Source organism: Sorex fumeus, unplaced genomic scaffold, assembly GCF_029834395.1.
Source record: "Sorex fumeus unplaced genomic scaffold, SorFum_2.1 ptg000019l, whole genome shotgun sequence".
Taxonomy (NCBI): Eukaryota; Metazoa; Chordata; class Mammalia; order Eulipotyphla; family Soricidae; genus Sorex; species Sorex fumeus.
Window position 1 is genome coordinate 14,182,907 of NW_026606076.1, and position 72,089 is coordinate 14,254,995.

The 72,089-nt window shown below is 40.5% G+C and overlaps 4 protein-coding genes and 2 pseudogenes across 4 annotated transcripts; 4 read left to right on the top strand and 2 right to left on the bottom strand.

Annotated features, from left to right (window-relative positions):
* Positions 1–1,920: 1,920 nt before the first annotated feature.
* On the top strand, positions 1,921–7,838 carry LOC130021971 (olfactory receptor 7A17-like). Its single transcript, XM_056112704.1, has 2 exons — positions 1,921–1,959; positions 6,894–7,838. Exons 1-2 carry the CDS (start codon positions 1,921–1,923, stop codon positions 7,836–7,838), a joined length of 984 nt encoding a protein of 327 aa, XP_055968679.1.
* Positions 7,839–17,364: 9,526 nt separating this feature from the next.
* On the top strand, positions 17,365–29,268 carry LOC130021973 (olfactory receptor-like protein OLF4). The gene is made up of 3 exons (XM_056112705.1): positions 17,365–17,861; positions 21,938–21,948; positions 28,343–29,268. The coding sequence occupies exons 1-3, from the start codon at positions 17,365–17,367 to the stop codon at positions 29,266–29,268; spliced, it is 1,434 nt and encodes a 477-aa protein (XP_055968680.1).
* A 6,888-nt stretch (positions 29,269–36,156) lies between these two features.
* LOC130021974 (olfactory receptor 7D4-like) lies at positions 36,157–47,458 on the top strand. The gene is made up of 4 exons (XM_056112706.1): positions 36,157–36,653; positions 37,682–37,692; positions 46,533–46,970; positions 47,256–47,458. Exons 1-4 carry the CDS (start codon positions 36,157–36,159, stop codon positions 47,456–47,458), a joined length of 1,149 nt encoding a protein of 382 aa, XP_055968681.1.
* Positions 47,459–54,347: 6,889 nt separating this feature from the next.
* LOC130022441 (PHD finger protein 6-like) lies at positions 54,348–55,432 on the bottom strand (annotated as a pseudogene).
* Positions 55,433–58,448: 3,016 nt separating this feature from the next.
* On the bottom strand, positions 58,449–59,402 carry LOC130021975 (olfactory receptor-like protein OLF4). Its single transcript, XM_056112707.1, has one exon. It carries the CDS (start codon positions 59,400–59,402, stop codon positions 58,449–58,451), a length of 954 nt encoding a protein of 317 aa, XP_055968682.1.
* A 414-nt stretch (positions 59,403–59,816) lies between these two features.
* Positions 59,817–68,002, top strand: LOC130021976 (olfactory receptor 7A17-like; annotated as a pseudogene).
* The last annotated feature ends 4,087 nt before the right edge of the window (positions 68,003–72,089 follow it).

Sequence of the window (72,089 nt, forward strand, 5' to 3'; positions counted from 1 at the left end):
GATCTATTGGATTTTTGCATTCTGAGGCTTTGGGAATCTGAATGTGAATATATTTTACAGGCCCTTGCTCTTCCTCCTGGAAAGACATCTTTGGTTTTTTAAATATTTTTTATTATTGAATCATTGTGAGACACAGTTACATGCTTTCATGTTTGAGCTTCAATCATACAATGATCAAACACCCGTCCCTCCACCAATGGTACATTAGCCACCACCAATGTCCCCAGTATAAACACTCCCCCCTTTCAAACCCTTCCTTTGCCTCCATGGCAGACAATTTCCTCCATACTCTCTACTTTTGGGTATTATTGTCTGAAATACAGATACTGAGAGGTTGTCATGTTTGGTCCTTTATCTACTTTCAGCATACATCTTCCATCCCTAATGATTCCTACAACCATCATTAACTTAGTGATCCCTTCTTTATTCCAGCTGCCTTCTCCCCCAGCTCATGAGACAGGCTTCCAACTCTGGGGCAATATTCCTGCCTCTTGTGTCTATTGTCCTTGTGTGTCCATCTTGTATTGTGTTAATTTATATTCCACAAATGAGTGCAGTCCTTCTATTTCTGGAAAGATGTATTTAGAGTGTATTATATATATATGGCTGTAGTGATAGCATTGCAGTAGGGTGTTTGCCTTGCACATAGCCAGCCCAAGCAGAGCCAGGTTTGATTCCTCCACCCCTCTCGGAGGCCCGGCAAGCTACCGAAAGTATCTTGCCCCCATGGCAAAGCCTGGATTCAATATGCCAAATACAGTAACAACAAGTCTCAAAATGGAGACGTTACTGGGCCCGCTCGAGCAAATCAATGAACAACAGGAGGACAGTGTTTGTTTTATTTGTTTGTATATTTGTATATTATGTCACTCCAGAATCCTTGTAAATAAGGAAGAACTGAGCATGTGTCTGGAGTGTGAGGGTACACTCTTTCTTCACGGGTGCTCATGAAGATTTATTTTGTATAGGTAAAGGTAAAGGCCCTCCCGTTGATCGTCGATTTGCTCGAGCGGGCCCAGTAAAGTCTCCATTGGAGACTTTGTTGTTACTGTGTCTGGCATATCGAATACTCTCGGTAGCTTGCCGGGCTCTCCGAGAGGGGCGGAGGAATCGAACTTGGGTCGGCCATGTTGGCCGCTTGTAAGGCGAACGCCCTACCCACTGTGCTATCGCTCCAGCACAGATAATAAATGCTGCTTACTTCTGCATTGTACCAAAGGTCATGAGATTGTTGCTTAATAAGTGGAACTTTGGGCAGATAATGAAACACCCCAAAGCTGTATAATTCTGCAATAAAGAGTTGATTTATGCATGGAATCTCAGGTGATGTTCTCAGGTTATCTAAGCTCAGGAGAAACTCAGCTTGCCTAAATGTTTTATAATTATTTACAATATTACATTACCAACTAGAGTATTCCACTTGTGATCTTGGTATGAAATTTAAAGTGTTCTGGAATAGGGGCTGGAACAATAGCACCGTGTGTAGGGCATTTGCCTTGTGTGTGGCCAACCCGGGTTCGATTTCCAGCATCCCATATGGTCCCCTGAGTACTGCCAGGGGTAGTTCCTGAGTGCAGAGCCAGGATCACCCCTGTGCATCTCTGGATTAGCACTGTCCTCCCATTGTTCATCGATTTGCTTGAGCGGGCCCAGTAATGTCTCCATTGTGAGACTTGTTGTTACTGTGTTTGGCATATCGAATTCATCACGGGTAGCTTGCCAGGCTTTGCCGTGCAGGTGAAATACTCTTGGTAGCTTGCCAGGCTCTCTGAGAGGGGCGGAAGAATCGAATTCAGCTTGGCTGGGCCAGCAGCTTGCAAGGCAAACGCCCTACCGCTGTGCTATTGCTCCAGCCCTACATAGCTGGATATGATCAAAAAAGGAAAAAAAGTATTCTGGAATAGATTAATGAAATACAGAATGATCCTAAAAACAGTTCAGCTCTTCTTGGCTGTGGAGGTAAATAGTGATTTTTCAGAGATGAAGGGTGGTGTTTCCACCCTAAGTCAGTGCTTGGCGGTGACGAAGCACCTGATCTAGTCAGTGTGAGGCCCACAAGCAGGCTCCTCAGCAACCATGACAGCCTATAGCTAACATTAAGTCTCAGCTAGGCCTCAGTTTCCGTTTCCTCAAAGTAGGACTGGCTAGGACCCTGTTAGGGCTAGGAAGACTAACCTGGCCTGAGGACTGCGGAATGTATAATGAGATGTTTATATTTCTTACTGTGCTCACACAGAATGACATTGCTAGAAATATTAGAAGTATATTTACTACAACTATTTAAGTAGATTACTAACTGAGGAAAGAACCCCCAAATGTTACTTGTGCCTGCTGTCCAAGTGCTGACCACTGGTATAATAGGGCGATGTTAAAAATAGATCAGTATATAAACCGCTTCTTGACTAGACCCTATATAAACTGCTTGTGATTTGGAGTCGGGGTCCTTGTCAAGACTCTACTGTGTTGGATGAGACTTGGACCCTAGCTCGAGCTAGCAATAAAGTTCCTTTGCTTTTGCATTATCGTGTGTGGACTTGGTCTCTCTGCGATTGGGTTTCCAAAACTCAGCACAACAGCCAGGTATGGGGGAGGGGCATATGGAGAAAACACAAATTCAGGAGGGAAGGAGATGACAATTGCTTAGATATTTGGCAGGGATCCAAGTTAAAATTGGAAGGGATTCAAGAAGTTCAAGTCAAAAACGGGTTTTTTTTTTTAAGACTCATTTTATCTAATGCCTTAGGAAAAGTGTATCATTGGGGAAAATTATATCTGTCCACTAGGGATTCTGCAGGGGTTGTTATGGGAGACTGGAGGGACAGGAAGTAAACGCCCCTAACGAGCAGACAGTGGGAATGTAAATATTACCCATCTCTTGTGTCTTTGCATTTGTGCTACTGGGCTGAAAGGGACAGTGTTAGTGTTTGTATGTCTTTTCATTCTTCGGTGTGACATGAGTCTTTTTGCCTTCCTAATGTCTCGTCTGAAGAACTGACTTTTCTTCTCCATCATCAACCACATGACGAGTAATTCACCCTGCACCTGAAGGCCTTCTCTCAGAGCACTCATGCAGGTGAGTTCAAACACCAACAGGTGTCCTCACATAGAGTGAAAGAATGGAAGTCAAGACCCTTAGAAGTGATCTATGGGGACCTGAAGGATACAGTTGGTAGGGCGTTTTCCTTGCATGCGGCCGACACGGGTTCAACTGCCAACATCCCATATGGTCTCCCAAGCACCACCAGGACTAATTCCTGAGTGCAAAGCCAGGAGTAACCCCTGTGAATTGCCGGTGTGACCCAAAAAGGCAAGAAAAGTGACCTATGTTCACTAGAGTTCTTTCTCCTTGGTTCTGAAAAAGGGCAATGTTCTCTTTGTTTGCTTCTATAATGAATAAATGTATGATCTCAGTGGCTTCATAATGTTTTAGTGTGAATTCCCTATTAAATTTTTGATTGAGGGGGATTTGTCGAACCGGGCCAGTTATGTGCGAGAAAACACTTTACCTGCCATACTGTTGCTCCAGTTTCAGATTTGGTTTTTTTCAATTCATTTTTTATTGAGTCACTGCAAGATACACAGTTACAAAGCTGTTCATGATCAGGTCTCAGTCATACAATGATCCAACACCCATCCCTCCCTCCACCAGTGTCCACTTCCCATGACCGATGACCTCAGTTCCCCTCCTACAATCCCCTTTCTACTCTTCTTCTTCTTCTTCTTCTTCTTCTTCTTCTTCTTCTTCTTCTTCTTCTTCTTCTTCTTCTTCTTCTTCTTCTTCTTCTTCTTTTTTCTCTCTCTTCTGTCTTTTCCTCTGTCCTCTTGGTTATCATGTTTTTTCCTTTACCTACTTTCCACATATATTTCTTAACCAGAGTAATCATTTACAACCATCTTTACCTTAGTGATCCCTACTCTATTCCAGCTGTATTTTCTCCAAGCACTTGAAACAGAATTCTAGCCATGGGCCAATCCCCTTGGCCCTTGTTTCTACTGTTCTTGGGTATTAGTCTCATATTATGTTTATTTCCATCCCACAAATGAGTGCAATCATTCTATGACTGTCCCTCTCCTTTTGACTCATTTCACTGCTAAGTCCTCTCCAAGTCCATTTTTACACGGATTTCATGACTTCATTCTTCCTAATAGCTATGTAGTATTCTATTGTGTAGATGTACCATAGTTTCTTTGCTTTGCTTTTTTTTCTTTCTTTTTTTTTTTGAGTACGCTATAGATCTGCCAATTACTTTTTTTTTTTACAGACTTACAAACTTGCATGATTACGTTTTGGTTATACAATGTTTGAGTACCCATCTCTCCACCTGTGCCCATTCTCCGTCACCAAGTACCAGAGTTTCTTTAACCAGCCATCTTTTCTCGGGCACATGGGTTGTTTCCAGGTTCTGGTTGTTCTTAATAGTGCTGCAATCCATGTAGATGCACAGACTTTTTAAATTCTCAATCATTACAGTGCAATTATAATAATGTTTGGAAAATGCTTTGAAACGTTAAATTTAAAGTGCAAAAGTTATATTGTTAACCAGGTGGTATGAGTGATGTCCACAGACATTTCTGGATGTCCCAGCAGAGAGGGGTGGATGTTATCCAGCATGTTCTCAAATACCTCCCATGAAGCAGGATTCTATTCTCATGGAAAGGATTTGGTTCAAGTCTCAGTAGTAGTTTTAGACCTTTAATCCCCAGTACAAAAGAAACCATCTTTGAAACATTTCTGCTGCTTCTTGTGTTTCTTTTATTAAAACCTGGAAAAATCTATTGCCTCCTCTCCCCATATCCTTTCCCATATACTTCTCATATACTTAGACAGTTTCATTTGTGGAGAAGGAGAAATATTCTTGGGTTATGGGTCCATGCCAGAACACAGCAGGAGAAGAACAGAGGATGGATGATGGGTGGTTTCTATTCACAGGACACCTTTGGTATAGGATTAATACAGTATAAGAGGGGTATCACTGTCATCATCACTGTCATCCCATTGTTCATCAATTTGCTCGAGCAGGCACCCGTAATGTCCCATTTCATCCTAGCCCTAAGGTTTTAGCAGCCTCTCCTTACTCGTCCTTCCAAACGGTGCTGCATTGAAAGTTCTTTCAGGGTCAGGGGAATAAGACCCATCATTGTTACTATTTTTGGCATATCAAATACACCACAAGAAGCTTGCCAGGCTCCGCCCTGCGGGCAGGATACTCTTAGTAGCTTGCTGGGTTCTCCAAGAGAGAGAACTAGACTATAAGAGGTCCGCATCCGGGAACTTCATTTCATGGTCTCTGGATCTTGGCCATTGATGGGATTACTTGGCACCAGGTACAATTTGTGGTTGCGACTGCCTAGCTACTGGAAAATGGGAGATCTGGGTGGAGAAGGCCCAGTCCCGATCCAAGCAGGCTTGGAGATCTCAGCCCCAGGTCCCGCATACCTGGGTTCCTCTGCCAGTTCCTTCATGCGTGATGCTCATCCTAGAGTGTGGAGAGTGGCCTTGACCATGGCTGTGGCTGGGTTCTGGAGGTCTACGTCTGATGGGTATAGGATGGAGAAACAGGTTTAGGGACTGTGACATTTCTGAGTAGCAGAAGGATCATATTCCTCAGCAACACTTATGATCCCATCTTCTGTATTTCCCACTTTCTCAGTTCCATCCATCACCTCCACTGGTCCTTATTTGTACACCTGAAATAAGCAACTTCCCTAGGGTGTTTGCACTGATTATTCCAATTGCCAGCCTTACAATTCATAATCTCTCTTCTTCTCTATTTAATCTTAGGCTAAGTGTTATCTGAGTTGCCAGATGAATAGTGCAGAAGTAAGGCTCTTGCCTTGCATGCAGTCAGCATGGGTTCAATCCCTGACATCCTATAGGGTCCCTTGAGCACCACCAGGAGTATGTCTAAGTGCAGAGCGAGGAGTAACCCCTGAGCATTGCTGGTTGTGGGCAATACAAAACCAAATAGTAAAAATAAATGTTATTTGATAGAACATTTCAATGCTTTCCTATTTTCATGCCAAGAATTAATCTCAGATGTTTTAACACTTAATTGTCTGCTTGTGTCTTGTGCTTCTTTTTGTTTGTTTGTTTTGGGGTCACAACCAGCGATGCTCAGGGGTTAATCCTGGCTCTACACTCAGGAGTTACTCCTGGTGGTGCTTGGCGGACCATATGGGATGCCAGGGATTGAACCCAGGTAGGCCGCGTGCAAGGCAAATGCCCTACCTGCTGTACTATCACTCTGACCCCTGTCTTGTGCTTCTTAATGGAGTGATAGTGACTTTGTTCCTCCAAGATTGCTTAGCAATATCCATAAGAGGGGACAGAATTTAATTCATATTCATTCAAATTAATAAAAAAATTTGTTAAAATGGCTAACATATTGCTGCATAGGAAAAAAAATCTATGAAAAAATATTTATATTAACTATAGTATGATACCCAGAGACTATAAAATTCAGCTCCCAGAAGCAAATGCAGCCGCATGACATCTTATTATCTAGTTCTTATTCTGGAGAACCTGACAGGCTACCAAAAGTGTCCTGCCCATATGGCAGAATCTGGCAAACTCCTTGTGGGGTTTTCAAGATGTCAAAAACTAGTAACAATGATGGGTCTCATTCTCCTGACCCTGAAAGAGCCTCAGATGTGGCACTTTCTAAAATCTCAGGGCTAGGAGGAAGGAGACGTTACTGGTGCCTGCTCGAGGAACTCGATGAACAACAGGATGACAGTGATACAGTGATAGTATGATACATATTACAAAAGAATTTTTAATAGGCATACAGAATATCTAAAGGTTATTTGTGCCTGAAAATAAATTATTTCCAATAAATTTATGAGTCATGCAACTTTAGATGAATAACATTTTTCCATTTTATTTTTTTTAGCATAACCAACCCCATTCTATAAAACCAGAAAATGATGCAAATATTTCGTCATTTATTCTTCTGGGATTTTCAGAGGTACCAAAATTACAGGTCCTCATCTTTGGGCTGTTCCTTTCCATGTATCTGATCACTGTCCTTGGGAACCTGCTCATCATCCTGGCCATCAGCTCAGACCCCCACCTCCACACACCCATGTACTTCTTCCTGTGCAACCTGTCCTTTGTGGACATCTGCTTCACCTCCACCACTGTCCCCCACATGCTGGTGAGTATACAAAGAGAGAATAGAGCCATCAGCTATGAAGACTGCGTCACTCAGATGTTTTTTGCCTGTGTCTTTACAGCATTAGATGATTTTCTCCTGACTGTGATGGCCTATGATCGCTTTGTGGCCATTTGCCACCCACTCCACTATACAGTTATCATGAACCCTCGGGTTTGTGGGCTGCTGGCTCTGGGATCCTGGATCCTGGGTAGCCTGGCATGTTTGTTACAAAATACATTATTGTTGCGATTGTCTTTCTGCATGGATGTGGAAATTCCCAACTTTTTCTGTGAACTCAAAATGATGGTGCAGCTTGCATGTTCAGACACCTTTGTTAATAATCTGGCGATGTATTTTTCAGCCGTTCTGCTGGCTGCTGCTCCCATGGCTGGCATCATTTACTCTTATTCTAAGATCATTTCTTCCATATGTAGAATTTCATCGGCTCAGGGAAAGTTGAAAGCCTTTTCCACCTGCGCATCTCACCTCTCGGTGGTCTCTTTGTTTTATTGCTCCTGTCTTGGAGTGTATTTTAGCTCTTCTGCCACCCACAGCTCATTGTCCAGTTCAACAGCCTCCGCCATGTACACGGTGGCTGCCCCCATGCTGAACCCCTTCATCTACAGTCTGAGAAACAGAGACATAAAGAGGGCCCTGAAAGCGTTCTTGTTGAAGAGATAGTTGTCTGCAGCAGCATGAAGAAAAGTCTGTCGTTGCTGAGGTCAAACTGTGAGAGAAGTAATTGTATTTATTGTTAATCCTTTATATTTAGTTCCTCTTTCTCTTCTTGTAGTTTGAATTTTAGTATATTTTACCTCAGCACTATTGATTTATTGTGGGTCTTCCAGTATACGTTCAACAAAAGGGGGGTGGAGGTCCATGTTTTTCCTCCCTTTGGTTGAACAACATTTCCGGATTTATTACCAGCAATGATATTATGTATTTACAAATCTTTTTATTTATAAGACAATTTGGCTGTTTTAGAAAAAATTATAAAAAACTTATCATAACAAGTGTTTTTCACTGTTTACTAAAAAATCATCACAAGTAGGGCTACTCCAATGGTGAACAGACTATAGTGATGGTTATATTGATTGATATAATTTAAAAAGGAAAAATATTTGATGACTTTTACTTTTAGAGTGAAATTTCTAAGCATGTTTCATCTTTGCCCTAATGTGGAATTTTTCATGCTAATAGTTTACTAACCACTAACCTTAGTAGGATTTGTTTCCTTTCAGTAGATTGTCCATGGTTATATTCTCAGTCATTTGTAAATTGATTATCACGTGCCTGTCTTCAAGAGATATCTTAACTGCTCTAGTGAATATTTACCTAATATACCTGCAACATGATAAAGCTCCATTTCATGCTCTCCATTCTGTGACTATGTGAAAATATCCCTTGTTCAATTAGTACAGATTCTCTCTGACATTTAAAGAATTAGTGTCCATATAAAATTTTGCCATGTGAGATAAAGATTTACTTGACATTTGTAATTTTTATTGGATAAACTTACTTTCTGTTGGAAGCTTCCATTGCTGTCTCTTTGATTCTTTCTGTTACTCAAATCCATCATCATCTATCCACAATTTCTGGTGCCCATTCAAAACTCCATTTGTACAGCATTCAAGAAAATTGGTAAACGTTCATTTATTTTTATTGTGCTGGTTAGTGATGCCATCTTTCTTGTCTACATTTCATTATTGTGTCAAGTTATTTGGAACGTTAAGCAAATATCAAGGTTTAAGAAAGAAAAAAGGGGCCTTGAGAGAGAGCACAGTGGGTAGGGCGTTTGCCTTGCAAGTATCTGACCTGGGTTCAATTCCCAGCATCCCATATGGTCCCCTGAGCACCATCAGCAGTAATTCCTGAGTGCAGAGCCAGGAGTAACCCCTGAGCATTGCTGGGTGTGACCCAAACAAAACAACAAACACTGTCCTCCCGTTGTTCATCAATTTTTCTCGAGCAGGCCCAGTAACATCTCCATCGTGAGACTTTGTTGTTACTGTGTTTGCCATATCTAATATGAATATGTCACGGATTGCTTGCCAGTCTCTGCTGTGCGGGCGAGATTCTCTCGGTAGCTTGCCGGGCTCTCTGAGAGGGGCGGAGGAATCGAACTCAGGTTGGCCATGTTGGCTGCGTGCAAGGCAAACGCCCTACTGCTGTGCTATCGCTCTACCCCCCGAAAAGCAAAAAAATTTTTAAAAATTTTAAAAAAAGAAAGAGAGAAAACATACATGCAGCTATTATTTTTGAGTCCAGTATAAAGGTGGGTCTAAGTAAACATGTGTTGAACATATTTTTTCATTTCAAGTAAAATTGCACACTTGTTGTACTTTAGAATATGCCAATTTAAAGATCATATTAAAATTATTAAAGCACTATGGTTTGAAAAAGTTATTTCAAAAGTTATTCATAGATGAGTTTTAGACATACAATGTTCCAGCACTGATCTTACCACAAGTGTCAGCTTCCTTTCACTAATGTTCCCAGGTTCTCTCCCTTTTGACCCCTCCACCCTATCCTCTTGACAGACACTTGTAAAGTTTATTAAAGCTTGGATCTCATGATCTCAGGGCTGTTGACTCTGTAGTTTGGATATTTGTAAATATTCTGTTGTATATTGAAAGCAAACAAGCAAAAATATTTAGTGGTGTTAGATGTGGAATGATGGATGTTTCAATTAACATAAAACCAACATGGGAATGTAACTCCAAAGATTTAAAGAGTACACATGCTTTAAATGATAAATGACTTGTCCTAACTTAATGCCTCCATGGGGTTAAAATTTGCATCACATTGACATTTATGCAAGGAGATTATGAGATAAGAAGACTGACTTTATTGAAACATATTTTATTTATTTTTTTATTTTTTTTCCTTTTTTTATTAGTGAAAAACCATGAGGTACAGTTATAGGCTTACAAATTTTGTGCTTGGGTTTCAGTTATACAATGATCAAGTGCCCATCCCTCCACCAGTGCCCGTCATCCATCCCCATGGGTCCCAGCACCCCCCCCACTCTCATCCCCCCCCCTCCCATCCTGCCTCTGTGGCAGGGTATTCCCCCTTGTTCTCTCTCTCTTCTTTTGGGTACTGTGTTTTGCAAGAGAGGCTTTGAGTGGCAATCATGTTTGGTCTATTGACTACTTTTAGCATGCTTCTCCCACCCTGGGAGGGTCCTCACAACACCCTTCATTTGGTGCTCTCTTCTCTATCTGAGCTTCTTTCCACCTAGAACGTATGGCTGGCCTTCCATTCATGGAGCAAAATTCCTGGTACTAATCTCAGCCATTCCTGGGTGTTACTCTCCCTTTTTGTTGCTTTATGTTCCCCAGATGCAGATCAAAACCACAATGAGATATCATTTCACACCACAGATACTGGCCCACATCCACAAGAACAAAAGCAACTGGTGCTGGCGCGGATGTGGCGAGAAAGGGACCCTCCTTCACTGCTGGTGGGAATGCCGGCTGGTCCAACCCTTTTGGAAAACAGTATGGACGACTCTCAAAAAATTAGAATTTGATCTGCCATTTGACCCAGCTATAGCACTCCTGGGAATATATCCCAGAGAGGCAAAAAGGTAGAGTCGAAGTGACATCTGCAATTGTTTGTTCATTGCAGCACTCTTTACAATAGCCAGAATCTGGAAAAAACCTGAGTGCCCAAGAACAGATGACTGGTTAAAGAAACTTTGGTACATTTACACAATGGAGTACTATGTAGCTGTTAGAAAAGATGAAGTTATGAAATTTACATACAAGTGGTACTACATGGAAAGTATCATGTTAAGCGAAATGAGTCAGAAAGAGCGGGATAGACACAGAAACATATTTTAAATGCCTCCTCAGTTAAGGTGAAATTTTAATATAAAATGCTTCTACCCAGCAAAAACAAATGAAGAATTTTTATCTATTTTAATAACATACTATATCAGATTAAGACACTTGTTGAATTTCTCATATTCACATAGAAATGACCACTCTTGTTAAAAACAAAATCATTTACCCCTATTAGGGTTATTGAGTCTGTCTCTATCTCGATGTGCTGTATTAGTTTGGTCAGACTAATAATAATAATAATAATAATAATAATAATAAAGACATAAGCAGTGGAATACATTCCAGGAAAATAGGTATTCTTAGGTTCCATCTTGCCATCATTTACAATGTTTATAGTTTCTGAAGGCAACAACAGCAAAACGACCACATTTTCCATTTCATTATTTTAAACTACTGAAAATAATGGCATACCATGAAAATTCACCTTATACAAAAAGGGCTATCATCTTAGAATATCACAGGAACTCCACAAACTTAACATCAAGTAGACAGTCCCATAAAGCTGGAAAGTAAGATAAGTTCAAAACAGAAGAGATGTAGATGGTCAGCATACAGATAAAAAATTTGATTGGGGAAATGCTAATCACAATGAAAATGAGATATTTCCTCACAGCAGGGAGAGTGACCTGTGTCCAATGTCCAGAAACAATGGCAAGAAATATATTATAGGGATGAGGGTTCATGACTTCTATGTGGCTGACCCTAGTGTACACAGTGTCTTTCTGGGTTTAACTCTCAAGGCCCTTGAGCACCAATTGGTATGACTCTGGAGGAGCTCAGGAACCATCAGATAGCCCTGGGTAATCTCTAGTACCACACCCTTGGGTCCATGCATTTCCCTCCCCAGGGAGTTAGCAGAGAATATGAAAGGTACCTTCATATTTCCTGAGCAGCTTTTGGATAGCACCTTCTCCCCAAGATTTTAAAAATAACAAGAAGTACTGGTCAATTTGTGGAGCGTAAGAAATGTTGATTTACTCTTTAACGGAATGTCAATTCGTTCAGACTCTCTGGAAAACAGAATAAAAAGATCTGAAAGAGTTATCTAGCATCTTCCTGTGGCAGGCAGGATGAGTGGTGTTGGGAAATTTTGAAATAATGGTGGTGGGAAGGTGTAATGGTGGTGGGATTAGTGCTTAAATATTGAATGTAACCAATTAATATTAATCTTATGAAAATAAAATTTAAAAATTAAAAAAAATCTGAAAGAGTTAAGAGCAGAACTAACATGAGTCAAAAATTTCACACACATTGGTATTTATCCAAAGAATTCAAAATTACTTGTTGGAAGAAATTTTTGCCTACCTATGATCAGTGGAGTGTTATCTACAGTCCAATATTTGGAAATATCTCAAGTACACCCTGGTAGATGAATATATAAACAAAGTATGGTCTATATACATAATGGAAAGCTACTCTACTATACAGAAAGATTAAACTACAACATTTAACTCATGATATTGGTATACAATTTAAGTGTTCAAGAGGTCTCATGAATCCCATATTTATTCTAGAAACACCCAAGCTCACCCCTTCTTATGGAGAAGAAAATAAATTTTCCCAGTGATCCAAGGAATGAAGGTCTCACCCCAAATCAGTTCTCAGAAGATATGAGGGACTTGATCCAGGCAGGTTCAACTGTGGTAGACACAGCTGAGAAATACCCACATCCAGTATAATAATGTGCTAATCGGCTTGGAGATTTGGGAGGGATATGGAGGTTCAAGGTGAAAGGTTATAAAAAAAACTGAATGCTTCCAGCTTTGAATGCCTTGGGAAAGAGAATCATTAAAGAAAATTTCATGCAATCCAGAAGTGGTTTTGCACAGGGGAATTCTGAGCTGAGAGACCAAAGGTATAATAAGAGAATCAAGTCCTAATGAGCAGATAGAGGGAGCTGCAACTTCTTCTGCATCTTCTGTGTCTTTGCAGTGCACACCTGGGCATAAAGGGATGCCTTTGCTAGTTTCCTGTGTCTCATCATTTCTCAATCTGTCTGGGGGATGATGCTCCATTGCTTCCCATTGTCTTGTCTGACGATAGGCTTCCAGCCTCCATCACCAACCATCTAATGAAGAATTTAGTTTTCCACTTGGACACCTCCATCTTTGAGTCCTCACTCAGGTAAATTCAAAACATCGGCCAGCTCTGAATTGAGTCTGAAGACGAGAACACTGACCTGTCAACTGAGAGATAATTCAATGTCACTCAGGGGTTGGAGACAGTTGTACTGGTTTGCTTGCTTAATGAATGAAGGCATTTATTTGAGGTGCTGTTTTATATTAGGCATGGCATTACTGCTTCACTATTTTTTTAAATTTTCTTCAAAGTTTATTTTATTTTTTTTAATTTTTATTAGTGAAACACCATGAGGTACCGTTGTAGTTTTACAAATTGCTGTGCTTGTGTTTCAGTTATACAATGATCAATTATCCATCCCTCCACTAGTGCCTATTCTCCACCACCACTAATCCAAGTATTCCTCCCACCCCCCATCCCCCCATCCAATCCTGCCTCTGTGGCAGGGCACTCTCTTTTGTTCTCTCTCTCCTTTTGGGTGCTGTGGTTTGCAAAAGAGGAATTGAGTGGCAATCAAATTCGGTCTATAGTCTACTTTCAGCACGCATCTCCCATCCTGGGCGGATCTTCCCAACACCCTTTATTTGGTGCTCCCTTCTCTATCTGACTGCTTCACTATTGAGGCAACCTTTATATTCCTAATTACTAAATTCCTAAACATATTTATTCTAGAAAAAATGTGTTGAGATGGGAAAATTTATAGTGCTTCTAAGTACTAGTGATTTTGTCCATCAGGATTATGAATCATGTCCACAGACACTACTGGATATCACAGTAGAGAGGGTTAGGTGGTAGTCAGGACACTTGGAGATTGGAGATTGCATGGGAGAGACCCCATTGCAAAGAAGGATATGAATCAAATGTCAGTCTTGCCAGGTGAACAACCCCCAATGTCAAAATAGAAGCTTATATCTATCTATCTATCTATCTATCTATCTATCTATCTATCTATCTATCTCTGTATTTGTGTGTATGCATGTATGTAGGTGTACATATGTATATATAGACATATATAGACACATATACAAAAGTTCATGTATATACACATATATGCACACATACTTAGTCTCTCCATCCATTTTTATCTTCCCCTTCTCTGCCTATTGTAGTGTATGCTGAGTTATGGGATGCATATGACCAACCCAATCTGAATATACATATACATGTAGTTATGGGATCTTTTATAAAATTCTGTTCCCCCTAGATATGAACTCTAATTTTCTATATGATAAACTTTCAAAGACATTAATGACTAATATCACATATTTTAAGGCAAATGTTTATAAGATATAAAGGTTTTCTATGCATTAGAAGATTATAATTAATGAGTCATGCTATGTTATATTGTGAGTCATACTATGTCATATCCTTCAGGTTGCCAATCTAATTATCAATCTATACTGATATCATTCAATCATTATTAACTTTTATCTTGCTTCAGTTTCTATTTGTCTCTCTGTGTTTGCTTCAGGAAGATGCTCTGAACTCACCTTGATCTGTTTTCATTACCCTGCATTCATTTTTGTTTCATTTTTGCCAAATGCTAAGATACATTCTTATGAACACATCTGTTCACATCATTGTGAAGAACACCAGCATGAGCTAAGAAATGGGGGTTCTTGCTGCCTGGTTCACACATTAAGATCACAGAGGCAGAGGACAGAGATCAATGTAAGTATGAGGGCTGCCCCCAGATGTGACCACATGAAGAAAGTCATATTATTCAACAGTGAGCAGATTACAGTGTGGCAGGATAGAAGGTGTGTGGTCTATGAAGGAATTTTGTCTGTTGGATAAAAATCCAGCACCAACATTAGAGTTTTCCCAAGAAATTGCCAAAACAAAAAGACCGCAAACCCCAAATCTGGTAATAACAAAAAAATAACTGACAGGGACTAAGAAGGAAGAATGGGTTTGCCCCACCTCTGAAGGGAAACACATAGCAGCATTAGCATTCTAATAGTGTACTAGCATTCCAGTTCATCATGGAATAGATGCAGAGTAAATGTCTTCTCCATTATGGAAAAAAAAAAGCCAGGTTCATGATACTGTATGCATGGTCTTTTGTGAAGTCTAGATTTATATCTTATTTACTCTTTAGAGCACAACATGTATTTTGTTTGAAAAATAGTCCTTTATCTTTCCAGTCCTTTATCTTTGGGAATGCTTATTTCTTATTTTTGTTGTTTGTCACGTGACTGTAACCATGGTTAAAACTCATCCAAAAGTAGTAAAGATCCGAGACAGAGGCCAGAGTGATAGTACACTGGGTAGGGCATTTGCCTTGCACGCAGATGACCTGGGTTTGATCCCCAGCATCCCATAAGATCCCCCAAGCACTGCCAGGAGGACAGAAGTAATCCCTGAGCTGAGTTACTGAGTTACTAGTGAGCATCACTAGTTTTGACCCAAAAATCAAAAAACAAAAACAAAAACAAAAAACAACAAGGTAGCTAAGATATTAAAGAATATCTGAGTTTCCCTGATATTATTTACTTAGTCTCTCCATGCATTTTCATCTTCCCATTCTCTGCCTATTGTAGTGCATCCTGAGTTACTGGGATGCATATGACCATCCCAATCTGAATTCCAAAGTTTATAGACCCAAGGAGGTTTGACAGGTGAATTTCATACAGGGTGGTTTCTCTCGGGTAGAATTTAAATATTTAAGTAACTGAATATTTAAATTTTATATGTTAATGTTTAAATATCTAAATCTTTAGAAATTAAATAACTAAACAGGTACACTGGTGCAAAACAACAAAAAGTAATTCTTAGACTGTGAAAATGATTCGAGTGGATGGGAAGGGCCATGTGGGACTGGTAACTAAATAAATGTTTGAAAACCCATGAGACACTTGAGAGGTTCTATGTCCCAGTGTTGTCTGTGTAGGTGTTGTGTCTGTGTATTTATTGCATCTGTGTATGTGTCCTGTGTAGGGATAGAAGGCCTCTGGGTAGGTGTCCTTGACTCTGTATGGTCCAAGGGGAATCTCCTGACATGGAATTCATCAGGATAAGGCAGTAAAGGGGATCTGTTTCTATTCAGACATCAGTTATGCAGCAAGACTAAGACAATATAGGAGGGACATAGGATAGAGGAGGTTGTCTTTGTGCTTTGAAGTGTCAGAATAGCAGACATTTCATGCCTCTGTATCTGACACCATCTCCAGTGCTTTTTCCAGTCAACTTGCAATGCTAATTATTGCAATATTCTGACTTAAACGAGCATCTTCCCCAGGGCATTCCCACTGGACTATTCCTTTGGCAGACATACACTTCCCCACATAATCCCTCATCTCTCTCTATCTCTCTCTCTTTCTCTCTTTTTCTCTCTCTCTGATCCTGTCTTTTTTCTAAATGTTACCTGGGCTGCAGCGATAGCACAGTGGGTAGGGCATTTGCCTTGCATGTGTCCGACCTGAGTTCAATTCCTCTGCCCCTCTCTGAGAGCCCGGCAAGCTACCAAGAGTATCTCACCCACACGACAAAGCCTGGCAAGCTACCGGTGAATGTATTTGATATGCCAAACACAGTAATAACAAGTCTCACAATGGAGACATTACTGGGCCTGCTCAGGCAAATCGATGAATAACAGAAGGACAGTGTTACAGTGCTACCTGAGTTAAGGTTTATCTGCACACACCTGCCTCCCACTTGAACGAGATTTTCACCATTATCTTTTATCCTTGTTTTTTTAAATATATATGTATGTATATATATGTATGTATGTATATATATATATATATATATATACCAACTCTCACCCTCAAAGATATTATAACACTTTTTTTATCTTGGTGTCCTTTCTGTTACTGAAATTAAAGGATTACCCAGCACCCTAGACTCACTTAAAAATAATCAATTTATATTCATCAAGTACACAAAGCAGTCTCCATTATAATGTAGGATTCGTGGCACTTCGTTTTAAAAATAAAGGCAAACACTTCCATATTACAGATGCTATGATTCATTTCATCAAAGAGAGAATCCAGCTGCTGGAGAGATAGTGCAGGGGGTGAGGCCCTTATCCTACATCTGTTGGACCCAGATTCTGTTCTGCACTATATATGGACCCACAAACACTGTCAAAGGTATTCTTGAGCACTGAGCCAGGAATATCCCCCTGAACATGGTTTGGTCTAAGTTCCCAAAACTAACCCTCACACAAAATACTAATGTCTTGTATTCAATACTTATCATTGCATTTCAAATAAGTGAATAATGTAGCCTTTTATGATTTATGATGATATTATTTCTTTCTTTCTTAGAGTAATATGAAACCAGAAAATGATTCACAAATTTCAGAATTTATTCTTTTGGGATTTTCAGAGGAACCCAAACTACAGTTCATCATATTTGTTATTTTTATCTCCATGTACCTGGTGACCGTCTTTGGGAATCTGCTCATCATCCTGGCTGTCATCTCAGACTCCCACCTCCATACGCCCATGTACTTCTTTATCTCCAACCTGTCCTTTGTGGACATCTGCTTCACCTCCACCACTGTCCCCAAGATGCTGGTGAATATACAGACTCAGAGAAAGTCCATCACCTATGAAGACTGCATCACACAGATGTATTTTGTCAATGTGTTTGCAGTGTTAGATGATTTACTTCTCACCGTGATGGCCTATGACCGCTTTGTGGCCATCTGCCACCCCCTGCACTACACTGTCATCATGAACCCCCGGCTCTGTGGGCTGATGCTTCTGGGATCCTGGATCCTTAGTAGCCTGAATTCGTTATCACACAGCTTACTGGTACTGCGATTGTCCTTCTATAAAGACGTAGAAATCTCAAACTTTTTCTGTGAACTCAAACAGGTGATTCAAGTTGCCTGTTCTGACACATTACTTAATAACGTGGTGATGTATTTTTCTACCTTTCCACTTGGTCTTGGTCCTCTAGCAGGGATCCTCTACTCTTACTCCAAGATAGTTTCGTCCATACGTAGGATCTCATCAGTTCAAGGGAAGTATAAAGCCTTTTCCACTTGTGCCTCTCACATTTCAGTTGTCTCCTTATTTTATTGTACTAGTCTGGGCGTGTATCTTGGCTCTTCTGCTACCCACAGCTCACAGTCCAGCTCAATAGCCTCCATGATGTACTCTGTGATCACCCCCATGCTGAACCCCTTCATCTACAGTCTGAGAAACAATGACATAAAGAGAGCTCTGAGGGCACTCTTATTCAAGGGAACTCTAATAGGACAATTGACCTAGGATTGAAGAAATGCCCAAAGTTGTTGAAGTCAAATTAAGAGAACAAAGTGATCATTGAACATCCTTGGGAAGCAGAACTTGCTCGCTATGTTTTCTGGATTTGCAGGTGATCTGTAATTCTACTTGTTAAGCTTTCTGCTTTCCTTTATGTCCAAACATTTTTTCTTTTTTTTTCTTTATTTTTCAAACATTTTTTACACTCTTGTTTGCTACCATTGTCTATTTTTTTCTAATCAAGGATTAGACATTAAAAATCTCTTAGTTACCTAATAAGATAACATAAAATTTTTTAAGGAATATATATAGGCAAATATTCATATATATATTTGCTTTTCAGGTCATACCCAGCGATGCACAGGGATTACTCCTGGCTCTGCACTCAGGAATTACTGGTGACAGTGCTTGGGAGACCATCTGGGATGCCAGGGATTTAACCCAGGTCAGCTCAGTGCAAGACAAACACCCTACCTACTATCACTCCAGCCCCTTAAAAATATATATATTTTTAGAAGACATAATACCAAAATTTTTTCCTTTTAACTAATTAATTAGGGATGAAATAATAGTGCAGTGGTAGGGCACTTGCTCTGCATACAGTTTCCCCAGGTTCTCAATTCCCTGGGACCCCAGATGGTCCCCCAAGCCCCACCAGGAGTGATCCCTGAGTGCAGAGCCAAGAAAAATCCTTGAACATAGTGAGGTGTTTCCCCGAATAAAAATAAAATAATTATTATAAGTGGTATGGCTTCACTAGAGGACATATCATGAGGATGATCAGGTTTTTAATGTCTATTAGAAAACCTGAGATGAATTTCACTTTTAAAATTGAATTCTAAGCATGATACCATCTCAACTGACCTTTCAAATAGTCTCCGGGTTTTGGAATCCTCAGTAGGATTTTGTCTTTTTCAGCAAATTGTCTGTTTCACCTGTTTCAGTTACTTGCAAAAGCAACCATGGACTTCATGTCTTCAAGAGGAGTCTTTATTGAAAGATAAATTCTTAGAAGTAGATAGAAACACTATGAACCTAATAGATCTGAAATGTGATGAAGTACAATTTCAAACCTAATCTTGTATAACATGCAAAATAAGTCTTGTTTATGTAGTGCAGTTACTCAGAGGGACGGGGAGTATACAAATGAGGGTTTATACACAAGCAGTACATGGACCCCTCGTATTTGTTATTGTCTAATCTCATTTTTCAGTTTGAAAACATCCGGTGCTATTTCAGTTAGGACTCCAGCTATCTTTTAAGTACACTAACAGCCCCCTCTGCACCTTGTATTAGCCAATGAAGTAAGTGAACATTATTACTATTTTAGTATATAGATCTTTCCGTGCATTTTTTGTCAAAAATAACTAAAGAGCTTGAATTTTTGTACAAGAATAGTCTGAACTGAATATAAATGTCTGGTAACCAGCCTAAGGGGGAAGCCAAATCTTCAGTTTGTCTCCATTCTGTTCACCACAAGTATTGCATGAGTTAACTTTTACTGTAGAATGACTTTGCTCTTAAGTATAATACCCTAGTGACCACACGAATTTGCAAATGTGCGTAGGATTCTGAGCTCTGCTTGTCTCTGAGTGAAACGGTACTAAGTTTTGAATATCTCCATAATGCTTCTTTTGTTCATTCTCTTTTTTTTTGTTTGGTTTGCAAGTGGGCATCCATAGCAGTGCTCAGGGCTTACCAAGGGCTCTGTGTTGAAAGATCACTCCTGATAAGGATTCTGAGCTCTGCTTGTCTCCCAATAAAACAGTTCTAGTTCTGGACCTCTCCATAATGCTTCTATTGTTCATTATTTTTGTGGAAGTAGGGTAGGGAACATACCTGTCAGTGCTCAGGGCTTACTACAGGCTCTGAGCTCAATAAACATTTCTTTGTTTTTCTTTAGCTTTTTATTTTGCTTTTTGGGTTCCACCCGGTGATGTACAGGGGTTACTCCTGCCTCCAAACTCAGGAATTACCCCTGTTGGTGCTCAGGGGACCTTATGGGATGCTGGAAATCAAAACTGGGTTGGCCACGTGCAAGGCAAAAACCCTACCCACTGTGCTATTGCTCCAGGCCCTCATTGATCATTTCTGACAATGTTTTGGTCACCATATACATTTTTAGGATTCAAACCAGGGTTGGCAAATGCTTAAACTCTTTATTATGTCTATGACACCTACTACAATTGCTATAGTGGTCTTCTGCAATGAATCATTTTGTGAACCAATTACTCTATTTCTTTATGTATTTTATATTTTACCCTATATACATGTGTATCCATGTCAATTGCCAGAATTCACTTGTAACCACATATTTCATCCTTCACTATACCCAACATAATTCCATAAACCATAGCCTGAACTCAATAAATTGACAACCCACATTCCACTATCATTGTCTAAGAGTTTGTTTAGTTTTTATTTTTTTCTTGAATACTTAACATACATGAGAAAAATGATACATACAAATGGCATTGTGTTTCACCATCTGATCCATTCACTGTGAACCACACTTTCTAGTTTCATTCACACTGTTGAAATTAAGCAAGATTATCTTATACTATAGTCGAAGTATCTCCACTGAGTCTAGATGAAAAATCAACTTTATCACACTTCTATCACCTAGGTTGTTTCCAACTTTTTTTAAAATTAAAAAAATTAATTTAATTAAAAATTTTAAAATTTTAAAATTAAACAATTTTTAAATTTCCAATTTTCAAAAAATTACTTCATTTTTATTTTTTATTAAGGCACTGTGCTTACAATGTTATTCATAACAGAGTTTTAGGTGTAAAATGTCCCAACAGAGGTGTAATGGTGGTGACATTGGTGTTTGAGTATTAAATGTAATAAAATATAGTGAACAACTTTATAAAATAAAAAAAATTTAATGTTTCAACAGTAGTCCCTGAAAACTTCCCTCCACCAATGCATCCAGGTTTTTTCCTACCATCCAGCTTGCCTCATGGACAGGCACATTTTTACGTTTAGATACTGTAGTTAGGATCTCCTACATACAGTGCTGTTGACTCTGACATTTAGATATACACATATACCTCACCTCGATGCCATAGATGCTATTTGTTAATAATAAATCAAAGCACAAAGAAGAACAGATGTTTCTATGAATGAGAATACTCTTGCTCTTGGGATCAATCCCCAGGTGAGAATACAGGGATAATAGACTATTTCTATTCTCAATTGTTTGAGGTGTCTCTGTACTGTTTGATGAAACAGTGAATGGTGAAAAAACAAACTGGATTCTTGGCTCTTGGGATCAGGAGCTAAGAATCCTTTTTACCCAGGGGATTTTTGCACAGGGACCATTTGTTTGTAGACTGAAGTTGCAGCAGGGGAAAAGTGCCTAAGGAATAGAGCGAGAATTATAAATGCCTCTTCCACTTCATGTCCACGCCCAAGTACTCTTACCGTAGGGGGACGTGGTTTTGCTTTCTTTTTGTCTGGATGCGTAATATTTGCTAGAGATAACTCAAGTTTGGTTCTCCCTGCTCTCTTCCACGAGATCAGAACTTCCAGCTTCAGCGGGTAGGAATTCAGACTTCCACGCGATCCCTTCCTCATGGCACGTCCAACCAAGTGAGTCTAATAACTGAGTTCACCTTTCATGAAGATGTAGCCCAGGCCATTAACCTGTGGTTACCTGCAGAAGCAAGAGATCATTCTGTTTCCATGCCTAATGGTTATATTTTTGCTTGCATAATATTTCAGTCTGCCTGTGCTCCTTACACTGTTCATTATCTTTTGTTTACTTTATCTGTCTAAAGTTATTATATGCATAGATGTTTGGGGGCCACACATGGCAGTGCTCAGGGCTAATTCTTAGCTCTGTTCTCAGTGGCTCTCACTCCTGGTGGCATGGCTGGTCGAGTCACTCTTGGTGGCTCTCAGGGGATCCAAATAATGCCAGGAATTGATCACAGGCTCCAAAAGCTATTGTATCAATGCTAGACATTATGTTGAGATTGTCAGATTCCAAGTGTGGTCATAAGCAGGAGTAATTATATCCACCAGAGATGAGTTTTGCCTTGTGACATTTCTTAGTTGTTGAGAGGGAGCAGGAGTAAGTGGTGGCCTGGGATTCTTAAAACATCCTTCCAGGCACAGGATAGACCTCACTAAGAGAAGGGACAGACTCAGAGTGTCCACCAAGGCTGAAACATAGTGTAAAGAAAAGCATTACTGATAGACTATATGACAGTCTTCGTGTCTTAAAACTTGTTCCTTAAAATAAAGTTACTATTAGGGAGTAATTTTGCTACCCATCAAAAATTTCTTTAAAAGTTTTTTAGTCTCAGGGCTGGAGCAATAGCACATTGGGTAGGGTGTTTGCCTTACATGCGGCTGACCCAGATTCTATTACCAGCATCCCATATGGTCCCCCGAGCAACACCAGGAGTAATTCCTGAGTGTGTGAGCCAGAAGTAACCCCTATGCATCGCCGGGTGTGACCTCCCCCCAAAAAACGTTTTCTTTTAGTCTTGGGGCTGGAGCGATAGTACAATGGGTAGGGCATTTGTCATGCATGTGGCCGACCCTGGTTCAATTCCCAGCATTCCATATGATCCCCCAAGTACCACCAGGAGTAATTCCTGAGCGCGTAAGCCGGAGTAACCCCTGTGCATTGTCGGGTGTAACCCAAAAATAAATAAATAAACGTTTTTAGTCTCCATGAATTACCAAATTGTCAAGTTATTCCTGATTGAGTCTCAGGCATACATTGTTCTAGCACTAACCCTTTCACCAGCGGACCTTTTCCTCCACAGGTGTTACCAGTTTCCCTTTGGCCCCCTTGCCCTGCCTCTTTGACAGGTAATTTTCCCTTTTTCTCTTTTCCATTAGAGCACTGTGATTCGCAATACTATGACTGAAAGTGTAGTATACCTATCCCTTTATTGTCTTTCAGCACCTTGTTCTCATCCAAATCAACAACATCACCCTGTAATGACAAATAAGAAGCTGTATGTAATGAGGATTATGAAACTGTAATGAAAATTAAGAAAATGTGATGGTGTTTGGGAAACTGAAACTGACCCCCTAAGTTAAACAAGAGAAGGGAGGGAGAAGCATTCATTTTATGACCCAATTAACCAAGTTAAGGGCCCACCAGCCCACCAGATTGATAGGAGCACACTGGACCCACCAGATTGATGGGAGTGCCTGGAAAATGGTACCAATGCCACGCTAATGTGGGCAAAAGATACTGACACTGATTGTTTTCCTTTTGAGTACCTGAAGGCCGTACCCTGTCAGAATGACGCATTGATTGTTTTTTCTTTTCCTTATTCCCTCTGTATCCCTGTTTCACTGGGATTTCATAAGAATGTATGTAGATTGTAGCACACCTCTAGAGAATGAAAGAGAGACCCTCTCAGCAAACGGGGCTCTAATTCTCTTTCTCTTTTGACTTGGGGTTCTCAGCGCTGAGACTTCTGACTTGGGGTCCTCAGCGCTGAGCCCCACTCGCCTATCCTGATATCTCTCTCTCTCTCTCTCTCTCTCTCTCTCTCTCTCTCTCTCTCTCTCTCTCTCTCTCTCTCTCTCTCTTTCTCTCTGCTTATGGCTCGCACCAGCACAAAAACCCCTATCATTTTTATAACATTCAAAATTGCGAATCTCATCTGAACAACAGCTCTACACCTGTGAGTGCAAAAAAGGTCTTCTTTTCTGAAACCATTTCAAAATCTCGGTGTATTTCCTGACCAGCATGTCTTGCCTATTTGTGACCTGGCTGTCTAGTATTCATCCCTTTAAAAAGGTTTCCAGACTTTCATTAATTTTTATAGTTAATTACACTTATGTAGTGAATAATGTATAACCATATATATGTATATTCATATATTTGGGTTTAGGGCTTGGATCTGGCTGGTTCAGAGTACAATATGGGGTGCCAGTGATTGAACCCCGGGTTGGTCCCATGCAAGACTAGTGCCCTACCTACTGTCTTATCACTCGAGCCTCTATATAGCTATGTTTTCAGCACATAGTTTCTCAGTTTATTTTTGGAAGTTTTTTTTACCACAAAATATTTTTAAAATATGAAATTATTCTGAGTTTGGTTTTATACTTATACATATATATTTATAAAAATGTCTGTATATGTATAGATGTATATTTTATATAAGCATGCTATCCTGATGTACTGTGCATATTTCTCTTTGTGAAGAGTTGGTTTATTCCATTAGTCATTTTATACATGGATGTACAATATATGAAGGGAGAGGAGGGTAAGAAGCACTGAGGTGGTGAGGGGTGGGGGAAACTGGGGTGGTGAGAGGTGAGGGGGACTGAGGTGTGAGGATGGAGTTATTGGTGGGTGAGGAGTGGGGGGACCAGGTGGTGAGGGGTGAGGGGATTTGGGGTGGTCCAAATTTATCTTATGGGTCACTACAACATATCACTTCTTTTGTCTTTTAAGAAAGTTTCTTTTGCCCCTTGGTTACATTGGATGAGTGTCAAGGAACTGTTTTCAGGCTTGGAATTCCTCCAGGCTGAGTTTTCTTTCTCATATTCGCTAGAATACTGACAGAGCTCATTGAAACTCTGCTTCCTCTGTTAGGGCACAACTCTGGATCTCTGACTGCAAGCAAGGACCACGCAGGAATGCAATCAGCAAGCAGGTAGTTTATTGAGCTGGCTAGCCAGGGTCAAGCGGTCAGGCAAGACCCCAAGCTTCTTCAAAGGAGATCTTATATAGGTCTTCACTGGCCATTACAGCAGAGCCCACACATTTCATGGCCAATAGATTCGTAACAACGTATACTTTTTTAACCAGTCCATTTAAAAGCACACCACTTCTTAGCCCATAGATTCAAAGTTCAGCATTTTTACATGGGCATTGTGGCTAGCGGGTATCTCATAACTCAGACATCTTGTTATCTTCTATGTCTACCCCCGGCTCCCATAAGTTATAGCTCAGGACACCTGCATTCCAGGGGAGGGGGATGAGGGGAGAGTTACTAGCTGAGGGGCAGATAAAGAAGAGTCAACAGTGTGGGCAGAATTTACATCTCAATTAAGTGGAGGCAGAATTTACAGCTCAGGGCTCTACTAGGGAAGGGGCAGGATTTAATATCTCAAGGCTTTACCAGGGAGGGGGCAGGTAAGGAAGAGTTACTAAATAGCAGAGTTTAGCTCTGGAATTTCCCTCTGGGTCTCATGGGACCTTACACCTCCTTCTCATTGAATTTATTTGTCCACCTATTTCCATGCCATTTTTTAAAACAGAATTTGAAATGTCTGCTTAAATACATGGCAAATACTGATATCCTTATCTGGAGACCAATGTTTATACTCTTATGGGAGGTTTTAGATATAAAAATTTACATGAGTGGTATCCTTCAGGTGTGTAATATTAATAATTAAAACAAAACAAACAGTCAGACCCAACAAAGCGCAATAACTACTAGATAATCAAGTAGTTAGAATGGTTGTGAGAATCTCTCTGGCTCTTAAAGAGCAATTGGAGGCCAAGGGTGTTCCAAAATGGGGCTGGAGCACAGTGGGTAGGAAGTTTGCCTTGCACACAACCAACCCAGGTTCGATTACCAGCATCATATATGGTTCCCCGAACACTGCCAGGAGTAATTCATGAATGAATGATCCAGGAGTAACCCCTGTGCAATGCCAGGAGTGATTCCTGCCCCCCCCCAAAAAAACCCAAAATCAAAACCAAGCATGTTCCTAAGAGGTGAGGGGCATCATTCATTGGTTGTCTGGAGAGGAACTTGAGGGTGGTGAATAGAACATCTACAGAAACATGATGCTAATCTTTTATCTCATTGTATCCAAGAGAATGATAAATTAAAAAATCAAAATTAATGTAAAAAAAAGCAAAATCACAAAATGGCATTTCAATACTAAACTGGAGAAAGATATATGATGTGGGAACTTAGTTTTTATCTAACGAGTGAGTAATTGGTATGGGTTGGAGTGAGAAAGATGTAAAAATAACATTAATCAAGAGTCATGATACCAGGCTGGAGTGATAGCACAATGGATGGGGCGTTTGCCTTGCATGCGGCCAACCGGGATTTGATTCCCAGCATCCTGAGTGAGTGAAAAGCCAGGAGTAACCTCTGTGCATCGTCGGGTGTGACCCCCCCCAAAAAAAAACCCCAAAGAGTCAGTGTGTGGGATGTGTGTGTGCGTGTGTATGGATGTGTGGGGTGTGTCTGTGTGTGTGTGCATGTGTTCATGTTCATGTGTGACATATGTGTACATGTGCAGTCTTGGGAACCCTGTCAAACAGGTCCTGGAGCCTCAGCCAGTGAGGCTAGCCACAGAGAATGAGACAAACATACAGACAGAGAGGAGAAAGACAAACATAAATGCACTTTCCAAACTTAGGATCATCCAAAGGGCATGAGTGGTCTCACAGGCTGCCCACTTATTCAATATTACTCTGCTCACCCACCAGGGGCTGCCATTGTTTAAGTTGACAGTGACATTAAAATACAATAATTACATGAAGATCAAAAACTGGGGTATTCCGCATAGCTAATCAGCAAGTATCCTTAAAAGTATAGCGTAAAGTTGCAATAATTTCCTAATCTAGTCTTGCCCATGTTATTCCTACACCTAAAAGACTCTAAACAGTCTATACTCTATACTCACCCGTTGCATTATTTGGCAGCTAGCAGATATTTGTTATCTACTCTAGTCTTTCCTGCTCTATTGTTCTTTTCCATCTAAACTATTTTACCTAAGGGCCTCTCCCATCCTTGGGGCTCATGGTTAGCACTGTAGCACTTTCCTCCCGTTGTTGATCAATTTGCTCAAGCGGGCCTAGTAAAGTCCCCATTGTGAGACTTGTCACTGTGTTTGGCATATCAAATACGTCACAGGGAGCTTGCCAGGTTTTGCTGAGCGGGCGAGATACTCTCGGTAGCTTGCTGAGCTCTCTGAGAGGGGCGGAGGAATTGAACCCAGCTCTGCCTGGTGGCCAGGCCGCACACAAGGTAAACGCCCTACCGCTGTGCTGTCCTCCAGCTTTCCTGCTCTATTGTTCTTGCCCTACTCTAGTCTTTAGTGCTCTATTGTTCTTTCCTACCTAAACTATATTACCTAGGGGCCTCTCCCATTCTTGGGGCTCATGGTTAGGGGGACAAATTCCCACCGTGTGGTTCTGTTTGTGTTGCCTGGAAAGTGAGTGATCCTCAGACCCAAGGGTAACTTAAATACAAGGTGACTCTTCAATTCTTACATCAGACTGTACTAAAGAGTATTTGTTTAAATCACCAATGTTGCAACGAGATTAATAAAGGAGGAGAGGCCAGAAGGAATAAGGTAAGTCCCATTGGACGAGGTTTCAGAACAGTGTCAAAGACACATCACTCTTCATCTCAAAGCATCTCTTTTCCTTCTTCATCTTCCTCAGTTGGGATGAAAGGCAGGCTCCAATTCTGTGACTTTTCATCTGAAAGAGCAGTTTTCATGGGCCCTTTGCAATGGTCATTTCCTTTGTCTCCTTCCAGAACAAAACCCCAGCCCCTCCCACTCTCTCTCGTACTTCATGCTAAATATCATCTATGTGTGCTGTTGCCTAAACACCCTTGGCCAATAGAACAGGTTCTTCAGTCTCTCATATTTTGCTTCCCTTTTCTTCCAATGGCTTGTATCCTTCAAAAATGTCATAACATTTTTATTTTCTACCTAGATATTATCTCTTTCATTGAATTATTTAAGAATATTTGTTCTTCCCGACACTGTACTGTTACTAGCAATTTCCTAAGCAAAGGAATACTTCATTTCTTTTCTGTCATGCTTGGGAAATTTCTAATTTACTTTGTAGAAAACATTACTTATTAAAAAAAATGAATGCTTGGGGAAAAATATTCATAGTGGGAGTGACTTGGGGGCTCTCCTCAGAAGAAAAGGACCCACCCATCAAAAACTGTCAATTCATGTTTGCGACAATAAATTGAAGAAATTCAAATAGGTAAAGAATGCAGGTATATGTGAATAATTTTTATCCTGTTATTTTCCCTCTCCAGTTATCTCGACAACATGAAGTCAGAGAACAACTCACAAATAGCAGAATTTATACTACTAGGATTTTCACATGAACAAAATCTGCAGCCCCTCATCTTTGGAATTTTCCTCTCCATGTATCTTCTTACTATCTTTGGAAATCTACTCATCATCCTGGCTGTCAGCTCCGACTCCCACCTCCACACACCCATGTACTTCTTCCTCTCTAACCTGTCCTTGGTAGACATTGGTTTTGTCACCACCACTGTCCCCAATATGCTGGTGAATCTACAGACAAGGAGCAAAGTCATCACCTATGAAGGCTGCATGTCCCAGATGTACTTTGTCATGCTCTTTGCTGTGCTGGACATACTCCTCCTAACTGTGATGGCCTATGACCGTTTTGTAGCCATCTGCCACCCCTTGCACTACACAGTTATCATGAACTCTCAGCTCTGTGGATTGTTGCTTCTTTCATCCTGGCTCACAAGTGTCCTGCATTCCTCGGTAGAAAGCCTAATGGTGTTGCAACTGTCCTTCTGTACTGATGTGGCAATTGCTCACTTTTTCTGTGAACTTAATACCATGGTCCAAATGGCCTGTTCTGATGCCTTTCTTATGAATGTCGTGATGTATAGTTCAGTCGTCTTGCTGGGGGTAGGGTCATTTTCTGGGATTCTTTATTCTTACTCTAAGATCATTTCTTCCATACTTAGAATCAGGTCAGCTCAGAGGAAGTCTAAAGCATTTTCCACCTGTGTGTCTCACCTCTCTGTGGTCTCCTTGTTTTATTGTACAAGCCTAGGAGTGTACCTGAGCTCTGCTGGTACCCACAGCTCACAGTCAACTTCAACAGCCTCAGTGATGTACACAGTGGTCACCCCAATGCTTAATCCCTTTATCTACAGTCTGAGGAATAAAGACATCAAAGGGGCTTTGGGGACATTTTTTGTGAAGGAGATAGAAAAATGAAAGCAATGTTACAACTGATAAAGTATCCATTGTAGGATAACATTGGTTTGTGCTTTCTCCTCTGACACCAGGAGTTTAGGTTTATTGAGTAACACCCATCGCAATACTCCTGAAGCACTCCCATTTCCTTGGTATTCATCTTAAACTTCTTGGTGCTCTCCTTTCTTTTCCTGTTTGTTAATCACTCATTTCCCCTAAGCAGTACCTTTGACTTGTAAAGTCAAATTCCTCAGAAATCTCTGATATGTTGTTTTTCTCCTTTCTTTAAGTTCTTTGCATAGTTTATGGTTGTTGGACTAAGGAAAGGAGAAACACACTCCTAGATTTTATTTAGATTTATTTGGCCCTTGAGCCGATCTCCAGGCTGCAGGAGATCTTTGGAAGAGCTTCCCCGGAAGGAAGGGCCTTTGCATAAGCTGATTGTGCTGCCTCACCTGTGTGGTTGCTAGCCCAAGGCTTGGATGCTGTGAGATGGGAGCACAGAGAGACTAGCATGGAATGGGAAGCTTAGTGAGAAGGAAACAGGTGCATGGGGGAGAATGGAACAAACAGCAACTGATCATCAACCAGCCTGGCCCCCGTTTTATCCTCCTTTTATCCATGTCATCCATCACTGTCAGCTATTCAGGGAGATGGCCTAATCACCACACACATGTGGAGAGAGAGCGTACCCCCTTTTTATTTTGTGATTGTAGGACAAAAGGCCACAGGGCATTTGATCCGCTGCAGAAATGCAAACTTATTCTTTTACTATTTCCTGACATTCCCATTTCTTTTACCTCAACTTCTGTCTTTAATTGATGTAAGTTTTTTAATGTAGGAGTGCTAACATATTACACTTTCTTCCTCTCTCCTGTCTAACAGAGTGCCTTTTGAAGTTTTAATACCGTATTTTTTAAAATTATTATTATTTAGGTTTTCCTATTCATGTCTAGAAATAACACTGGTTCCAGAGAAAGTTCACATGTGACATTTACCATAATAAAATCTTTATTTAATTTTACTAAAATATATTCAGAGATTTCACTTCTCCAGTATGTGTATGGCTAAAAAACAACATTTGACAATCGAGAAAATATAAATAATTTCAGAGTAGAGGAAAATCTGAGGCCATTATTTTTCTCCGTTCGGTCCAAAATCCTCTGAATCATTTTCTTCACCGTTCTTAGGATAAGGTAGCATTTGAGATACTATTTAATAAGTATTTTGTATTCTTTTACTGTATTTTTTAAAATTAGAATACTATTATCTTTCAGTTTGTTGCCTGTAAGCTTAATTGGTTCCTGAAAAAAGTGCTCATAAATTACATGTCTTTAAGAGGAATATTTATTGCAATATACTGATCAAATTATGAATTTAGAGTCACAGATTGTGCCCTTTAATATTTTTTATTGAATTTAGGTCCCATTCTGCTTGCCAACTTTCAGCTCTTTGTAAATTGTTGCTCTAATGGCACTATCTCCCACCTTCTGTATTTTTTCACGTTCATTCGTGGACTGTGAATGAACAATAACAGCATCATAAATTATAGGATTATGTTTTGCTCAGGATCTTTCCAGCCTTGGGCTCAAAAAAGACTCGTAGAGCTTGATCAGTCATGTGAATCAGGGTCGAATTTTCTACACAGCCATGCATGGCCTTTTCAATACTCTTCTTACCTGGAGAGAGAGCCTAGTAATTTTGGGGCAAATTCCTCAGGATTTCTCAGGGAGTGTTGGAGTCACACCTGGTGATTCTTGGCCATCCCAGAGAGTCTAATGCAAGGAACTGAATGAACTCACTTCATCCAGGTGAGTTCAACAACAAGCTACAAGCTTGGAAGAAAGAATAAAGCCAGGAGCACTGACCTGCGGTCCGATTCTGCCGAGCCCAGAAAGATAGGAGATGTCTCTATTGACTGGTTTGCTTATTGAGGAATGGATTTCCTTAAGGCTCTTATCATATTTTAGTGTGATTTCACATTTGATCTTTTACTTTCTTAATAGCAGCAAATAGAGCATTTGCCTTGCATGCGGCCGACCGGGGTTCGATTCCTCCATCCATCTCAAAGTGCCTTGCAAGCAACTGAGAGTATCCCACTCCACGGTAGAGACTGGTGTATTCAATATGCCAAAAACAGTAACAACAAGTCTCACAATGGAGATGCTACTGGTGCCTGCTCGAGCAAATCAATGTATAAGAGGAGGACAGTGCTACAGTGCTACTTTTTTAATCATTCACGATCACGATCACGATCATCCTGTTGTTCGTTGAGCCATTTCAATGCTCTTTCAGGATTAGGAGAATGAGACCCATCATTGTTACTGGTATTTGGCATATTGAGTATGACACGGGAAGTTTGCCAGACTCTGCCGTGCGGGCAGGATACTTTTGGTGGCCTGCCAGGTTCTCCAAAGGAAAAATAAGATAATAAGATGTCTTCCGGGAGCTGGGTTTTATAGTCTCTGCATCTTGGCCGTTGTTGGAACCAATCTGGTGCTGGCGGCAGCTGGTGGGTGTGATGCCTACCTACTGGAAGATGGGGGGTCTGGTTGGAGAAGACCCAGTCCCAATCCAAGTAGGCTTGGAGACCTCAGCCCCGGGACCCACATGCCTGGGTTCCTCTGCCACTTCTTTCATGCATGAGGCCCATCCGGACGTGTGGAGTGTGGTCTCAGCATGGCTGTGACTGGCTCCGGAGGTCCTCAGCTGCTGAGACTCTGCTCGGGGTAGGAGGGGGGAGAGAAACTAAACCCTCCCCCCTCCAAGGGGCCCCCGGTGAGGATAGCCAGGTGCGGGGGCAGGAGACTCTGCACTGTTCTCCTCCAGGAGCTGGGTTTTATAGTCTCTGCATCTTGGCCGTTGATGGGACCAACCTGGCACTGGCGGCAACTGGTGGGTGTGACGCCTACCTACTGGAAGATAATCATTATATTACTGCAATATCAATATACTACTGTAGTGATGGGATTACCAGAGTGACTTGAAAATGCTCAGAAGAGTCTGACAATCCTTGGTGGGGGAAATCTCCAGAGCAACACCCAGTGATATTCAGAGGAGCATGAGGTGCTGGGATCAAACTGTATTTAGCCACAGGAAAGTCATGTTCCTTGACTCCTCCGCTATCTTTCCAGGCCCCAATCAATGATCCTCTTAAACAGAGAACTGTCTGCAATTTTTCACTATTCAGAATGGAGTCTTGAAGCATAACTGAATACCCAGTTATTGATATGGAGATATTGTGAGAACCTGCTTAGCTGGAGAACTCCCATGATAGGCTTTGTGGCCTCTGAATGACTTAAATCTCTTCTAGGAACAATAAAAGCAGAAAAACCAGACAGTAGTCAAAGATTAGGTCCCCAGAATGGGATTAAGTCTCCGGAATGTAACTATCAGGAAGTGGGCTGGATGTTGGGGGCCAAAATGACAACACCAGTGAAAACTATATATGTAATAGAAAATTGCTGAATAATGCCTATTTGCTAAAATGAAAGTATAAGAACTTGCTGAGTCTAGTGCTCAGGGTCCTTGTTGAAACCCGCTGCACCAGGCAGATACTTGGACCCCAACTAGCTGGAACAATAAACCTCACTATGTGATTTGCATTATCAGTTCTGTTCTCTGTCCTTGAAGGGTGGTTGACTCCGGACCCTAGCAATATATTACAAATTAGGTGATCTCACTCTAAGAATTTTATCAGACATCAAAAAAGGTGTCTTTAGTCCAAGTTTATCACCCAAATTCCTGTTCATTTTTTACTGTGTAGAAGAGCAATTATTCCATGTGATAAACAATGGACGTGGCATCCCAGATCAGTGTTCTGAAGAGAAAAGGGACTTAATCCTGAAAGATTCCATAAAAGAGAAAGCAGAAAAAAAACCTGCACTCAAATGAAAATAAGGAGCTAATTGGTTTAGTGATTTGGGAAAGAAAGAGTTTTAAAATGCATTCATTTGGTTTCTAATGTCTTGGGAAATAAGAATCATTAGAACAATTTCCTTTGTGTCCAAATGAGTTTTCCACAGAGTTACCCTGTGCTTAGAGAATGGAGAAGTAAAAAAAAGAGCTTAATGAGAAGAAGAGGGAGCTGTAGATATCTTCTCTCTTGGTCTTCCTCTCCTCCATTGGGTCTCAGAGGAACATCTTGGTCTGTTTCCTGTTGTTGATTTGCGTTTCTCACTCTGGCTGAGGTTCTGATGTTTGAGTCCTTTCTGCTATCTCGTCTGAAGTCATACTTTACATCTCACATTATCAGTTATCCAAAAAGGAATTCAGAGTTCTACACAGACATCTTCCTCTTCAGGTTTCCATCCAGGTGAGTTCAACAACAAGCTGACCCTACAAGCCAAGGAAGAAAGAATGAAGCCAGGAGCACTGGTCTGTGGTCCGATTCTTCTGAACCCAGAAAGATAGGAGATGGTCCCATTGGCTGGTTTGCTTATTGAGGAAACAGATTTTCTTAAGGCTCTTATCATAATTTAGTGTGATTTCACATTTGATCTTTTACATTCTTAATCATTATATTACTACTATATCAATGCTTGGAAAATGTGTTGAGGTAAATTAGTGTAAGGTGTATTTCAAAATCGTGCTGAAAATGTCAACTAATGCCCACAGAATGTCCAAAGATATGTATGGCAGTCATAGTTTCAAAGAAGAGTGAGTGGTAGCCAGGATAACCATTTTCATCATCTTCCCAGGACAGAACGAACCACACTGTGAAGGACCTGGTTTAAGCATCACAAGCGCTTGACTAATAAACTGCAATGCAGGAGAAATTACTGTCTAAAATATTTGTAATTGTTTTTATTTACTTATTATTATCATATTATTTGCTTTTTGGGTCACACCCAGTGATGTTCAGGGGTTACTCCTGGCTCCGCATTCAGGAATTACTCCTGGTGGTACTTGGGACCATATGGGATGCTGGGGATTGAACCCCGGGTCAGCTGCGTGCAAAGCAAATGCTCTACCCACTGTACTTGTAACTGCTTTTACTATTTTCTTTATTTACAATTTTAATGCTTTCTTTCTTCCTTCCTTCCTTCCTTTCTTTCTTTCTTTCTTTCTTTCTTTCTTTCTTTCTTTCTTTTTTGTTCTGTTTTTGGACCACATTCGGTGATGCTCAGGACTTATTACTGGCTTTGGGCCCAGAGATCATTCCTTATTGGGCATGGGGGAACAAAGCAGATACTGGAAACCAGGTCAATTATTGTACTATCTCTCCGGTCCAACACATTCTTTTTCTACCAGCAAAATTAGAGATGCTATTTTTTTTCTGTTTAAGACTTCCAACCTCAGGTTGACAATTCTTTAAATTGTTCCATCAGTGCTGGTGCCAACATGATTTTAAACAATATATTTCAATGCATTTGTTATTTGCTTATAATTTTGAATTTGTGATTATATGGGCAAGGATGTTTTCTTGCTTTCCCTAGGAACATTTTAAATGATTTTTCCAGCTTCTTCTTTTCCAGTTGACCTTCAGATTTTTCCCCCAAGTTGAAATTTTAAACATAATTCAATTTTTCTCTTAAAATTCACTGATCACTTTACTCCTGATTCCCTTACTTCATGTTATGAACAGACCTGAGCCACCTGAATCATTTGTATCTAATTTTCTAAGTGTTTATCAAATTATAATTAGAATTGTTACTCTAAGATTTTTTTTTTTGCTTTTTTTGTGTCACACCCGGCAATGCACAAGGGTTATTCCTGGCTCATGCACTCAGGAATTACTCCTGGAGGTGCTTGGGGGACCATATGGGATGCTGGGAATTGAACCCGGATCGGCCACATGCAAGGAAGACGCCCTACCGCTGTGCTATTGCTCCAGCCCCACTCTAATATCTTTATCCAATTCATTTCTAAGATGTCCAAGGGATATGGGCAATATTAAATTTACCCTACAGATAGTTTTTACATTCCCTTTTGTAATCCAATTTTTCCCATCTAAACATAAAAAAATCTGAATTTCCAATGGTACTAGTATCTATACACTGTTACCTAATATTTTAAGAAAATAAGAAATGAGCATTTATCATTTTTCTATATGTTGTGGGGTTTCAGAATAGTAGAGGGGACATATTGGGTTTCAGTCATATGATGTTCCAACACTCATACCTCTAATACAGGCACTTCTCTCTCTCTCTCTCTCTCTCTCTCTCTCTCTCTCTCTCTCTCTCTCTCTCTTCCTCCCTCCCTCTTTCATCCTCCCTCTCTATTTCCTTTTGTGTATTATGGTTTCCAATACAGATACTGAAAGGTTATCATGTATATCCCATTCCCTACTTTCAACATTCAGTTCTTATCCAGAGTGATCATTTCCAACTATTTTCATACTAGACCCTTCTCTATCCTAACTGCCCTTCCCTCCGCCCCGCCCCGATCCAAACACTTGTGGTACAATTTCAACCATTTACCAGTCCTCCTGACCCCATTTATCCTTAGCATTGGATATTCCTCTCTTGCTGAACCTGAATGACACCTGTGTGCAGCTCTTGTTAACAAAGAGAACATACTATTTACAATTCCTTCTGTTCATGCTTGCTTTTTTGCACCAAATCTCACCCTTTGGAATGGTGTCATGTTCCTTCTCCCTCATTGAATTGAGGGATGTTGGTTCTCCTGAGCTTTAGATTCATTGCCTAGCATAAAGAGACCAATGAATATTCATTCAATCCACTAAGACTTTCCCAAGTAAATGTGGTACCCAATAACCCAGAGAGCAAAAGCTTGTGGAAAAATCCTCATGTTGTAGGTGGTATAACAAATATTTCCAAGAGGAAGAGATTCACATGGATAATATTAAAAATAATTGTTTGCATGCAAAAACAAACTTTGCCTTTCAAATACACAAATATTATTAGCATTATAGTCTTTGCTTCTTTCTTATAGCTATCTCAAAACATGAAACCAGAAAATGACTCACACATTTCAGAATTCATTCTTTTGGGATTTTCAGATGACCCAGAACTGCAGCCCCTATTATTTGTGCTTTTCCTGTCCATGTACCTGATCACTGTCTTTGGGAACCTGCTCATTATTCTGGCTGTCGGCTCAGACTCCCACCTCCACACGCCCATGTACTTCTTCCTGTCCAACCTGTCCTTTGTGGACATCTGCTACACCTCCACTACCATCCCCAAGATGCTGGTGAATATAGAGAGGGAACGTAAAGTCATCACGTATGAAGGCTGCATGACTCAGATGTACTTTGTCATAGTTTTTGGTGTGTTAGATGACTTCCTTCTGACTGTGATGGCCTATGACCGCTTTGTGGCCATCTGCCACCCTCTACACTACATGACCATCATGAGCCCCAGGCTCTGTGGACTGCTGGTTCTGGGATCTTGGATCATGAGCAGCCTAACATCCTTGTTACAAAATTTGATGGTGTTGCAATTGTCCTTTTGCACAGACTTGAAAATCCCCAACTTTTTCTGTGAACTACAGCTGATGGTTCAACTTGCCTGTTCGGATACATTACTTAATAATGTGGTGATGTATTTTTCAGCTGTTCTGCTGGGCGGGGGTCCCCTGGCTGGGATCCTTTATTCTTACTCTAAGATAGTTTCCTCCATACGTGGAATCGCATCAGCACAGGGAAAATTGAAAGCCTTTTCTACCTGTGCATCTCACCTCTCTGTAGTCTGTCTGTTTTATAGCACTAGTGTAGGTGTGTATCTGAGCTCTGCGGCTGTCCACAGCTCACAGTCAAGTTCAACAGCCTCAGCCATGTACACGGTGGTCACTCCCATGCTAAATCCCTTCATCTACAGTCTGCGGAACAAAGACATCAAGAGGGCTTTGAAAACGTTCTTGTTGAAGGGATCTACGAAAGAACCATTGTCCTCCTAATGATGAAATGTCCATGATTTTTAGTTCAAACTCTTAGATAAGGAATTATGATTATTCATCATACATTGAAAGTAGAATTGATTATTTATATCGATTTCATGGATCCCCATTTCTTTGACCTCAGCTCTCTTCATTTTATGTTCTTCTACAGGGTAAGCTTTTCATTATTCTTGAATGCCCAATATTACTTCCTGTCATTGTGTCAACATTTCCAAATTAATTTCCACTGATGGATTTAACTATTTGAAAATTGTATTTACTTAGCAAGAAAACAAAGGAATTTTACCAAAAATATCTATCTACTTAGCTAGCTATATCTTATACCAAATATTTTCTTTTTATTTTACTAATGAATAAACTCTACTACTATATGACTGACAGGCTACATGTGCTGATCAAGTTTATTTATGTAGCATAATAAAAATATATGTGATTATTTTCACCTTAGGTTCTATTCTTGAATACGTTATGCTCCTAACAGATCTTTACAATAAAGTAGGATTTAGCATATTAGTCTAAATGGGTTTTAGGTCACTGGGTTTTATTATTTTAAGTAAAATCTACATCTCTGTAGATTGTCAAGTAGTCCTTGTCTCATCATACGCAGAATGTTATTAATTTCTTATTTTCTAGAGGAATCTTTGTTCCAATAAAACATTTCAGAAGTAGAATGAAGTAATGGAAAACTGGTAAAGGTAAAAGGTAAAGGCCCTCCCGTTGATCATCGATTTGCTCGAGCGGGCCCAGTAACGTCTCCATTGGAGACTTTGTTGTTACTGTGTTTGGCATATCGAATACATCACGGGGAGCTTGCCAGGCTCTGCTATGTGGGCGAGATACTCTCGGTAGCTTGCCGGGCTCTCCGAGAGGGGCGGAGGAATCGAACTCGGGTCGGCCATGTTGGCTGCGTGCAAGGCAAACGCCCTACCGCTGTGCTATCGCTCCAGCAATGGAAAACTGATTGTACATAAATATGAGGAAGTATGATTTCAAGCCCTGTATTTGTGACTATTCGTAGTACACATGCCCAGTGGTGCAGGTTGTATTAATGTCTCTGTGTAAGAGGGAAAGATTCATGGGAATTGTGAATTTTTATTGTCTGATATTATTTTTCAATTTTCAAACTTCTAATGCTGTGTGTATTCAAGTTCAATATCTACATTTTTGTCATGTATGACCACTAAAGATTTGTAAGTGAACATTTTAATTATTTTATATTATAAACTTTTTCATGCTCACTTTTTTTCATTTCTTTTAAAAAAATTTTTAATTGAATCACCATTAGATACAGTTACAAAGATTTCACGTTTGAGTTTCAGTCATACAATGATCCAACACCCATTCCTCCACCATTGCACATTTTCCACCACTGATGTCCCCAGAATTCCCCCCCATACATTTTCCCCCATACTCTCTCTCTACTTTGGGGCATTTTGGTTTGCAATACAGATACTGAGAAGTATCACGTTTGGTCATCTATTGACTTTCAGCACACATCTCTCATCCTGAAGGATCCCTCCAACCATCATTAACTTAATGATCCTTTCTATATTCCAACTGCCTTCTCTCCCGGCTCATGAGGCAGACTTCCAACTATGGAGCAATATTCCTGGTCCTTGTGTCTATTGTCCTTGCGTGTCAGTCTCATATTATGTTACTTTATATTCCACAAATGAGTGCAGTCATTCTATGTCTGTCCCTCTCTTTCTGACTCATTTCACTTAGCATGATACTCTCCATGACCGTCCACTTATAAGCAAATTTCATGACTTAATCTTTCCTAACAGGTGCATAGTATTCCATTGTGTAGATGTATCACAGTTACTTTAACCAGTTTTCTGTTCTCGGGCACTCAAGTTTTTTCCAGATTCTGGCTATTGGGAACAATGCTGCAATGAACATTCATGCTCACTTTTCATCTCCTTGGTTAAGTTGTGTCTCAACAGCACCTGAAGTACAGGAATGGACAGAAATAAAAACAAATACCTAAGTACCCATGATTTCACCTTGAAATATAACCAAAAAAACTAAGAATAAGCCGATTATGACATTGGCTTCTTATGGCGATCACCCTCAGTAAACTGTCATTATATACCAAACTTTGGTATATAATTTTTTATATAATTTTTTGTTTTATATAATTTTTTTGGTTTTCGGTTTTATTTTTTTTTGGTTTTTGGTTTTATATATTTTTGGTTTTATATATTTTTTGATTTTATATAATTTTTGGTGTTCACCTTTGGTGTTTTTTGTTTGTTTTTTTACAAATTCTGGATTTTATTTGTTTTATTTTTTCTTTACTTTTTGAGTCACACTCAGTGATGCTTAGGGGTTTCTCCTGACTCTGCACTCAGTAATTACTCCTGACAATGCTCAGGGGACCATATGGGATGCCAGGGATTGAACCCAGGTAGGCCGTGTGAAGGCAAATGCTCTTCCCGCTGGACTATTGCTCCAACCCCATCTTTGGTGTTAACTTTGACATAGATTTTCTCTGTATTGAGCCAAAATGGAAACAGTTTACTTGACCTCTTTACCTATTTTATCTTCTCTCATGTAAAGATCTATCAGTATGACTTAGTTTACTTGCTACCTTGTGTTCCTAGGATAAATCATACTCAGTCATGGTGTATGATCATTCTGATGCATTAATGGATTTGATTTGCCAATATTTTGTGGATAATTTTTGCCTCCTTATTCATCAAGGACATAGGTCTGTAGGTTTCTTGGCTCATGGTGTCTCTGTATGCTTTTGGTATCAGTGGATCATTTGATTTCTGAAAACTGGGAGGATTTCTGTTTCTTCAACTTTCTGGAAGAGCTTGAAAGGGTTAGAAGAAGGTACTTTTTAAGATATGGAAGAAGTTGCTCGTAAACCCATCCTTGATCAGGCTTTTCTTTTATTTTATTTTTAGTAGGGTTTCTCCTTGCCATTACAGAGTCTTTGCTAGCAATGAATCTATTCAAGTGCTTTGGTTTCTCTAGATTCAGCCTTGAATGGTTGTAAGAGTCTGGGACTGGAGAGATAGTACAGCAGGTAGGGTACTTGCCCTGCACATGGTGGGCCCACGTTATATTCCCAACATCCCACATGGTCTCCTGAGCCTGCCAAGAGTGACTCCTGAGTGCAGAGCGAGGGGTAAACCCTGAGCACTGCCAGGTGTGGCCCCCAAACAAAAAACAAAACAAGAGTCAAAAATATATATCCTTTTTTACTAGATTCTCCAATTTCTTGGCATAGGAATTTTCACAATTTTCACAGAAATCCCTAGCAACCCTTTGAATTTCTGTGGTATCCATTGTCAGGTTTGCTTTCAGGAATAGCAATTCTGTAACAGCCTTTAGTGGATATCATGATGGTGGAAGGGGATCAAAAACTCTCTTGCAGTCCAGGTCCTTGGAGTCTTCAGTGCCCATGCTCTGTTGCTGCTCTCCAGTCTCCTGGGCTCCATGAAAGACTATCCAGAAGCATGGTTTATTCCAGCAGCTCTAGGAAAAGTACTATTAAAACTGTTCTTAAATTTTCGGTGGAGGCACCTGCACCATGTTCCAAAGTAAACCATGTATTTTTCAGGATGGACTCATTTGGTTTGTATAGACAAACAGGAAATATAGACATGTATACACACACACACACACACACTCACCTGCGCAATGGAACAAAGAGAACCACGGTGGAATGGAACTTGGGTGATGCCCTGCCTGTGGATGATGGATGTTGATGTTTTTCTTTGTATGTTTTTATTCTACTGCTTAATTTTTGAAAGTCACATCAGTTTACAACTTTTCTATATATTTCAGCATTCTAGAGCAACATCATCATATATAATATTATTTCTCTCCCCCCTCCCAGCCCCAAATCTGTTTCCATCCTTCAATGCAACCAATTTAGCATTTAAACTCTTCAATTGCCTTGAGTCAAACAGCATTTCATTCTTAGAGTCAAACTGTTTTTTTTTTCCATTTGTTTCTGTCTTTTAAAACATCCTTTATATGCATGGACAAATTAAAAATCTCAAATGTCATTTTTCTTTCTCCACCTTCTAGTTTCACTCATGTTGCTTGAAAACAGGATTTTTGTCCTTTTCAAAAGTTGACATTAGGGGCTGGAGAAATAGCACTAGCACAGTGGGTAGGGCATTTGCCTCACACACGGGTGACCTGGGTTCAATTCCCAGCATCCCATATGGTCCCCTGAACACCACCAGGAGTAATTTCTTAGTGCATGAGCCAGGAGTAACCACTGTACATTGCTGAGTATGAGCCAAAGAGAAAAAAGTTGACTATTTATATCAATTGCTCATACATGGAAAATCTCCTTTTTCTGCAAACTGATTCAAAATTTTAAGTAATTGTTAATACTTGGATAGTGAACACAGTGGAGCACATCTCTTTGAATGAGAACCTTTCCAATCTTGCTATGAATACTTGGTTATAGAATAGCTGGTAAGAACAGGATGATTATGTTCCTAATTATTTGAGAAATTTCTACCCATACTCTTCTCCTGAATGAGAAGAAGAAGAAGAAGAAGAAGAAGAAGAAGGAGAAGGAGAAGGAGAAGGAGAAGGAGAAGGAGAAGGAGAAGGAGAAGGAGAAGGAGAAGGAGAAGGAGAAGGAGAAGGAGAAGGAGAAGGAGAAGGAGAAGAAGAAGAAGAAGAAGAAGAAGAAGAAGAAGAAGAAGAAGAAGAAGAAGAAGAAGAAGAAGAAGAAGAAGAAGAAGAAGAAGAAGAAGAAGAAGAAGAACTACTTAAGGAAAAAGAAACAAAACGAAAACCAAACTGGAGTCTTAGCTTAGCTCTTGGGATGTGGGGTGTTTAGGACAATTTTCCTTTTTGCCCAGAGGAATTACCCACTGGGGACCACTTGTTCAGAGATGGAAGTAGCAAGAGTGAGGGCAAATGTGCCTGGGGATGAGAGAGGGGGCTGTAAATACGTCCTCTTCTCCAATGTCCAAGCTTGTGTGCACTTGGGGTGGAGGGAAGTGGTTTGATTTTGTTTATCTGAAGGCTTAAGACCTCCTGCGAGGGGCAACTCAGTCATCCCTGCTGTCTTCTCTGAAATAAGAGCTTCTAACATCAGCATCTCTAGCAGGGAGTAGTTCAGAATTCTACACAAGCGCCTTGCTTGTGGGGCTCCTACCCAAGTGGGTCCATTAACCAAGTTCACCTTTCATGAAGATGTAGTGTGGGGAAGTCAAGTCCATTGACCTGTGCTTACCTGCAGACACTCAGCCTAGCATAGAGGTAAGAGATATCTCTGTCTCCATGCTTGATTGATGAATAAATGCATGTAGCTACATTTTTCTACATAATGTTTCAGGGTACATGTTCCACTCACACTTCTTTTTTGTAATTATTAATGAATTACCATGAGATACAGATACAGACTTACAAACTTTCATGCTTACGTCTCAGTCATACAACAATCGAGCACCCATCCCTCCACCAGTGCCAATTCACCACAACCAATATTCTCAATATCTCTCCCCCCACCCCCCCAACCCCCACCACTGCCTCTGTGGCAGGCGCATTCCCTTGTGCTCTCTCTCCTTTTGGGTGTTGTGGTTTGCAATCTAGGTATTAAGTGGCCATCATGTTTGGTCTGTGGTTTATTTTCAGCACACATCTCCCATTCCAAGCAGGCCCTCCAAGCATCCTTTACTTGGTGGTCCCTTTTCTAGCTGAACTGCCTTTCCCTCCAGCATGTGAGGCCAGCTTCTGTGAGGACCCTGGAGCAATCCTCCTGGTCCTTATCTCTACTATCCTTGGATGCTAGTCTCCCATTCTGTTACCTTATATTCCACAAATGTTCACTCACACTTCTGATGACAACTCATCTCCCTTATCATTTTAAAGTCATAATATCAATACTAGAAATTAGGTGGCAATAGGTTAAAGGATGGTCCTAAGCAAGGGTAATTGTGTCCATCAGGGATATGAGCTTTGCCTTGGGTTTTGCTCTGGGTTTTGCAGTGAGAAGCAGTGGGTGGAGCTCTAGGATGCTATAGACATCTAAGAATGTACAGGACAAAGGCCACCACACAAAAGAAATTGGCACAGAACGCCAGCACCGATAGATTTAAAAGCAGTGTAAATAAAGGAAGTGCTGCTAAAATATTTGTCTTTTTGCTTATTTAAACAAATTTTTAAAACAAGATTTTCTTTTCTAAAGTTAAAATGATGGGGGCTGGAGAGATAGTACAGAGGGCAGGGCGTTTGCTTTATGCGCAACAGACCTGGATTCAATCCCCAGCATCCCATATGATCACCCCAAGCACTGCCAAGAGGAATTCCTGAGTGAAGAGTCAGGAGTAACCCCTGAGCATCACTGGGTGTGGTCCAAAAACCAAAAAAATAAATAAAATAAAATAATGAAGTATCCCTTTACACTCAGTTTAAAATTTCCAACACTATCTGACTGACGGCTCTTAAAAGATTTCCTATGTTGATGGGTGTGAAAAAAGAAATTCTTTTTGTTACCATTGCTCTCATTTTCAAAAATTTCTGGACCGGAGAGGTAGTCCAGGGGTTAAGACACTTGCCTAGCATGAAAATGAGTCCTAGTTCGATCCCAAGCTCTTGTAGTAGTGATCCCTGAGCACAGAGACAGAAGTAAGCTGTAAACACTGGCAGGTGTGGCACAAAGACAAAAAAAAAGTCTTAATATAGTTCCTAGAATCTTGCCTATTTGTGATTTACTCATATATTATTTATCCTAATTTTTAAAAGAAAAGTCAGTTTTATAATTTTTTTCAAATTTGTTTTATCAGTGAATTTTATTTATAAATTTTTATTATAAAATGCTTTTACGTATATTAAATGCATTTTCTTACATCTGAATCTTGCCTTATAGAAGGTGTTTTTGACCTCCTATAAATTGCACATGTTGTTTGCTGGATGTCCATCTGAAACATATTTGTTCTGTATGCACTAAGAATGTAATCTTTGTGAGTTGTTGAAAATATCTGAGGGAAAAAGAACACTTTACATTATATAATAATTTGTGATTATTTCTATTTAACCTTGTAACCTTTCCTTACCAAATTGACAAACTCACGTAATGAATATATAAGTATATAGAAGCATCCAATTTCTGATTACTTAAATAGTACCTGGAGCATACCTTATTGGCAAGCTATTTGAGGTGGTCACTATTATATTATTTTACATATATTGGAAATTTAGTAACTGACTCAATAATATCAGAAAATAATTGCAATTATACTGTTTTATTGAGTGCATGATTTTTCCATTCAAACCGGTGGAGGGATGGATACTCGATCATTGCATGACTGAAATGTAAGCATGCAAGTTTGTAAGTCTGTAACTGTACCTCACCAGAATTAATTAAAAAAATTAAAAATAAATAAATAAATATTTTTAAAAAACCAAATTGGCTTAGGGACTTTGCTCTACCACTATGCACTTGAATCAGTTTATATTAGCCCCTCATTATTTTCCTTTAATGACTTTTTTGCTTTGTTCCTCCATCTGCCATATGATCATCAATTATGCATCTACTTTAAGAGAAAGACACTTAAGTCTGAGCTGTCCTCACTCTCACATTGAGATGGCAGGTGACAGTCTCCACTGAAATAATACATGATGCATCTCTCTGACAAAATAACTAGAGCCGATAATTCCATCAAAACTTATAGAAGAGTCAAAATGCAGGAACAGAGTGCTAATTGGTGTGGCAAAGAACAGATTCGAAAAAAAAGTCCAAGATAATGAAGAAGAGATGCCACTTAGGAATGGGAAGAAGAGGCTGTCTCCTCCCGATGGGATCATCCAACAACTAATTGGTCAATTAGCTATGGGATTAGGTTAGGGGAAATACAGCTTCTACACACTGCTGAAACCCCTACCTTTGACTGTGTTTAAGTCCTCTGACAAAGTATTGGTTGATCTCATTGCACTTGCATGTACGATATACAATGCCTTTGGCAATCATAATATTTCATCATTGTTTTGTAAAAGTTTGATTTTGTTTTCTGGTTGTATTGGGAGGCCATCAGGGGACTGTTATCAGGCATGGCATGCTGCCAGAACCAAGAAAGTCTACTTTCTCATGGTCTCTAAGAAACCAAATGAGCTTATTAGTACCTTATTTTTTTCTCATTTAATTCTTTTATATCTCCACATTACATTAAAAAATTTTATTATAATTGTATATTTGTATTATAATTGTATTATAATTGTATAAAGTAGTTCACAATATTTGATTACATTTAATATTCAAACACCAATCCCACCACCATGACATCTTCTCACCACCATATTTTGGATATTTCCATTCCCAACCCCAACCCCTGGCCCAAAGTGGAACCGAAATAATTTATCTTGTATTGTTTGTTATGAATAAATCACTGAAAATGCTCAAAAAAACTTTCCTTAGAGGAAAGAGTGTGAAGATTGTTGTATTTCATCCAGGAGCCATTCTATTACAACTAATATGTTGTTTTCACATCACATTTTTTTGAAAAGAATTACCAATGTTTGTTTTAATAAGCAGCGTTCTTTCAGCCTTATATGGTGACCAAAGTTTATACTTCTGTAAAGGCTCAAGAATTAAAATTCAAGGGCTTACATGGTGGTAGCAGGTAGGGCGTTTGCCTTGTGTGCAGCCAACCCAGCTGAGCTGGGTTTGATTCCTCCGCCCCTCTTGGAGAGCCCGGCAAGCTACCTAGAGTATCTCACCTGCACCGCAAAGCCTGGCAAGCTACCCATGACATATTCGATATGCCAAACACAGTTACAGCAAGTCTCAAAGTGGAGACGTTACTGGGCCCGCTCCAGCAAATCGATGAACAATGTGAGGACAGTGACTGTCCACAGTGTGGACAATCACCTTGAAAACTGCGCTTCACTTTTATAATTTTACATCCAAATCACGCAATTTTCTCAAAGCCTTTTGTCATTCCCTTTGCCAGACATACCTGTGACCACATAATCCATCATCCTCCTTCTCTTTTTAAGGTCTCTATCAAAATGACATTTGTCTTCCCTAAAATATGTCTTACCTAAACATGAGTCATCTTACCAAAAGAACGTGAACCATGAGAAAATATTATTTTTTTCAAAAAACATTTTCTGATTGTAAAAAAATAAATGGGAGCTTTGCCAACATACAAATAACTCATTTTTTATTTCTAAAAGGCTTTTTTAATGAGATACTGGGATTTACAAAGGTATTCATAATCAAGTTTCAGATAGACAATCTTCCAACACTAATTCCATCACCAGTATAAGAGCTCATTCCTGGATGGACTCAGGGACAATATGGGGTGCTAAGGATCGAACACATGTTAACCGCATGCCAGGCCAAGTGCCCTAACCATTGGATTATTTCTCCAGCTCCTCAACTACTCATCTCAATGTTACTTCTATTTTCCTTAGAAGTCATCTCCACAACATGAAACTAGGAAACGATTCCCAAACTTCAGAATTTATTCTTCTTGGATTCTCACAAGAGCCAGAGTTGCAGCTTCTCATATTTGTGTTTTTCCTCTCCATGTACTTGCTCACTGTCCTCGGGAACCTGCTCATCATCCTGGCCGTCTTCTCAGACCCCCACCTCCACACCCCCATGTACTTCTTCCTCTCCAACCTCTCCTTTGTAGACATTGGTTTTACTTCTACCACCGTTCCAAAGATGCTGGTGAACATCCAAATGCAGAGTAGACTTATAACCTATGATGACTGCATCACACAGATGTACTTTTTTCTAGTCTTTGGAGAGCTGGACATCTTTCTCCTGACGGTGATGGCCTATGACCGCTTCGTGGCCATCTGCCACCCTCTGCACTACACGGTCATCATGAATCCACGGCTCTGTGGCCTGCTGGTTCTGGGGTCCTGGACCCTGAGTATCCTTCATTCCTTACTGGAAAGCTTAATGGTGTATCAACTTTCCTTCTGTACAGATGTGACAATCCCCCACTTCTTTTGTGAACTTGATCAAATGGTCCAACTTGCCTGTTCTGACACTTTTCTTACGAATGTGGTGATGTATATTTCGGTTGTCTTGGTAGGTGGCATCTGTCTCACTGGGATCCTTTACTCATACTCTAAGATTGTGTCCTGCATATGTGGGATGTCTTCAGCTCAGGGGAAGTATAAAGCCTTCTCCACATGTGCTTCTCACCTCTCCATGGTCTCCTTATTTTATTGCACTAGCATTGGGGTGTATCTAAGCTCTGCTGCCACCCACAGCGCACAGTCAACTTCAACAGCCTCAGTGATGTACACTGTGGTCACCCCCATGCTGAACCCCTTCATCTACAGCCTGAGGAACAAAGACATCAAGATGGCTTTGAAAACATTCTTTGTGAAGGACATGCAAAAATGACAATGGTCTCAAGCATGAGGAAGGGACTCTGAATGCTGAACTGTGTGCCTCAGAGTCAGACATTGTGGTTATTTCATTAAATTATGGGAAAAAAGCACATTCCTTGCATTTAGCCTTAAATGTCCATTTTTTTACCTCAGCTTTGTTATTTAATTTATGCAACACCACCATAAGCATTCTATCCTCATTACTGTACAACGATTGTCCTTTTCTTGTTTCCCTACTTTATTTTCAAGTACAGAGCAAAACTATTTGAATGTTTCTCATATCCTACATAAACAACATTGGTATCACCCAAGCAGTGTTCATCTGTAACTATCCCTCCCTACAATTATCATCCAACCAAGACTAACTAAGATTCACTGCATGAACTCGAGAATGTGCTGTTGGACCTTAATGCCAAGGATCACCTGTCACCTGGGTAAGGATCACCCTGTCACCTGGGCGTTGCTCAAAGCCTCTAAGCCTAAGCTAATCAGTGCTCAGGGGACCACCTGATGCCAACTGTGATTATATGATTATATGAAAGCCATGCGTCTTAACCCCTGTATCATCTGTTCAACTCCACTTCAAATCTATTTTATAGAAACTAACCTCAGCAGTGTTCTGGGGGATTGTGGGTGGGGGAGATCACTCCCAACCATACTCAGTGGGTACCAAAGTCGTATCCAAAGGGGTTCAAAAGGACATCAATGCTGGGACTCACACTCAGTGCTGTGTACACGTTAGGCATTTACTCTGCCACTTGAGTCACTGGTTCTACTTATGATTCTAGTTATGAGGAATTTCCATACTGTTTTCTGCAAGGCAGGTACCAGTTTACATTGCTATCCACCATGTCTGATGGCTTCCTTCTCTCCACATATCTCTGACACTTGTTATTTCTTGTCTTTTGGCTAATAGTTATTCAAAAAATGTGGTGGTATCTTTCACTAATGTCTTGTGTCTTGTTTGGAAAGGTGTTTATTTTAGTGCTTTGTTGCCATTTTACTGTGTAACGTTGTTGCTTCTGCAATTAGCTACTTGCTTTGCATAATTGGTCTCTCGATATTTCATTCAGGGCTGATTTAGTTGTGAAAATGATATCAGTTCTTGCTTGTCTGAGAACGTTTTTATCCTCCCTCCTGTCTCAATGACAGTTTTTCAGGGTAGTGGACTCTGGGTTGAAAGTTTTTGCAGTGAGTTATTTAAATATGTCATTCCACTATTTTCATTCCTATACCATATCATATAAAATATCTGTTGTGACTTTTTTCTCTTTTTTTGGAAGTCCTACTTTTATTAATTACTTCTCTTGTTATTTGACTCTAATATAAAACAGATTAATGTAAAAAATAACACACCTATGGTTTTTAAGGTATTTTATGATTTTAAATTTTATATCTAAATCTTTAACTGATTCTGAATTAGCATTTGTGTGTGAACTTTTAAAGTCTTACTACCTGCCTGGCTGTCCAGTTTTTCAACACCACTTATTTAATTATTTACTTATTTTGACTCACACCTGGTAATTCTCAGGGACCACACCTTGGTCAGTGCTTAGGAGTTGCTCCTGGAAGTCTTTGGGGGTAGCCCTAAGGCAAAGCATATGGTCTAGTCCTTTGTGCTATCTCCCTAGCGCAAACATCTTTGAGTGAAAGAGAGCCTGAGCTTAGGATTCTCTTTTTACTGGGATCAGAGTATTGTACATTCTTCCTTTATCGGTTCAATTAAAACATAAGGGAAAGATGTAAAACATAGCAGAGAGAGCAAAAAAGGAGAGGGGGAAAAAACCCTAAGTGGACTGTAGGTAGATGGTGCAGGGATAAGATGCTTGCCCTGCACAAAGTGACCCCAGTTCAATCCATAGAATAGCATAGGGTTCCCTGAGCACTTCCAGGAGTAAGCATAGAGTCAATATTTAGCCTTGAGCACTTCCAAGTATGACCCAACACTATCCCACTTTTTTTTAAAAAAAAAAAACACAAGTTGTACTCACATGGATTATCAAAATTATTTGGGATTTGTAAAGAAAGAGACTGCTTGCATCTTTTTTTTTGAAAGTCGTGACTCATTTATTGAATGAATACTATATGCAGGAATACCAATTAAAGAAGAAACTAATACTACAAACTACAATTTTGAAAACAAAAGCCAATAGGAACAAAAGATATATATATAACAAGAGAGGAATGTTTGAATTTTTTTGACCCACAATGCAAGCCTTAGCTTTACAATTAACCTAAATGTCTGTTAGAACAAAATGGTACATGTTGGTCTAAATTTAGTGCTTTGTAAGAAAGCAACAACATTCTAAAACACTTTTTGTTTGCTTTGCGATACTTAAGATTCACACATTGGTTCAAGCACATAGATTCTGATACAACAGTAGATCTACATACCTAGTTATTTTCTTTAATATCTTGAGTAGCATGTACTCCTGAGCAAGTACTAAGTGAAATTCTAAAATTGCTGATACTGGAAACAAAATTATTTTAGTTGTGGGTTTTAAATAGATTGAGATGAAAGTAAAATTTCATTACAAAGATTACACTGTTTAATATCAATAACAAAACAAAACAAAATAAAAATGGAGAGGAAAAAGATGGGGGAGGAAAAAGAAGGGAAGAAAGAAAAGAGACTTCAAAATTTCAAGCTAAAATATGTGTAAAAGACAATGATGGGTATTTGATCATTGTAATAATTGAAACTCAAGCACAAAAATTTGTAAGTCTACAACTGTACCGCATGGTGTCTCACTAATAAAAATTAAAAAAATTAAAAAATAAAATAAAACAATTTCAATACAAAAAAGAAGACAGTGATGCGAGTATTTCAATTTCAAAAAAATTGAAATAATGTAAATGTTATATACTTATCAAATAATGTCATGCTTATTACAACTACAATTAAAGACTGAAGAGATGAACAGTAAATATTTATACCACTATGTAAAATGTACCTCCCTATCCCTAACCCCAGGAACAAAGAGCTCTTATTAAAACATAGAAACTCAAGTCTATCTTTCTACTCTAAAGAACATTTCTTACTAACATTTCTGGTAATGCGATAAATGCTCCAGAATAATCTTCAGTATACGCTTACAAAGATTACACTGTTTAATATCAATAACAAAACAAAACAAAGCAAAAATGTAGAGGAAAAAGAGGGGGAAGGAAAAAGAAGGTTAGAAAAAAAGAGACTTCAAAATTTCAAGCTAAAATATGTGTAAAAGACAGTGATGGGAGTATTTTTTTGAAATGATGTAAATGTTATATACTTATCAAATAATGTCATGCTTATTACAACTACAGTTAAGGACTGAAGAGATGAACAGCAAACACACCACTGAGGTCCATTTTTCTAAATATTCATACCACAATGTAATAACTACCTGGAAGATGACAATGCTACTTGGGAACAGAAATACTGTACAATTTTTGCATTGTAAGGCACTTTTACTCAGCATCATGATGAAAACATAAAAAGACAATCAAAATCTTATAAGTGTACAACTAAAAGTGATATTGCGTGGAATTTTAATTTATACATCCTTTGGTGTTCAGTCAATCACACCACAGTGAGAAAAGTAGGTAGCCAGCCACTTACCTAGCCAACCAAAAGGTAAAGTGCTATTATGGGTTGCAGAAACTCATATAAGAAAAAAGTATACAATTGTTTACATGTGAAGTTCTGAAACAGTGAGTACTTGAATTCCTCAACATGCGACATGCTTACTGACTGACCATTACTACTTCTGCACCTTCTATTTTCCCCGAAAATGTCATTACAGTAGTTGTCAAAAAAGGAAGGTGCTCTCTTGTTCCATGGGTAAGTCTTATAACACACAATGTAAAAATGATGAAGAAGGGGGTATGGTGCCGCCGGCAGGTCAATCTGTACCTGTGAGGTGAGTGCATCAGCAGCCTGATGGCAATGTCAGAATTTCAGGTACCCCAAAATTGCTGCTGTGCCTTTGGCCAGACCCCAAAAACTTGGGGCAAAGTTTACCAAGAAAGTAAACGGCCAAGGCATGGCCTCTCTAGTTCCTGATTGAACTGTTTAATGGCCATGATCCCAGAGTCTCAGAAACGAATCTCAGAACCCAAAGGCTCTTGGCAGAAATGCGTCCTGTTCCTGCAGTAGGTAACTGACGCTGGGCCACTCCAGGTGGGAATAGGTTTTGTGCCTTGGCCTGTTCCCCCTGGAGGCCTGGTTACCGCCATCCTCCAGAGGCCACCGGACAGTCAGGGTTGGGCCTGCAGTGACGAGACACATGGGGCCTCACCACACGGGGTGGAGCCAACTCTTTCTCCCTATACCAACGAGACCCTGAGTCGCCGCCTACAAAAGCCTTCTCTGGCTCCTGAGCAAGCTGATTAATAGCCATGATACCGGAGACTCAGAAATAAATCTTGAAATCCAGCGGCTTTTGGCTGAAATGCATCTGGACTGCATACAAGGTGGCCGCCGGCTCAGAGCTTATTGGACAGCCAGGTATGAGCCAGCGGTGACGGGGCAACTGCAGTCTCATGAAAAGGAGGGCAGTACCGGCTTGTCCTTCACGTCCTACCGAGGTCACGAGTTGCTCCCCACAAGCGGCTCTCTGGCATGACCATGGCTCCAGAGGCAAAAGGACTTAATCCAGAACCCGGCTACTTGCAGCAGAAAAGTAAATGGACCATGCATTAAACTACGGTGCCATGCCTCCCCAGGAGGAAAAGGGTGTTGTTCCCTTCCTCCTTTTTCCCCCCTGGCAGCAAGGTGGCCGCCGCCTCAGAGCTTGTAGGAAAGCTAGGTATGAGCCGATGATGACGGGGCAACTGCAGTCTCATGGGAAGGGAGGCGACACCAGCACGTCGTTCATGCCCTACCGAGGTCACAAGTTACCCCCCACGAGCGGCTCTCCGGCACAACCGTAACACCAGACACACAGAAACCAATCTCGTAATTACCTGGCTCTTTGCAGAAATCCAAAATCGTGGCTGCGTGACATTATATGATTCTCATAACCAGCTATAGAAAACAAAATATTTCACAATGCCTTTTCAGCAATTCTGATTGTTTGGGGGGAAATTCTAAAAAATAATGGTGCATCTTTTGTCGAAATAATGAACGTAATCAATGTAGAGAAGAGTTAAGTGGAAATCATCTGCCTCACAGGCAATCTCCGATCCTTGATATTGAGGTGCTATGGTAATATTAGGCAGACCACCAACTCAAGCTTTGGTTTTGGTTTTGCCAGGAAAGAAACACAAAAACGTACTTCAGGTGAAGTAGAAGACCACTGACTGGAAACGCCAGCGGTCAGAGATCCTTTCTGAAAAGCTGAATTCTGAGGCTTTGAGACTCAGTTCTGTTGGAGCGGTAGTGCAGCAGCACGCCCTACTGATGAGAGGGAAGGGGGACATGAAAGCCTGTTGAATTGAGAAGCCAAGCCATGAAGGGAAAAAAAAAATCACAAGTATAAAGTCCTTTTCGGTGCTGAGTTTAGCAAAAGAGGCATTGAGTGGCAATCATGTTCGGTCTATAGTCTACTTTCAGCATGCTTCTCCCATCCTGGGAGGATCCTCCTAACACCCTTTCCTTGGTGCTCCCTTCTCTATCTGAGCTGTATTTTCCCCTAGTGTGTGCGGCTGGCCTCCAAGCCATGGAGTAAACCTCCTGAAACTTATCTCAGCTATTCTTAGGTATTAGACTCCTATTTGGTCACTTTGTGTTCCCCAGATGAATGCAATCTTTCTATGTCTGTCCCTCTCTTTCTGACTCATTTCACTTAGCATGATACTTTGCATGTAGTACCAGTTGTATGTTAATTTCATGACTTCATCTTTTCTAACAACTACATCGTACTCCATTGTGTAGATGTACCAAAGTTTCTTTAACCAGTCATCTGTTCTCCGGCAATCAGGTTTTTTCCAGATTCTAGCTATTATAGACAGTGTTGCAATGACCAAACAAGTGCAGATGTCACTTCGACTATACTTTTTTGCCTCTCTGGGATATATTCCCAGGAGTGGTATTGCTGGGTCAAATGGGAGCTCAATTGAGAACAACTTTTAACAGGAACCAAATGAAAAGCTTTAGCAAGCTTCTGGGAAGAGGTTAATTTTTTTCTCTTATTGTTTATTTTTGTTTTTATTTATTTACTTTTTTAAAGCCCAGGTTGTCAAGACCAAGGAAGGGAAAAAAAGAAGGCTCTCTTCATTTCTAGCCTCCTTGACTTGAGTGTGTGAAGGAAAAAAACCCCAAGGGCATCATTTCTCCCCATGTATAGCCACGAGGCCGGCTTGCACGGCAACATGAAATTTGTCTGTGCGCTTCTTTGAGTACAAATCAGCTAAACACCCTTAGACACACTAAACGGTCAGATTTTGCTCAATCCTGAAACAGCTTACTCCACTTCAATGTCTGCTGGAATGGCTGACACTATACATAGGATTAATAGTGTTTCGATTGCTTCCCAGAAACTGCAAACTACAGCTATGTAATATCAACATGTCACACTCTGCCACCTAGTGAAAGGCTCATGAAACAAAGGAGACTTTTTAAAAAATTTTTTATTAGTGAAACACCATGAGGTACAGTTGTAGATTTACAATTTTTTGTGCTTGGGTTTCAATTATACAATGATGAAACACCCATCCCTCCACCAGTGCCCATTTTCCATCACCACGGGTTCCAGTATCCCTCCCACCACCTATCCCCCCATCCCACCCTGCCTCTGTGGCTGGGTATTCCCTTTTGTTCTCCAAAGAAGCAGGTTTCAGGCAGTTCAATGAAGGATCTAAGAGCCGGGTATAAAAAGTTACAAACCCTTTTTTGATTTTTAGAAAACAGTGGGGGAAAAAAAGAATAGTAGTTATGGATGTCTTATTCATTCCCAGTTTTCTAACTCTGTTCCATGAACCTAGTTTCCATTAAGTTGCTGCTGAGTTAGTTGCTGCTGATTGATTTCTGCTTTCCATTGGCTTTTACTCTCTTCTTCCTCATCTTCTTTATCTCTCTCATCATTGCCACTGTGATTCTTACAATAAAGCTTGCAAATCCCTCGGGACATGTTTTCAATGTGCTTAGCTTTGTTCTTGAATGACACAGTGGTCATGGTAAGTCTTGACACAGGCTCTTATTTCACATCCAATAGTAGCACTGGGCTGACTGCAAGGTGTACATTTCCCACCCCCCGGCCCCCGCTTAATCTCCTGAAGCACAGTTTTAATATCAAAATCTCCGAATTCTGCTCTTGATGTTGTTGTGAGCTGGACTGTTCCAGAAGAAAATAACATGCACTTATAATGCGCAACTGCCTTGAAGTTTTCCTCTTGCTTCTTTTTCTTTCTCCCCTACATAACAAAAATACACATTTCGGTCTGGTGTCTTTAGGGCTGCTTCTGTGTGGAGACCAATCTCTGTAAGAACTACTTTCCATTTCATCTGTTCTGTGGGAAGACATAGAGCGGCTGTCTTCCACCCGCCGTTTCCAATTGGTTTTTCGGGGCCTTCCTTTGCGACTTTCCTTTTTAGTCTTAAGTGATGAGGGCTCCAGTCCGTGTTCACTGAAGCTTTCTTCCAAATCAGCTTCAGAATTATGTGCAGTTTTCTTGTGTTTTCAACAACACACCATGTAAATTCCTTGGGAAGGTTTCTCTCAAATCTGAGCTTTATCATGCAATGCACAATGGTAAGTGGTATGTCCTGTGACAGGTTTTCACATCACAACCAGTTGTTCCTCCAGGAACTGGCACAAAGAACACATCAGCTTTGTGCCTCTGTTAATTTCCTTTTTGACATCATCAATAGAAAATCCACCAAGACTTTCGTTGTCAGAGTGTGAAGATACCAAAGCAGATGAAAAGAGCATGCACTTAGGATGTCCTGCCACCTCCTGGTTTTTCGATATTAAAAACTGTCCATTTCCTTGTCTCTATTTGACTTACAAGAGCCACATTTCTGCTGTCTTGTAGGCCCTTTTTTCTGTTCAGCTGAGCTGGACATAATTTATTTATTTATTTATTTATTTATTTATTTATGGCTTTTTCTGGCTCACACCCGGGGATGCACAGGGGTTACTCCTGGCTCTGTACTCAGGAATTACTCCTGGCCGTGCTCAGGGGAGCATATGGGATGCTGGGAATCAAACCCTGGTAGGCTGCGTGCAAGGCAAACGCCTTACCTGCTATGCTATCATTCCAGCCCCCTGGACATGATTTTTAAATTGCCTCTAGAATGCCACTTTAAGTCTCAAGAAATATAAATTGCCTTTAGAATGCCACTTTAAGTCTCAAGAAATATGCTCCCACCCCCAAGCGAGCGGTGATCGAGGCTTGGCTATCATAGCCAAGGAGGAGAGAAAGAAGTCAGTCTCCGTTCTCTGGCAGTGCATGGGAGTGGGCTTCTGTCGCTGGAGGTTGTTTCCTTTCATTTGAGGAGAGACGGACTCGCTGAGCTGAGACTGCTTGCATCTTTCACTAGAAGCATGCACAATGATCCTTTTATTTATTTTTTAACTTTGTATTTATTTATTTGGGCTGGAGCGATAGCACAACGGTAGGGCGTTTGCCTTGCACGCAGCCAACATGGCCGACCCGAGTTCGATTCCTCCGCCCCTCTCGAAGTGCCTGGCAAGCTACCGAGAGTATCTCGCCCACACGGCAGAGCCTGGCAAGCCACCTGTGATGTATTCGATATGCCAAACACAGTAACAACAAAATCTCCAATGGAGATGTTACTGGGCCCACTCGAGCAAATCGATGAACAACGGGAGGGCCTTTACTTACTTTTACTTTATTTATTTATTTATTTATTTTATTTTTATTAGTGGAAAAGTGGAGTTGGCTTCTCTTTAAAGCAAATGACATCCTCCAACTCCTACCAGACACTTGTATTCCAAGAAGAGAAGCCTATTGCCGTGATTCTAATATCAGAGTCTGATCTCTTAACGTTTATCTTGTAATGAAGACTCATCTTGAAACAATGTCTTTGACAATCATTTGACCAAGGTCTAATAGAGGCTTTTTGGATAAGACTCTAGATGATAACAGGATCCCCATGAAGAAAACAAATATCAGTATTTATCTATAAAACATAGGCATATGTTAGTCAACTTGATCGAGAAGAGCAATTCAGATGGCGGGTGATCTACAGAAAGATACTGGACCCAAAGGTTGATTAAGATTTTCCTCTAGAAATGTATGTATGTGTCCTATGAAATAAGGCAACCACAGGAAAAGGACTTATAGTTTTAATTTAACATAAATTAAAGTTGTCTTACAAGAATCCAACCCAGGTTCAATCCCTGGCACTGCACTGATCCTCTGAGCCCTGCCAGAAGTAATCCTGAAGCCCCCAGTTCCCACTAAACAAAAGAAAGCAAAATAAATATGAAATAATTCTTTTCATCTTTTGAAAAAAAAATGTGTGCCTAATTCTGTCAGGTAGAGATATTGCTATTATCATTTCTGCTTTTATTCACTATTTTTGATGTAAATATCTTTGTTTACAGGAGTGAATTGTAGCATGCATACTTTTTTAAATCAACTTTTAGGTTTTTTTGACCACACTTAAAGAGTTGCTCCCACAGTGCTTGGGGGACCATGTGGTGCTGGGAATAAAACCCTCAGTAACATAGGCCTATTTTTAGGCCTTAATTCTACCACTGAGCCATATTTCCAGCCCTTTATTAACTTTTCCCACTTTTCCATAGTAGTAAATATATATTTTGTGTCATTGTTAGTGGCTAAATAAAGCCTTGTTGTCAAATTTTAAAAAAATTTTCCTCTATATATAATTACATTAACCACAGTAGCCATCATTGTGCACACACACACTCCTCCAACAATTCCTGCATCACAGTAAAGTATCAAAAGATGACAACGTAATGGAGTTGGAGTGATAGCAGGCTTGTAGGGCTTTTGCCTTGCATGTGGCCAACCCGGGTTAATTCCCAGCATCCTACATGGTCCCCTGAGCACCACCAGGACTATTTCCTGAGTGCAGAGCCAGAAGTAACCCCTGAGAATCGCCGGGTGTGACCCCAAAAAGCAAAAACAACAACAATAACAACAACAACAAAGATGATTAAGTAAGACAAAAGCAATGGTTATTTTATACTGTACATGTTTTGACAAAAAGAAAAATGTTAAACACCCATGTTATCTCATAACACCAATTGAAATTTATTCATATTTTAAAAATATTTTTTATTGAGTTGCCATTATTTACAAAGTTAATCTTGGTAGCTTTTCAGGCATACATTTTCCCACACCAGTCCCATCACCAAGGGGAACTTCCCTCACCAGTATCCCCAATTCCCCTCCCACTCATTTGCACCAGGCCTCCTTAATTGTAGTTTATATCTTATACTTCCACTGTTGTTGGTTCTGTGATCCAGATGTGTAACTGTACCAATATCTACATCATCACTGTGTCCAAGGCTCCTGCACCTACCGTCCACCACATCTTACTTCCAAAACTAAGTCTCTCTCCTCCACTATCCTACTCAATTCTATAGTCTAGGGAGGGGGTACAGGATGTCCTAAGCATCCCCTCTTCATACCTTGCATTCCCTTCCCTATTTATCTACCACAGGTACATAAGATCATCCAGTATTTGTCTTTCTTCTTTTCTCTTGCTTCGTTAAAGATGATATAATCCAGTTCCACTCAAGTTGCAGCAAATTGTATGAGTTCAACCTACGTGTATTTCTAATCTATGGCTGAAAGGATGGAAAAAAGATAAAAAGAATAATTGTGAAGTATCTAGAAAAGCAGAAAAAAAAGTGGTTGAAATAAATAAAATGAAGAGTATGAAATTGGAACATAGTTTGTATGCAACCCTATCCTACACAGTATTGAAAGTCACAGTTTCTAAAATAAAATTTAAAAATGAATGAAGAACTGAAGTCAATGTATTGGAAATTTGGAGAATTTTTTTTGAATACCGTCTTGCTTCCACAGTCAGTTCAAATAATCCTAATTTCTGAGACTTGAAACTCAGCCAGTAATTGTGATCTTCAGTCTGAGGACAACCGTCCTTTTACAATTCCTCTCACAAAGAATGCTCTCAGCGCCTTCTTAATATCTTGATTTCTCAAGCTGTAGATGAAGGGGTTCAGCATAGGTGCAACCACCGCATACATCACTGAAGCTGTTGGACTTCCCTGTGAGCTGTGGGGGGCAGCGGAGTTCAGGTAAATCCCAAAGATTGTGCAATAAAATAAGAAAACCACAGAGAGGTGAGATGCACAAGTAGAAAAGGCTTTGAACTTGCCCTCAGCTGAGGAGATTCTACATATAGAAGAAACAATCCTACAATAAGAGTAAAGGATCCCAGCAAAAGAACCACAACCCAGAAGCACCGCTGCAAAGTAAATCACCACGTTGTTGACGAAGGTGTCAGAGCAGGCAATTTCGACCATCTGTTTGAGTTCACAGAAAAAGTGGGGGATTTCCAAGTCAGGGCAAAAGGACAATTGCAACAAAAGTAAGCTGTGCAACAAAGCATGCAGGGGGCTTGTGAACCAGAATACCAACACCACCCGAGCACAGAGCCAGGGGTTCATAATGACGGTATAGTGGAGGGGATGGCAGATGGCCACGAAACGGTCATAGGCCATCACTGTCAAAAGTAAGATGTCCATTACTGAGAAGTGTATGACAAAATACATCTGGGCAATGCAGCCTGCGTAGGTGATGGCTTTGGTCTGCGTCTGGATGTTCACCAGCAGCTTGGGGATCGTGGTAGTGGTGAAACAGATGTCGACCAAGGACAAGTTGGAGAGGAAAAAGTACATGGGGGTGTGGAGGTGGGGGTCTGCGAGGATAATCACAATGATAAGTAGGTTCCCCAACACAGCGACCATGTACATGGAGAGAAAAATCACAAATAGGAGAGTCTGTAGTGTGGGTTCTTCTGAAAAACCATGAAGGAGAAATTCGGAAATGGATGAATCATTTCCTGGCTTCATTTCGTGGAAGTGACTTTAGGAAAGAAGAAAATAAAACTACTATTTTATATTAAGTTTTATTTTTATTTTACTATTTGCTTTTTTGGTCGCAACGTTGATCCACAGGGTTTACCCCTGGCTCTGCACTAAGGAATCACTACTGGCAGTGCTATGGGGACTATTTGGATGCTGGGAATTGAACCCGGGTCGGCCATGTGCAAGGCAAATGGCCTAAACATTGTGCTATTGCTCCAGTCCAAAGTTTTATTAAACACATTAAAATATTTATTCATTACTGGGAGTGTCTGGCCCTTAGCTCAAGGTACACAGGAGTTATTTTTACTCCTGACTGTGCTCAGGATTGACTACTGAGGGTGCTCAGGAAACAATATATGGTGTTCTGAGTTCAAGTCAGTATCCAGCTGAAGTGGCTGCATGCAAGGCACGTGCTTTCCTTTCTATACACTCTCTTTAGGACTGGAAAGGTGCACCTCAAGGTAAGACCCAAGCATCCTCAATATATAAATGCATATTTTGCATATATGGTATCATCAAAGATGAGGCAATCTATTTCCTCTTTTTTCATGTATCATCATTTTGTTGTTACTCTTGGAGTTTGGGATTTCATCTCTTTTTTGTTAGTAATTCCAGTGGGCACACTCTCATCCTGGTTTGGGACTTATTTCAAAATTCAACATCCACCCCAGATCATGTTCTGTTAATCTTGCATAACACAAGTTGAGTATTCTGTCTTTTTTTTCTTGCTTTTTTGGGTCACACCCAGTGATGCATAGGGGTTATTTCTGGGTCATGTACTCAGAAATTACTCCTGCAGGTGCTCAGGGGACCATATGGGATGCTGGTTATAAGATTTCCTTATATGGTCGGCCTCGCACGAAGCAAATGCCCTACCCTCTGTGCTATCACTCCAGTCCCGGATTCTGTCTTTTCTATACTGAGTAATCTTCTTTATGTGATGATGTCTGAGGCATTACATCACACAGTTACTTCAACTGTTCTGCATTTGCTATTATAACACATGACTTAAGATGCAAGTTTCTTTGCTCACTTTTTAATGTTTTATCATTTATATTGTCAGTATATATGCACATCTAGAGAACCACATTCAGGGACATGAAAAGAAAAAAATGCTACTGAATATAATGAAAAAAGGACGAAATGGCTAGTTTCATAAGCAACTGCCATAAGAAAAATTAAATGGCAAATCAACACCCACACAATGACATACAGAACAAAGAGAAATAGCTTATAGGCAACCATGAGGACTAATAAACCAATTGTCAAGGATCTTGATTACAAAAATTATATGGGCCCAGGAAACAGTTCAATGTTTCATATGCAGGAAGCTTGTATTCAATCCCCTGCACTGCTTGGTGCCTCAGTTACTGTCAGGAGTGACCCCCAAGCACCCCGCTTAAAGTACCTCCTGAGAATCACCACATGTGACCCCAAAACACACACACACATGCATAACACTGATAGTACCTTTTGTTCCATTTGGGAGATTCTTTGCTATACTGGAATTTTACTATATAAAAACATTTTCAATTTTCTGGAAAGCATTTGTGTTGTAAATAAAATCTGATAATAAAGCTACATATCTGAGAAAATATGACATTGGTCTACTCCCTCAGACATCATACAAAGAGTTGGGAATAAGATATAGGTGTAAGTGATAGTAAAGCAGGTATGACACTTGCCTTGCATAAGGAAAGTCCAGGTTTGATTCTGGCATCTTCTATGCCGCCCGAGCACTGCCAGGAAAAACTCTTGAGTGCAGAGCCAGAAATAATCCCTGAGCATCTCTGAGTGTGGCCCCAAAACAAGCAAAAAATAGATTTCTGTTTAATAGAAATAATTCTAAATAATTCTAAATATTCTAAACTCATAACAACATTCAAAATCCTGTAAATTAAATAAAGCAATGAAGTCTTAAGTAAGGTAACTGATATATTTAAATAAAGTATTTAAAATATTAAAGAAAACTGAGGGCTGGAGCGATAGCACAGGGGTAGGGTATTTGCTTTGCACGCGGCCGACCCAAGTTCCATTCCTCCGCCCCTCTCAGAGAGCCTGGCAAGCTAATGAGAATATCTGGCCTGCACAGCAAAACCCTGTAACCTCCCCATGATGTATTCAATATGCCAAAAACAGTAATAAGTCTCACAATTTGTTGTCAAACATTACTGGTGCCCGCTTGAACAAATCAATGAACAACTGGAAGACAGTGTTACAGTGCTACAGAATAAACTGGGGGTGGTGGAGCTATATTATAGCAAGTAGAGTAGGGCACGTGCCTTGAATATGGTTAAGCGAGTTTCAACCTCTGGCACCCCATCTGGACCCACCCCCAAGGAAGAATCATCTCTGAATGCAAAGTCAGGAGTAACCCCTGAGCACAGCTGGGTCTGGCCACCCTCCAAAAATTATAGTAAAAATGTTGAGAAGTCAATTGAAGAACCGTGGTCAGTAGGAAACTTTTGAAATTATAATCTAGAAAAATGGGTGAATGATTAAAAAATATTCTACCATATTAAGCTGAGCTGCAGCGATAGCACAGTGGGTAGGGCGTTTGCCTTGCACACGGCCGACCTGGCCAACCTGAGTTCGATTCCTCCGATTCTCTCAGAGAGCCTGGCAGCTACCGAGAATATCTTGCCCACGAGGTAAAACTTGGCAAGCTCCCCATGATGTATTCAATATGCCAAACACAGTAACAAGTCTCACAATGTTACTGGGCCCGCTCGAGCAAATTGATGAACAATGGGAGGATAGTGCTACAGTGCAGTGCTACCATAATAAGCTATTTGTTGTATAAAATATAATCAGTAAGCAACAGTTCCATAGAGTGAGCAGACACTTGAAATTTTCCTGACCTGCTGGTTTCCAGAACAAAATGGATCACACACATTAGTCTGGCAGTCACTCTAAAGAACCCTCAATCCCAAGAGCCCAGAACCCTCGGTTAAGTAGATACTCTATAATTTTGCTGACAGAAAAGCGGTGTTGGAGGACGGAGCAATAGTATAGCGGGTAGGTTTTTTGCCTTGCACCAGGCTGACCAGGGTTCAATCCCCGGCATCCCACAGAGTTCCCTGAGCACAACCAGGAGTGATTGTGATTCCTGAGTGCTGAGCAGGAGTAAACCCTGAGCATTGCTGGATGTGACCCAAAAAGAAAAGAAAAAAAGCAGTATTTAACATTTGAAAAGCAGTATGAAGAGAACCACAAACACTAAACATAGGGATTTCCTTTCAGATTGGGTCATTAGTCTAGGACCACTGACATTCAGGGCCAGGGCTCTCCTCCCTCCTCCTTCTCTCTCTCTCTCTCTCTCTCTCTCTCTCTCCTCACTCCCTTTCTCTCTCTCATCCCTTAACACCTACTATGCCATCAAGAAACGGATCTGAACATTGTTCTTATCCATGGTGGGTAGAATCACCACCATCACCCCTACTTAGAAGCAGAATTTGAACTTGCCAATTGCAGCACCTGTTTGCCTCTCTCTGAGAGATGGCTAGCCATTCCAAGGTCAAGAATATGAAACATCATCTAAATGTGAACCCTGCATATAATCTGAAATATTACGAAGCCCCTGGCAGCCATACTTTCACTCATTCATCCAGCAAGCAGCACAGCAATCTCTTGCCTCTGACTAAGGTGGATTGGCACTTGGGGACCCACAGACAAATAAAGTTCTTGGTATCTTTTCTCTTTGACTCTAGTCAAGGTAAACTTGGGTGATGAACTCACTTGGATGGGAAATCAGAGAGGGGAGGCTCCAAGTGGAAGTGTGAATTCCTCATTGAATTATTGATGTTGAAGGCAGAATTGCCATTTACAGATAGAAGATAGAGGAAGGAAAGAAAGAGATAGAGGGAGGGAGGGAAAGAAGGAAAGGAAGGAAGGAAGGAAGGAAGGAAGGAAGGAAGGAAGGAAGGAAGGAAAGGAAGGAGGGAGGAAGGCAGACAGGCAGTCAGGCAGTCAGGCAGGCAGGCAGGCAGGCAGGCGGCAGGCAGACAAACTTCTGTCTCTTCACCAGGTCTAGGCATGCAAATAAAGAAGTAAAAAAAAATCAAGAAAAATCCCCCTCAGCCAGTTCTCCGGACCCAGAACCAGATGACCTAGTTACAGCTCCTCTTCCAGTTCATTAGGCACTTTTACCTCTTGCTCTGGGTCTCTAAGCACAGGATTCCCTGTGGAAAACTGCTGTAGATTGGAAAGAAATTTTTTCTAATGATTCTCTTTTCCCAAGGTATTAGGATGCAAGTAAATGCAGTGCTTTGTTTTGTTTTATTTTTTTTAACTTATTTTCATCTACTTCCTCTCTTCCACTTCTCAATCAACTCTGACCAATTTCCAGCCAATTAAAAGTTTTCTTTACCTGTTTTCAGCATGCAGCCCTTATCTAGTATGCAGCTCTTATATAGAGAGATCATTTCAAACTATCTATGTCAGGATGGTTCCTTCTCTATTCTAACTGCCTTCTCCCTCAGCATTTGAGGCAGGCTTCCAACTATGGACCAATCCTCCTGGTCCTTGTTTCTACTGTCATTAGGTATTGATCTCATATTATACTTTTTATATCCCACAAAGGATTCCAATCATTCTATGTCTATCTTCTCTTCTTCTGACTCATTTCACACAGCACTATATTCTCCATGTCCATCCATTTATAAGCAAATTTCATAACTTCATTTTTCTTAACAGCTACATAGTATTCCATTGTATACATGTACCATATTTTCTTTTTTTCTTTTTTGTTTTGCTTTTTGGGTCAAACCCAGCGATGCTCAGGGGATACTCCTGGTTCTGCATTCAGGAATTACTCCCGGCGGTGCTGGGGAGAGCATATGGGATGCCGGGGATGGAACAGCCACATGGGTCAGCCACATGCAAGGCAAATGTCCTATCCACTATACTATCGTGCAGGCCCCTACCATAGTTTCTTTAACCAGTCATATGACTGAAACTCTGCCAAGATCATCTTTGTAATTCTGCATCTCACAGTGATTAAATTTTAAAAAAGTTTTCTCACCTCTATGAATTGTCTACATTATCTGATCTGAATTAGGCTCTTGTTACTTCAAAGTTGGGCTTCAGTATGGACACCCACTTCAATCATGGGAGAAATGTTTTGTTTGGAAACAACAACAAGTAGTATTCAGGAATGACTCCTAGCTCTGTGCTCAGAAACACATTTGGTGGGAGTCGGGGGACCATATGTGGTGCTGGGGATCAAACTCAGATGAAGCACATGCAAATCAAGTGCCCTTCCCACTGTACTATGCGTCAGCACTAGGATATTGATATCATGCTCCTCCTGAAGTGTGGGTGGGGACGGAGTGATAATACAGCAGGTAGGTCACTTACCTTGCATGCCTCTAACCTAGATTTGATTGTCAACCCACATATGGCCCCCCCATTCCTGCCAGCAGTGATTCCTGAGCACAGAGCTAGGAGTCAGCCCTAGTACCTCAGGTGTGGTGAAAAGATATAAATCAATAAAAAAAAGAAATGTGGAGAACCAATATCCTTTGATAGTGAACCATGACTTTATGATTTTTTAAAACTACTAGAAATGGAACATTTTATGGTAAATTAAATATTGCATATAAAATATTATGATTTCATAAATATCTGTTTGTTTCTTGAAGTATAACCTTTATTTTATCCTTATTAGATTTGCCTGGTATCAATTTTATAAATGTTCACAGCAAATGACTCTAACTTTATTATCTTGCACACACTGGGCTTCAAAGTGTATGTTTTAATATTCGCTCGAATTAAATCCCAAGTAGCATGAGCCATAGTAAGGCACTTGCCTTGCATGCAGCTGGCCTAGGTTCTATATCTGGTACTCCATATTGTCCCCCAAGCTCACCGGGAGTGATCCCTGAGTACAGAACCAGAAATAAGTCCTGAACCCTGCTGGGTGTGTTCTCCTCCACCCCCCCCAAAAAAAGGATCAAATTAAATATCAAGGATGACTCTGTAGGTTTGTCAAGGTGACTCAAGTTCTCAAACTCTGAATTAGTGGCATTAGAATGAATATTTTCTTAAAAACAGTTGGCCGTGTCTCATGAGGTGCTGCTATACATCTACACTAAACAGGCTGGTGCCTCTAACAATTTTTTTCTTGCCCAACATATGAGAGAAACACCTTTCCAATGTCCATGTCAAAACCCTTCTATAAATGAAACTCACATCACAAATGTAAAACTTGACTCAGTCATTCATGAAAGATCAGAGAATTTACATTTCTAACAAGTCCTGTATGATGTTGGTTTTAGGATTATGAGGAGGTGCTTGAAGTAGAAGCTGTTGGGTCCTAGAGCCATGGGGTGGTCAAAGAATTTATCAGGAATGAAGAGCTATAGTCAGAGCAAAGACAGTTTACTGAAAAGAAGTACACCGGTCAGACTGACACACTGACACAGCGGAGGTCTCCAGAAAGTGAGAGAGAGTGAGAGAGAATGCACATAGGTAAGGAGCTTATCTTGCACATGTTAAACCTTGGTCCCATACGGTCCCTCAAGCACTGCCAGGAGTAATTCCGAATGTGGAACCAAGGCTAACCCTTAAACATCACCATGTGTGTCCCCAGCGCCTCCCAAAAAAAGATGAGAAATACATATAAAAAACTGAATAAACTATGAAATGTTTTAAGCCAATCATATAGAAGTAATACAATGTACAGAGAATAATTTCACCTATCCCAAGGAAGGAATATTGTGGCCATTTTTAGGAATTTGGGTAGCAAAGAGTGTGTCTTGCTGGACCAAATTGGTAAGTTAGGGATGCCTAGGCCAGTTCAAGGAGCTGTGGGAGAAAGAATGGAACATCACTGAGGTTTCTAGAGCCTCCTGGGAGAACCTGACTATCTTAGCAAAAAGGGTCTTAGCCTCTCGGGCCTTCAATAGGGGTACTTAAGCTGGGCATCATTTAGGGGTCTATTGGAAGTCCACTATCATAGATGCTGCTAGTGTTGGTTTGTGTGTATAACAAAGCTGTGATCTTATCTAGGTTCAGGATACCATTTTTTTGGTCTTCCCCTCCAAATTGCACCCCTGCAGGTACTTTGGTGAGGGAAATTATGTACACAATCATTTTAGGGGCTGTGATTGATTTTATGGTTTCCTTTTATATGAATTAACAGATAATAATATACATAGTCTGAGACTGTCTTTATATTAACTGAATTACGGTCTCCAAACTGTGTCTTAGTGTGACCTCTCTATGCTGATGAAAACACTACTTGAGAGAAAATAATGTAGGTCAAAGGTTTCACATCAGTTGACTCGAGATAAGAAGATTGTGGAGAGAAGCAGCAGGAGATTCTGGGGGAGATATCTGCAGGGCTGGGTTCTTCCATCTTATTTATTTATTTATTTATTTATTTATTTATTTTTCGTGATTGGGAGCAGAGGGAAATGTTGATTTTTTTTCTCCTGGCGGTGCTCGGGGGACCATATGTGATACTGGGGGTAGAACCCAGGTCAGTCGTGTGCAAGGTAAATGCCCTACCTGCTTTCCTATCGCTCCGGCCCCTGGTCCTTCCTGGGTGCTTCCAACTTAAGGAGATAAGCTGCCACCCTTTCCTTCTGCATGCATTTCAGGTCATGGTGCAGCTCACTTTATTATATTGTACTCCTTCTATTACAGTCCCTGCATGTGCTCATGCACTTAATTTCACACTCTTAGTGGAGATTTATATATCATGGTCACAATACTAATAGGGGGTTTGCTCTGGCATTCTTGGCAATCTCTAGAGATTTCACTTCCTGGCTATGATCCTCACCCATCTTTTTATTTATATTTTTTCGGTTTTGGGGTCATACCCAGCAATGCTCAGGGGTTACTGAAGGCTCTGCACTCAGAAAACATTCATGGCAGTGCTTGGAAGACCAGATGGGGTGCTGAAAATTGAACATGTGTCAGCCTCATGGCAGGCCAAGTGCCCTAACCACTGAATGACTGTTCCAGTTGCTCAACTACTCATCTCAAAGTGAATACTGATCATGTTACTTCTATTTTCCTTAGACGTCAAATCCACAACAGGAAACTAGAAAACCATTTCCAAACTTCAGAATTTATTTGTCTTATATTCTCACGAAAGCCAGAGTTGCAGCCTCTCCTATTTGTGTTTTTCCTCTCCATGTACTTGCTCATCATCCTCAGGAACCTGCTCATCATCCTGGCCGTCTTTCTCTGACCCCCACCTCCACACACCCATGTACTTCTTCTTCTCCAATCTGTCCTTTGTAGATATTGGTTTTACTTCTACCACTGTTCCAAAGATGCTGGTGAACATTCTAAATGCAGAGTAGACTTATAACCTATGATGACTGCATCACACAGATGTATTTTTCCTTACTCTTTGGAGAGTTGGACATCTTTCTCCTGATGGTGATGGCCTATGACTGCTTCATGGCCATCTGCCACCCTCTGCACTACACGGTCATCATGAATTCACAGCTCTGTGACTGCTGGTTCTGGGTTCCTGGACCCTGAGTATCCTTCATTCCTTACTGGAAAGCTTAATGGTGTATCAGCTTTCCTTCTGTATAGATGTGACGACCCCCCATTTTTTTTGTTAACATTGGGGTGTATCTGAGCTCTGCTGCCACCCACAGCGCAAGTCAACTTCAACAGCCTCCATGATGTGCACAGTGGTCACTCCCTTCATCTACAGTCTAAGGAACAAAGACACCACGATGACTTTGAAAACATTCTTTGTGAAGGACATGCAAAAATGACAATGGTCTCAAGCATGAGGAAGGGGCTCTGAATGGTGAACTAAAAGCTTCGGAGTCAGACATTGTGGTTACTTCATTAAACTATGGGAATATTTCTCATTCCTTGCATTTAACCTTAAATGTCCATTTCTTTGACCTCAGCTTTGTTATTTAATTTATATAACACCACCGTAAGCATTCTATCCTCATTACTGTACAATTTTCCTTTTCTCGTTTCCCTACTTTATTTTGTTGTTGTTGCTTTTTGGGTCACACCTGATGATGCACAGGGGTTACTCCTGGCTCATGCACTCAGGAATTACCCCTGGCAGTGCTCGGGGGACCACATGGGATGCTGGGAATCGAACCCAGGTTGGCCTCATGCAAGGCAAATGCCCTCCCCACTGTGCTATCGCCCTGGCCTCACCCTACTTTATTTTCAACTACAGCATTGTAGAACTGTCCTCCCATTGTTAATCAGTTTGCTCGAGCAGGCCCAGTAACGTCTCCATTGTGAGACTTGTTGTTACTGTGTTTGGCATATTGAATACGTCACGGGGAGCTTGCTAGGCTTTGCTGTGTAGGCAAGATACTCTCAGTAGCTTTCTGGGTTCTCTGAGAGGGGCAGAGGAATTGAACCCGGCTCAGCCAGGCCGGCTTCTTGCAAGGTAAATGCCCTACAGCTGTGCTATCGCTCCAGCCCTTCAACTACAGATCAAAACTATTTGTATGTTCCTCATATCCTACATAAACAACATCGGTTATTGAAGACAATTTACTCAAATGACATTTTTTATTAAAAATTATATATTTTTAAGTGGACTGGAGTGATAGCACAGCAGGTAGTGTGTTTGCCTTGCATACAGTCTACCCAGGTTAGATTCCTCTGCCGCCTCGGAGAGCCCAGCAAGCTACCAAGAGTATCCCACCCGCATGGCAGAGCCTGGCAAGCTAACCATGATGTATTCAATATGCCAAAAAGAGTAACAAGTCTCACAATTTGTTATGAGGCATTACTGGTGCCCACTCGAGCAAATTAATGAACGGGAGAACAGTGTTACAGTGCTACGGTATAGTTTTAAGTAAAAGAAGGTCCATTTCTCCAATGGGAAAAGTTGTATGGTTAAATTTACATTATTTTATTTAATTTTTGGTTTTTGGCCACACATGATGGTGCTCAGAGCTTGCTCTCTGCTCTGTGCTCAGGTATCACTCTTAGTGGTACTGGGATACTGTTATTTGATGCGAGGGATTTAAATTGGGATCAGCATCATGCAAGGCAGGTCCTGTATATCTCCAGCCCCTGTCACATATTCTTGACCCGTTCACTAGTTGATGAACACTGGTGGTTTACCCTCTTGCTTACTATAAATAAACAGCAATAAACGTGGCTTATGTAAATAGAGTTGAATTTTTGTTTCTATAGTTTTGTGTAAAGCTTCTGCAAGTGGGACCAGCACATGACTTGAAATTTTACTAATGAAATTTTGGAAGTGTCACCAAAGCAGTGTTCAGAGCAATGGTTCCTCCCTGTAATTATCATCCAACCAAGCCAGAGGTTCACTGCATGATCTGGAGGATGTGCTTTTGGACCTTAATGCCAAGGATCACCCTGTCAACTGGGCAAGGATCACCCTGTCACTTGAGCGTTGCTCAGAGCTTCCAAACCTATACTAATCAGTGCTCAGGGGACCACCTGATGCCAACAGTGATTGGCCATATGAAAGCCATGCACCTTGACCCCTGTATCATCTGTTCAACTCCACTTCAAACCTGTTTTACAGAAACTAACTTTAGCAGTGTTATGGGGGTTTGGGGTGGGGGAAGATCACTCCCAATCATACTCAGTTGTATTCAAGTTGTATCCAAAGGGGCTCAAAAGGGCACCTAATGCCGGGATTCATACTCAGTGCCTTGTACATATTAGGCATTTACTTTGCAACTTGGGTCGCTGATTCTACTTATGATTCTAGTTATGAGGAATTTCCATACTGTTTTCTGCAAGGCAGGTACTAGTTTACATTCCTATCCACAGTGTCTGATGGCTTCCTTCTCTCCACATATCTGTGACACTTATTATTTCTTGTCTTTTGGCTAATAAGGTAAAGGTAAAGGTCCTCCTGTTGTTCATCGTTGCTCGAGCGGGCCCAGTAACATCTCCATTGGAGACTTTGTTGTTACTGTGTTTGGCATATCGGATACATCACGGGTAGCTTTCTAGACTCTGCTGTGCGGGGGCGAGATACTCTCAGTAGCTTGCAGGGCTCTCCGAGAGGGGCGGAGGAATCGAACTTGGGTCGGCCATGTTGGCTGCGTGCAAGGCAAACGTCCTACCACTATGCTATCGCTTTTGGCTAATAGTCATACAAAAAATGTGGTGGTCTATTTCACTGTTGTTTTTATTTACATTTCACTAGTATCTTGTATCTTGTTTGGAAACATATCTATTTCATGGCTTTGTTACCATTTTACTATGTGGGGGTTGTTGCTTCTACAATTAGTTATTTGTTTTACATAGTTGGTCTTTCAATATTTCATCCAGGGCTGATTTTATTGTGAAAATGATATCAGTTATTGTCTGAGAATGTTTTTATCTTCCCTCCTGTCTTAATCGAACTTTTAATGGTTGAAGGTTTTTTCAGTGAGTGGTTTAAATATGTCATTCCACTCTTTTCATTCCTATACCATCTCTTATAAAATATCTGTTGTGACTCTTTTTTTTGGTAGTCTTACTTATTTTTTATAACTTCTCTTGTTATTTGACTCTAATTTAAAAACAGATTAATATAAAGAATAATATATGTATGGTTTTTAAGGTATTTTATTCGTTAAGGTTTTATATCTAAATCTTTAATTGATTTTGAATTAGCTTTTGTGTATGAATTACTGACATCTTTTTATCTGGCTGACTGTCCATGTTTTCAACACCATTTGTTTATTTACTTATTTTGGCCCACACCTGGTGATTCTCAGGGACCACTCCTAGGTCAGTGCTTAGGAGTTGCTCCCAGAAATCTTTGAAGAACCAGGTAATAGGGGTAGCCCTAAGGCAAAGCACATGGTCCAGTCCTTTGTGCCATCTTCTTAACTCAAACACTAGTTTTGAGTGAAAGGGAGCCAGAGCTTAGGATTCTCTTTTTACTGGGATCAAGGTACTGTACATTCATCCTTTATTTGTCCAATTAAAATATAAGGGCAAAAATGTAAAACATAGGCAGAGAGAGCAAAAAAAGAAGAGGAAAAAACACCGTAAGTGGACTGTAGATAGATAGTGCAGGGTCAAGATGCTTGCCTTGCACAAAGTTGACCCCAGTTCAATCCCTAAAATAGCATAGGGTTCCCTGAGCACTTCCAGGAGTAAGCATAGAGTAAATATTTAGCCTTGAGCACTTCCAAGTGTGGCCCAACATTACCCCACTTTTAAATTAAAAAGCACAAGTTGTACACAATGGATTATGAAATGATTGGAGATTTGTAAAGAAAGAGACTAGAAGCATGCACGATGATCCTTTTAGACAAGTGGAGTTGGCTTTTCTTGAAAGCGAATGACATCTTTCAACTCACAACAGATGCTTGAATTCCAAGAAGAGAAGCCAATTGCCATGATTCTAAGATCAAAGTCTGATTTATTCAAGTTTGCCTTGTAATGAAGACTCATCTTAAAGCAGTGTCTTTGACAATCGTTTGACCAAGAGGCTTTGACCAATAGAGGCTTTGTGGATAAGAATCTAGATGACAACAGGATCGCCACAAGAAAACAAAAGCACAGCGGGTAGGGCGTTCGCCTTACACGCGGCCAACATGGCCCACCCGAGTTCAATTCCTCCGCCCCTCTCTGAGAGCCCGGCAAGCTACCGAGAGTATTCGATATGCCAGACACAGTAACAACAAAGTCTCCAATGGAGACGTTACTGGGCCCGCTCGAGCAAATCGACGATCAACGGGAGGG

Coding starts and splice junctions, on each gene's coding strand:
- LOC130021974 (XM_056112706.1), top strand. CDS start 36,157: ATGAAACCAGAAAATGACTCACACATTTCAGAATTCATTCTTTTGGGA. Junction 46,971..47,255: donor GCTGGTTCTGGGGTCCTGGA/CCCTGAGTATCC, acceptor GTGCTTCTCACC/TCTCCATGGTCTCCTTATTT.
- LOC130021971 (XM_056112704.1), top strand. CDS start 1,921: ATGATCCTAAAAACAGTTCAGCTCTTCTTGGCTGTGGAG. Junction 1,960..6,893: donor AGCTCTTCTTGGCTGTGGAG/GTAAATAGTGAT, acceptor TATTTTTTTTAG/CATAACCAACCCCATTCTAT.
- LOC130021975 (XM_056112707.1), bottom strand. CDS start 59,402: ATGAAGCCAGGAAATGATTCATCCATTTCCGAATTTCTCCTTCATGGT.
- LOC130021973 (XM_056112705.1), top strand. CDS start 17,365: ATGAAACCAGAAAATGATTCACAAATTTCAGAATTTATTCTTTTGGGA.